This window comes from Heterodontus francisci, chromosome 6 (genome assembly GCF_036365525.1).
Source record: "Heterodontus francisci isolate sHetFra1 chromosome 6, sHetFra1.hap1, whole genome shotgun sequence".
In the NCBI taxonomy this organism is placed as follows: domain Eukaryota; kingdom Metazoa; phylum Chordata; class Chondrichthyes; order Heterodontiformes; family Heterodontidae; genus Heterodontus; species Heterodontus francisci.
In genome coordinates, this window is record NC_090376.1 from 9,149,861 (window position 1) to 9,221,949 (window position 72,089).

General features: G+C 44.8%; 2 protein-coding genes across 3 annotated transcripts in view; both read right to left on the reverse strand.

The window, feature by feature from the left end:
• Positions 1–16,681: 16,681 nt before the first annotated feature.
• On the reverse strand, positions 16,682–41,005 carry LOC137371120 (kelch-like protein 24). Of its 2 annotated transcripts, XM_068033086.1 has the most exons (8): positions 40,912–41,005; positions 32,882–33,788; positions 29,938–30,122; positions 29,521–29,639; positions 27,009–27,197; positions 25,349–25,537; positions 21,768–21,878; positions 16,682–21,435 (listed from the first exon to the last, which is right to left on the reverse strand). In XM_068033086.1, exons 2-8 carry the CDS (start codon positions 33,751–33,753, stop codon positions 21,433–21,435), a joined length of 1,668 nt encoding a protein of 555 aa, XP_067889187.1. In that variant the 5' UTR covers positions 33,754–33,788; positions 40,912–41,005; the 3' UTR covers positions 16,682–21,432. The 2 variants fall into 2 exon arrangements, with proteins under 2 accessions (XP_067889187.1, XP_067889185.1); XM_068033084.1 differs by having other exon boundaries at positions 16,682–21,878.
• A 24,073-nt stretch (positions 41,006–65,078) lies between these two features.
• LOC137371121 (glycerophosphodiester phosphodiesterase domain-containing protein 5-like) overlaps positions 65,079–72,089 on the reverse strand; it is a 129,246-nt gene continuing 122,235 nt past the window's right edge. Inside the window, exon 14 of the mRNA XM_068033087.1 lies at positions 65,079–72,089. This exon is cut by the window's right edge and continues 483 nt beyond it. The gene's annotated coding sequence lies outside the window, so the exon portion shown is untranslated.

The window sequence follows — 72,089 nt, forward strand, 5'->3', positions numbered from 1 at the left end:
AAGAATAGCAGCTCCTGTATATATTATAGAGAATAGCAGCCCCTGTTTTTATTATAAAGAATAGCAGCTCCTGTGTATATTAAAGAGAATAGGAGCCCCTGTGTATATTATAGAGAATAGCAGCTCCTGTATATATTATAATGAATAGCAGCTCCTGTGTATATTATAGAGAATAGCCGCCCCTGTGTATATTATAGAGAATAGCAGCCCCTGTATATATGATAAAGAATAGCAGCTCCTGTGTATTTTATAGAGAATAGCAGCTCGTGTGTATATTATAGAGAATAGCAGCCCCTGTATATATTATAAAGAATAGCAGCTCCTGTGTTTATTATAGAGAATAGCAGCCCTTGTGTATATTATAGAGAATAGCAGCTCCTGTGTATATTATAGAGAATAGCAGCCCCTGTATATATTATAAAGAATAGCAGCCCCTGTGTATATTATAGAGAATAGCAGCCCCTGTGTATATTATAGAGAATAGCAGTCCCTGTGTATATTATAGAGAATAGCAGCCCCTGTATATATTATAGAGAATAGCAGCCCCTGTGTATATTGTAGAGAATAGCAGCCCCTGTGTATATTATAGAGAATAGCAGTCCCTGTGTATATTATAGAAAATGGCAGCCCCTGTATATATTATAAAGAATAGCAGCTCCTGTGTATATTATAGAGAATAGCAGCCCCTGTGTATCTTATAGAGAATAGCAGCCCCTCTATATATTATAAAGAATAGCAGCTCCTGTGTATATTATAGAGAATAGCAGCCCCTGTGTATATTATAGAGAATAGCAGCCCCTGTATATATTATAAAGAATAGCAGCTCCTGTGTATATTATAGAGAATAGCAGCTCCTGTGTATATTATAGAGAATAGCAGCCCCTGTGTATATTATAGAGAATAGCAGCTCCTGTGTATATTATAGAGAATAGCAGTCCCAGTGTATATTATAGAGAATAGCAGCTCCTGTGATTATTATAGAGAATAGCAGATCCTGTGTCTATTATAAAGAATAGCAGCTCCTGTGTATATTATAGAGAATAGCAGCTCCTGTGTATATTATAGAGAATAGCAGCCCCTGTGTATATTATAGAGAATAGCAGCTCCTGTGTCTATTATAGAGAATAGCAGCCCCTGTGGATATTATGAAGAATAGCAGCTCCTGTGTATATTATAGGGAATAGCAGTCCCAGTGTTTATTATAAAGAATAGCAGCTCCTGTGCATATTATGAGGAATAGCAGCTCCTGTGTATATTATAGAGAATAGCAGCCCCTGTATATATTATAAAGAATAGCAGCTCCTGTGTATATTATAGAGAATAGCAGCTCCTGTGTATATTATAGAGAATAGCAGCCCCTGTATATATTATAAAGAATAGCAGCCCCTGTGTATATTATAGAGAATAGCAGCCCCTGTGTATATTATAGAGAATAGCAGTCCCTGTGTATATTATAGAGAATAGCAGCCCCTGTATATATTATAGAGAATAGCAGCCCCTGTGTATATTATAGAGAATAGCAGCCCCTGTGTATATTATAGAGAATAGCAGTCCCTGTGTATATTATAGAAAATAGCAGCATCTGTATATATTATAAAGAATAGCAGCTCCTGTGTATATTATAGAGAATAGCAGCCCCTGTGTATCTTATAGAGAATAGCAGCCCCTGTATATATTATAAAGAATAGCAGCTCCTGTGTATATTATAGAGAATAGCAGCCCCTGTGTATATTATAGAGAATAGCAGCCCCTGTATATAATATAAAGAATAGCAGCTCCTGTGTATATTATAGAGAATAGCAGCTCCTGTGTATATTATAGAGAATAGCAGCCCCTGTGTATATTATAGAGAATAGCAGTCCCTGTGTATATTATAGAAAATAGCAGCCCCTGTATATATTATAAAGAATAGCAGCTCCTGTGTATATTATAGAGAATAGCAGCCCCTGTGTATCTTATAGAGAATAGCAGCCCCTGTATATATTATAAAGAATAGCAGCTCCTGTGTATATTATAGAGAATAGCAGCCCCTGTGTATATTATAGAGAATAGCAGCCCCTGTATATAATATAAAGAATAGCAGCTCCTGTGTATATTATAGAGAATAGCAGCTCCTGTGTATATTATAGAGAATAGCAGCCCCTGTGTATATTATAGAGAATAGCAGCTCCTGTGTATATTATAGAGAATAGCAGCTCCTGTGTATATTATAGAGAATAGCAGTCCCAGTGTATATTATGGAGAATAGCAGCTCCTGTGTATATTATAGAGAATAGCAGATCCTGTGTCTATTATAAAGAATAGCAGCCCCTGTATATATTATGGAGAATAGCAGCTCCTGTGTATATTATAGAGAATAGCAGCTCCTGTGTATATTATAGAGAATAGCAGCCCCTGTGTATATTATAGAGAATAGCAGCCCCTGTGTATATTATAGAGAATAGCAGCTCCTGTGTATATTATAGAGAATAGCAGCTCCTGTGTATATTATAGAGAATAGCAGTCCCAGTGTATATTATGGAGAATAGCAGCTCCTGTGTATATTATAAAGAATAGCAGCCCCTGTATATATTATAGAGAATAGCAGCTCCTGTGTATATTATAGAGAATAGCAGCTCCTGTGTATATTATAGAGAATAGCAGCCCCTGTGTATATTATAGAGAATAGCAGATCCTGTGTCTATTATAAAGAATAGCAGCTCCTGTGTATATTATAAAGAATAGCAGCCCCTGTATATATTATAGAGAATAGCAGCGCCTGTGTATATTATAGAGAATAGCAGCTCCTGTGTATATTATAGAGAATAGCAGCCCCTGTGTATATTATAGAGAATAGCAGCCCTGGATATATTACAGTTAATAGCAGCTCCTATTTGTATTATAGGGAATGGCATTCCCTGTGCATAATATAGAGAATAGCAAGGCCTTTGTGTAAGATAGAGAATGGCAGGGCCTATTTATATTATAAGGACTAGCAGTCTTTGTATTATATAGAATAGCAAATAGTAAGTGATAGAGAATAGTATGTGAGAGAACTGTGTATGCTATTGAGAATAGAATATGATAGAGAATAGAACCAAAGAACCATAGAAAAGTTACGGCACAGAAGGAGGCCATTCATCCCATCGTGTCTGCGCCAGCTGATAAAAATTAGCAGCCCAATCTAATCCCACCTTCCAGCACCTGGTCCATAGCCCCTGTGTATATTATAGAGACGAGCAGCCTCTGTATATGTTATAGAGAATTGTCTATGATAGAAAATAGCGGAGTCAGTTTATATTATAGAGAATAGCATTCCGTCTGTATATGATAGAAAATAGAGAATAGTATATGATAGAGAATGGTAGAGTCTGGCTATATTATAGAGAATGTGGCGGCACAGTGGCGCAGTGGTTAGCACCGCAGCCTCACAGCTCCAGGGACCCGGGTTCGATTCTGGGTACTGCCTGTGCGGAGTTTGCAAGTTCTCCCTGTGACCGTGTGGGTTTTCGTCGGGTGCTCCGGTTTCCTCCCACAGCCAAAGACTTGCAGGTTGATAGGTAAATTGGCCATTATAAATTGCCCCTAGTGTAGGTAGGGGAATTGAGGAAAGGTGGGGATGGGGTAGGAATATGGGATTAATGTAGGATTAGTATAAATGGGTGGTTGATGGTCGGCACACACTCAGTGGGCTGAAGGGCCTGTTTCAATGCTGTATCTCTAAATAGAATAGCAGCCACGCTGTATATTTCATACCCTGTTTATCTGATTTATTCAAAGAGCAGGTTAAGATCAGGACATGGAGGGAAGGCAACAGGATTAGAGCAGATCTGTAATTGACTCATTTTAACTGACCACTACCCCACCCCCCCCCCGATCCAGTATCTGTGAGGTTTCTGGGAGTTAAAATTGTGGCCATAGAGGCAGAGACAGAAAGAAAAAGATACATATAGAGATAGAGGGAATAGATGTAACCTAACACAACCCTGAGACAATTGATCAACCACCCATTTTACATACTGTCCAATTATATTTTCTATTGAAGTTGCAGAGCCAGAAAGAGAGAGAGATAGACAGATGCAAAGAGGGAGATCGACTGCTTGGCACCCACATTATGGTGGGAGATGAAAAGAACCCCTGTGAATTTTCAGGACCGGAAACAGACAGAGAGACTGAGATAGACAGAGGGAGAGAGAGACTGAGAGAAAGACAAAGAGAATGAGAGAGAGTGAGAGAGAGTGAGAGAGAGAGGGAGAGAGGCAGATGGAGAAAGACAAATCAAGTGAGAGAGACAAAGGCAGAGAGATAAAGACATAGAGAGATAAAGACATAGAGAGAGCCAGACGGTAAAAGACAGATCGAGTGAGAAAGAGACAAAAACAGAACGCTAGACAGAAAGAGGGAGAAAGAGACAACAATATAGACAGAGTGTCAGAGTAAAGACAGAAAGAGAGAGAAAAACAAAGAGAGACAAACAGAGATAAAGTGCAGGAGGTGGCGTTGTGGGGGAGAGATGAAGAAAATTCTTTGTCCTCCGTCATTTTCCATTCTGTTGTGATTCTAGCCATTGCTGGAGTCTATCCTGTGGGATTTGTCAAATGAAGGCAGTGCTATTCCACCAGGATAGTCTGCAGCCTCCATTTATGTGTGCCTCGGGATAGCCCCCCAGGTGGGTGAGGGCACTGAGATACTCTTGTTATTTATACTGGAGCTGTGCAATCAACAGCAATCAACGAAAGGTTGTTTATCAATGTGCAGCACTTTTGTTTCCAGATAAACTGGGGCCGATTGGTCCCATGTTTGAGGAGGGGAGATGGACCAGTCTTTAATTAATGGGGAGGGAGTGAAGTCAAGGACAGCTGGTATATTGGCCTCCAATCCCTGGAGGCCAGGCCTAGGAGGGGACTCGCATATAATTAACACGCTTCAGTTTCCAATGTCTCAGCTGCAAAAGTGAAGAAGTGCAGAGGTTATGGTTAGGCCTAAATGCAAATTGAATTTTGATTACAGGGGGTATTCCTCATGCAGTTGCAAGATTAAGAAGCATGACACAATATTAGAATATAAACAAGAGACAGGAGTAGTGGAGCAAAGTCTAATATTTAATTCTGAGTCTCCTGTTTTACAGTTTGTCCTTTGTCTGGATTTTGAAGGGTTGGAATGTGGGAAGAGAATTCTCTTTCAAGCAGTGCCTCACATCCAGCTGTGGCTCAGTGGGTCGCGCCCTCACCTATTAAGTCAGAGGTTTGTATGGTTCGGGCCCCACTCCAGACTTGAGAATATAATCTGGGTTGTCATTTTAGTCAAATACTGAGGGAGTGCTGCACTGTCAAATTGTGAAACATTAACCCTGTTGGGTGGAGGTAAAAAATTCCATGTCTGCTTTCTTGTAGACGACCAGGGGGTTCTCCCTGGTCAATATTTGTCCATCATCCAACGTCACTAAAAACAGATTATTTTTGGTCTTCTTGAGGTTGTGAAAGGAACAGGAAATGATGTAGAGATTTGTCCCCTGTAATTAAGCTAATCCGATTGCACAACCATTAATTTAAATTGACAGGAAATCGGGATTGTTTGGTTCAGTATAAGTGCAGGTCTCAGTAAGAATTTTGTATTAAATTATCACAAAGAAAACCGTTGCCAAACTCCATGGGGAGGATTTTATGCTGGTGGCGGGGGTCTCAATGTCGGGGGGAAACTGGCAGCGAGATCCCCGTGTCACCTCTTATATGGAAGACCTGCCAATCGGGCACTTAACTGGACAGGAGCGGGCCTAATGTAGGAATTAGGACCACCTTGCCGGAAGTCCCGCCCTTGGAGAGCTGCTGGCCAATCAGAGACCGGCAGCTGCAGCACCATCATGGAGGCGGTGGCTACTACTGGAGATGAACGTCCTGGAGGCTGAGGAGCATCACTGGAGCCAGGCCTATGGTAGGTCAGGGCGGGAGGGGTCTCGCAGGATGGGGGGGTACAGGGCGGCGGCAGCAAGGCAGGTGGGTGGCCCTCAGTGGGCCTCCCCTCTTTCCGATGCCAGGCCCCTCGTTCGGGCACTAAGTGCCTTTGAACGAGGGACTCCACCCCAGAGCTGGGAAACAGTCCATATGGTTTATTGTGCCATGCTTCCCGTGCAGCCACAGGGATGCCCACTGCACGGGTAATTGCAGCTGCAGCAAGAAGAGGCCCTTAATTGGGGTTAATTACCTAGTTAAGGGCTTCAATTGGCAGCGGGGTGGGAAGGCCGTTTACAGGCCTTCCTGCCCCAGGCAAAATTTCGGCAGAGATGGGCTGTGAAGGGAACCCACCTTCCCCCCTCCACTCCTCCCGCCACCATCCCACCCGATTTTATGCTCTCCCGCATCCAAACCCCTCATAGGGGAGAGCATAAAATTGCCCCCATAAATCTCAGTTATGTAACTAGTCATTTGGTAGTACAGAACGTGAGAATTGCTGAAAATAGAGACATGTTGACGAAGCTTCCGTCTTGCACTCATCAGGACAATCGGCAAGAATAACCAATGTAAGGGAAAACAATAACTTATACTGCATGAGAAGAGAGTGCTGATTGGTTGGCAAGTGAACTCTGATTGGTAGAGGCGTTGCCATGGCGAATGCACCATGGTGACTGACAGTTGACTGCCAAGCTTTGTTTGAAATTTCAACCAAGCAGCTTGACTTTGATTGGTCAAGGCATTGCCCTGAGGAATGAACCAGCGAATGGCTGTCACTTATTTTGTTCAGCTGAAACAGGCGCAATGTGTGCACATGCTTTTACTGTCTGAAAAGAACTGGGCCCTGTGTATTAATATATGTAGCTTCCAGTACGCGCAAATGCACCACACTGCGATCCCTACTGACAATCTTAAATTGGTTATCAGTGTAATTCTTCACACACTGTGGATTATTTAGAAAATGTTGTCCAATCACAGAATCACATCTAATGTTGGACACTGTGTTTTGAATTTTGCAGGCACGGCTGGTTGGGTATGGCCTGCACCTTACCCGTTGCGGTCAGCGGAAGGGACATGTTGTTTGATATGATCTGCCAATCTTTGGGACGTACGGCCTATATACCTAGCATTACACTGGCATTGAAATTCATATATCACATTACTCATCTGTGGGATAGGCAGGACATCTGTTAGTGGTGAACACCACACGTGTTGTTACTGCATAGTAGCAGCATGAAACAGCTAGCTTCACCTGTTGCTCAAACTTTTGGGATGCATTACCCATCCAGGGTAATTTGAGGTCGACTGGGCACTTTTCAGGGCCAAAAATGACAGCCTTAGGCCCATTCATAAGTTTGCCCGATATACAGTGAGAAATGATCTGATCAGGGTAGCCATGGTCACGCAGGATGTCTTTGATTCGCCCTATTTCAGCATCAAGCTTGCACGGTGAGCAAATGGCTCGGGCCCTATTTACGAGGTTGCCGATGAGGCCAATCATGTAGCATGGGGAACTGTAAGAATCCCAACGTGTGTATTGACCAGTGAAGTCATGTCCTTTTGGGTTGTTTTTTAAATTAATTTTTGGAATGAAGGAGTCGCTGGTTAAGCCAGCATTTATTGCCCATCCTTAATTGCCCTTGAGAAGGTGGTGGTGGTGAGCTGCCTTCTTGAACCGTTGCAGTCCCCAGGGCGTAGGTACACCCACAGTGCTGTTAGGAAGGGAGGTCCAGGATTTTGATCCAGCAACAGTGAAGGAACGGCGATATAGTTCCAAGTCAGGATGGTGTGTGACTTGGAGGGGAACTTGCAGCTGGTGGTGTTCCCATGCATCTGCTACCCTTGTCCTTTTAGATGGTGGAGGTCACAGGTTTGGAAAGTTTTTTTTATTCATTCATGGGATGTGGACATCGCTGGCCAGGCCAGCATTTATTGCCCATCCCTAATTGCCCTTGAGAAGATGGTGGTGAGCTGCCTTCTTGAACCGCTGCAGTCCGTGTGGGGTAGGTACACCCACAGTGCTAGGTGCTGATGTTTTGGGTGTAAATCCATAAACTTGGGTTCATCCAAAAATCTGCTGCCTCTATCCTAGAACACAACAGGTCCTGTTCAACCATCACCCCTGTGCTCGCTGGCCTACATTGACTCCCGGTCTGCAACTTCCTCAATTCTAAAACTGTCATCCTTATTTTCAAATCCCTCCATGGTTTCACCCCTCCCTATCTCTGCAATCTCCTCCAGTCCCAAAACCCTCTGAGATCTCTGCGCTCCTCTAATTCTGGTCTCTTGATTTTACTTACTTCCCATTGGTGGCTGTGCCTTCAGCTGCCTGGGCCCTAAACCTCTCTGCCTCTCTACTCCTTGAAAACGCTCCTTAAAACTTACCTCTTTAGACCAAGTTTTTGTCACCAGTCCCAATATCGCCTTATGTGGCTCGGCGCCAAATTATATTTGATAACGCTACTGCAAAGTGTCTTGGGACATTTTACTATGTTTAAAGATGCTATATAAATGCAAGTTGTTGTTGTAAATTCACAGACAATTTCACCCCCTTTTCCAACATTATCCCAATTTGGGCAGCATGGGAAATGAAAATCCACCTTTTGTTGCTCATTTCACTGAGAGGATGAGAATCAGATAAATGGCGTGAATGAGGGTGAGTCTTACAGGCAGGTGAGGGGAAACTGCGACAATGAATATAACAATGAGCTCTGCAGTTAATCATTAATATCAAACCAGCACAGATGATAAGCGCAAATTGTGGAAAATATTAAATCAATGGCTTGAAGAGGTTTCATTGGGACCACAAGATGGCGCTGACAGTCACTGTTAATTCTTAAAGGTGGAACAGCGAGGGCTAGATTTCCTCAGACTAACGAAAAGACTTGCATTTATATAAGCACCTTTTACAACTTCAGGATGCTCCAAAGTGTTTTCCTACCAATGAAGTATTTTTGAAATGTAGTCACTGTTGTAATGTAGGGAACGTAACAGTCAATTTGCACACAGCAAGATCCCACAAACAGCAATGGAATAATTTGACCAGATAAGCTGTTTTTAGTGATATTGGATTTTTTTATTTTTATTCATTCATGGGATGTGGGCGTCACTGGCCAGGCCAGCATTTATTGCCCATCCCTAATTGCCCTTGAGAAGGTGGTAGTGAGCTGCCTTCTTGAACTGCTGCAGTCCATTTGGGGTAGGTATACCCACAATGCTGTTAGGAAGGGAGTTCTATTAATCTATTCTATTAATAGTTCTATAGGCTAACTATTAATCGGGACTCCTCTGCTCTTCTTTGAAAGAGTGGCCATTGGATGTTTTCCATCCACGTGAGATGACAGACAGGTCTTGGGTTAATGTTTCATGCAAAAGACAGCATCTTCAACAGTGCAGCACTCCCTCAGTACTGCACTGGGAGTGTTAGCCTAGATTTTGTGCTCAAGTCTCTGGAGTGGGTCTTGAACCAATGAACTAGCTGGATGAAGGAGACCAATCAGCGCATCATAGGAATATACGAACAAAAGAAATAGGAGCTGGCGTAGACCAGTTGACCCATCAAGACTGCACTGCCATTGAACAAGATGGCTGAACAGCTACATCAACCTGACCACACTATCCCCATATCTCGAGTCCCAAAAAATTTATTGGTCTCTGCCTCGAATATACTCAACGACTGAGCATCTGCAGCTCTCTGGGGTGGAGAATTCCAAAGATTCACAATCCTCCAAGTGAAGAAATGCCTCCTTATGTCAGTCCGAAATGGCCGACCCATTATTCTGAGACTGTGACGCCATGTTCTAGATTCCGCAGACAGGGGAAACATTTTCTCAGCATCTACTCTGTCAAGTCCCTGAAGAATTCAATGTGTTTCAATTAGATCATTTAATAAATGATCATTTATTATCAATTACATCATGACTAATTCATCCAGAAATACCCTTCATTGCCTGGCTCTTTGTTGAGAGTCAGGTGCTCAGCTCCATTGTCTTGCTCCAGTCTGGTTGCATGAAGAAATTCTCTCTAATTTTCTAAATTTGCTCTTCCTCAGTTTGAGCCTGTGTCCCCACTTCCCGACTGTCGTGTGTGAACCCAGGCAGCATGTGTCGGGCAGCTATTCGGCCATGAGAAGCTTTACCCTCACCTTGCCTCCACACACACAAACTTCCTATCAAAAGGTCATTGGGGAGCAATCAAAAACTTCTTCATCATCTCCCCCTCTGGTTCTTTTGCCGATTATCTGAAATCTGTGTCCTCCGTTTACCCGACCCTCCTGCCACTGGAAACAGCTTCTGCTTATTCACTCCATCAAAACGCTTCATAATTTTGAGCACCACTATCAAATCTTCTTTTAGCCTTCTCTGCTCTAAGAGCAACAATTCTAGGTTCTCTGGTGTCTTTACTAAGTTCTTCACCCTGGTACCATTCTAGTAAATATCCTTTACGCCCTCTCCAGGGCCTTGACATCCTTACTAAACTGTGGTTGTAGAATCGGACACAATAGAGTTTGAAGTCTAACCAGTGTTTTATAAAGGTTGAACCTAACTTGCTTGCTTGTGCAGTTAGTGACACCAGGGCAATCCAGCGTCGCCTCTATTTATTTAGTATAGGCAATGAATGTGTTAAAGATCAGCAGGATGGGACTGTCTGGGGCCATTGTTGATTAGGATTCTATTTAACTGCTCCCAGATGGCTAATATGGTCGAAATTCAGTCAATCAACACTGCTTGACTGATTGGTTGGGCACAGACAAACACAGCTCCATCACATCTCACTCAGTCACCTGTGCCACCATCTGCTATTGGAGGTGTCCCTAGGGTAGGGGGATTTACTCAAGAGAAGCTGCTCTCCAGTAACAGACTGGTCATTAGCAGAGCAGTGTTTCTGAACTCTGTCTAGGAGGAAGAAAGGGATAGAGGCCCTCAGGCACTGGCTCCCTTCACAATGGACCCCTTCTCGAAGTAGGTCATCCGTTAGCAGAAGGGTGGTGGGCCAGTGAAAGCTGTGTCCAGGGGCCACATGGGCAAGTCACACGCAAGAGGTGAAGGGAACGCAGTGTGTGGACAATGACACCAGAACCTCTTCCCCACTCTTGTGTAAACTTTAAGCCAGTTTCTCATCAGTGCTGCTTTCGTTTGGGTTCTACGAGGTCAGCGTCAGAGCCTTCACTCTACGATGCTGCTGAGTCCAGCTCCTTTATCCCAGCAACAGACTCTCAGATCCAGGTCTTAGTGGGCCTTTGAATGTGGCTGCAGGATAAGGGAGATGGATTTAATAACAGAAAGGAAAGATAGAAAGGAAGACTTGCAGTCTTAGAGCCTTTCATGTCCCAAAGTGATTTATAGCCAATGAAGTATTCACAGAATCACAGAAGCGTTACAGCGCAGAAAGAGGCCATTTGGCCCATCGTGTCCACACTGGCTCTCTCAAAGAACAACTCCCTCAGTTCCATTCCCCTGCCTTCTTCCCGGAACCCTGCACATTCTTCCTTTTCATATAACTGTCTAATTTCTTTTTGAATGCTTCAATTGAACCTGCCTCCACCACTTTGTCAGGCAGCGCATTCCAGAACTTAAGCACTCGCTCTGCGAAAAAGTTTTTCTTCATGTCACTTTTGCTTCTCTTACCTAATACTTTCTCGTTCTCAATCCTTTCATGAGTGGGGACAGTTTCTCTCTATCTACCCTGTCCAGACCCCTCTTGATTTTGAATACCTCTATCAAATCACCTCTCAAGCCTTCTCTTCTCCAAGGAAAACAGTCCTAACTTCTCCAATCTATCTTCATCCCTGGAACCATAAGAAATAGGAGCAGGAGTAGGCCATTCAGCCCCTCAAGCCTGCCCCGCCATTCAATAAGATCATGGCTGATCTGCCCCAGGCCTCAGCTCCTCTTTCTCCGCATGACCATCGACTCCCCGAGGTTTCAAAAATCGATCTACCTCCTCCTTAGTTACATTTAGTGACTGAGCCTCCACAACTCTCTGAGGTGGAGAATTCCAGAGATTCACTACCCTCAGAGAAGAAATTCCTTTGCATCTCAGTTTTAAATGAGTGACCCCTTATTCTGTAACTATGTCCCCCAGTTTGAGATTCACCCACCAGTGGAAACATATTCTCAATATCTGCCCTGTCAAGCCCCTTAAAATCTTATATGTTTCAATAACATCACCCCTCATTCTTCTAAACTCGAATGAATAAAGGCCTAACCTGTTTAGCCGTTCTTGATAAGACAACCCCTTCATCCCAGGAATTAGCCAAGTGAACCTTTTCTGAACTGCCTCCAATGCCAGTATATCCTTCCTTAAATACGGAGACCAAAACTGTACACAGTACTCCAGATGTGACCTCACCAACACCCTGTACAGTTGTAACAAGACTTCCCTATTTATAAACTCTAACCCCCTAGCAATAAAGGCCAAAATTCCATTTGCCTTCCTAATTATTTGCTGCTCCTGCATGCTAACTTTTTGTGTTTCATGTACGAGAACACCCAGATCCCTCTGTACTGCAGTATTTTGTAGTCTTTCTCCATCTAAATAATAATCTGCCTTTTTATTCTTCCTACCAAAGTGAATGACCTCACATTTTCCCACATTGAACTCCATCTGCCAAATTTTTGCCCTCTCACTTAACCTATCTATATCCCTTTGCAGATTCTTTGTGTCCTCATCACAACATGCCTTCCCACCTATTTTTTTATCATCAGCAAATTTGGATACACTACACTCTGTCCCTTCCTCCAAGTCATTGATATAGATAGTAAATAGTTGAGGCCCGAGGACCAATCCTGTGGCACCCCACTAGTTACGGCTTTCCAACCCGAAAAAGACCCATTGATCTTGACTCTCTGCCTTCTGTGTTAGTCAATCTTCAATCCTTGCCGACACATTACCCCCAGTACCCTGAGCTCTTATTTTGTGCAATAACCTTTCATGTGCAACCTTATCGAATGCTTTCTGAAAATCCAAATACACTACATCTACCAGTTTTCCTTTATCTACTCTACTTGTTATCTCATGAATCTTTTCTGTAATTTTGAAGTGTAGTTACTTTTGCAACATGAAGGTGACTCACCAGCTCCCAGAATGTCCTGGAATCCAACAATAAACAGCATCAATATTAATTTGCTCTTATATTGTGAGACTTACGCTTGTACATCAAATTCCCAAAATGCTGTAAAAATCCAACTGCTTCACCAATGTCCTCATTGGAGGAAAAAGGATATGAGAATTGCTGAAAATAGAGACATGTTGACAAAGCTTTTCTTCTTGCACTCATCAGGACAATCCGCAAGAATAACCAATGTAAGGGAAAACAACAACTTATGCTGCATGAGAAGAAAGTGCTGACTGGTTGGCAAGTGAACTCTGATTGATAGAGGTGTTGCCATGGAGAATGCACCAACTTATGATGACTAACAGTTAACTGCCAAGCTTTGTTTGAAATTTAAACCAGGCAGCTTGACTCTGATTGATCAAGGCATTACCCTGAGGAATGAACCAGTGAATGGCTGTCACTTATTTTGTTCAGTTGAAACAGGCACAACATGTGTACATGTTCTTTCTGTCTGCAAAGAACAGGGCCCTGTGTATTTATATGTATCTTCCAGTATGTGCAAATGTGCCACAGTGTGAGCCCTACTGTCAATCTTAAATTGATTGTCAGAGTAATTCTTAGCACACTGCAGATTAATTAGCAAATGTTGTCCAATCGCGGAATCACATCTAATGTTGGACACTGTGTTTTGAGTTTTGCAAGAACAGGCTGGTTGGGTACGGCCTGTACCCTGCCCGTTGTGAACAGCGGAAGAGACATGTTGTTTGATACGATCCACCAATCTTTGGTATGTACAGCTTATATACCTAGCATCACACAGGCATTGAAATTCATAAATGACATTACTCATTTGTGTGATAGGCAGGACGTCTTTTTGGCTTGACGGCAGCATCCTGTTAGTGGCGAACTCCACAAATGTTCCTACTGCATAGTAGCAGCGTGAAACAACTAGCTTTACCTGTTGCTCATATTTTTGGGATACATTTTCCTATTGCAGCAGCAAGCTTGCACGGTGAGCAAATGGCTCGAGCCCTATTCACAAGGTTGCTGATAAGGCCAATCTTTTAATGCATGTGAACTGTAAGAATCTCAACGCATGTATTGACGAGTGAAGGTAGGTTTGCAGTAGACCGTGGTAGAGAACCCCTGAACAGATTTCTCAACTAGTACATCAAGGAAAGGGAGCTCATTTGACTGCTCCATTTCAAAGGTGAATTTGAGCGCAGGATGGAACGCATTAAGATGTGTAAGTAAATTATTGCATGCAGCTGCGGATTCAAATATAGCAAACGTATCATCTACATATCGGAAATATGCAAGAGGTAGGAGCAATGTGATAATGACCAGACAATCTGTCTTAGTGATGTTGATTATGGGATAAATATTGGCCAGGACACCAGGAAGACGTCTCTGCTTTGCTTCGAAATAGCGGCCATAGGTTCTTTTATGTCCACCTGAGGGGGCAGATGGGCCTCAGTTTAAAGTCTCATCCAAAAAGACAGCACCTCTGACACTCCCTTGGCACGGCACTGGAGTGTCAGCCTTTGTTGAGTGTGTGCGCTTAAGTCTCTGGAGTGAGACTTGAATCCACTCAGAAACAAGGGTGCTACCCAGAGTCACAGATGACATTAATGGTCAAACCTCATACCACCACCTGGTCTGGCCTACAAGCGACTCGAGTTTCACAACAGGTGGGGGCTTATAATGCCCTCTGAAATGGCACCCTACTACCTATCAGTGGTGCCATCTTTTGGATGAGGTGTTAAACCTGTTATGAAAGTGATTGTTTTTTGTTTAAAATATTTTTAAAGGGTTATTTTTATAGTTAAGCTGAACAAATGTTGGACCAGGTTTTTAAAAAAGGAAATCAACAAGGGGGCACTGAATGAACTGGTGGCAACAATGTTAATAGTTGGCACATGACTCAAGTTAAAGATAGAACAGAAACCCTGGTAACAGAGGCAGAGGAGTGACAAGTGTTCCCTTGATCGGACAAGGCCAGTAGTAGCAGACAGCAGCTGGGATGGACAGAAAACGGACAAGCTTTTTTTGGTTGTGGGTCAGTGTGTGTGTGTTTTACCTTCCAAAGTGAGATAAAGTCAAATGTGTGACAGAAGGAGAGAATTCCAAGGAAGATCACAGCCCAGCTTTATTTTCCAGCAAACCTCTAAAGACCCATGAGAAATCCGCTATGTCAATTCATCTTGTTTCCTGTACTTGAAGCAAGCCTGCTAAAAATAATTTTCAACACCGTCTGAATAGAACTGTTCTAAAGATTCTAGTGACCTGTCTGACTGTATGCCAGTTTTGGAACAATACATCTCATCTGCTGTTTTCTTCAAAAACAAGCAAGTGATCAACCCAAATGCTTTTTGTCTGTTACAGAACTCTGATCCAAAAATCCCTTTTTATTTTTTTGGGTTAACCTGTGTATATGTATGTGCGCGAGTGTGAGATGCTAAGGTAGAAAAGGGGACTTTAAAATTTTCAATCTGTGTGTTTATGTTTTACTTCATGATTTAGTTAAGACTTGTTTTTTAATAAACTGATAATTTTGTTATTCAGTAAAGAAACCTGGTTAGTGTGTTCTATTCTGGGATAGAGTATATGATTCCCTGTATTAGTAAGTGGGAAAATTTTAAATACATGTTGTGACCTATGGAGAAGTGGGACTGAATTAACTCCTCCCACCTCAGTCATAACAAACTTATGTCTTGCTCTCTCATGCAAACAAAAAAATCCCATGGCACTATTTTGAAAAGGAGCATGGGAATTCACCCTGGCCAGTATTTAGCTCCCCTTGATATTCAATGGCATTACGATTGCTGAATTTCCCACTATCTACATCCTGGGGGGTTACCATTGACCAGAAACTGAACTGGAGTAACCATATAAATACCGTGGTTACAAGAGCAGGTCAGAGGCTAGGAATCCTGCAGAGGGTAACTCATCTCCTGACTCCCCAAAGCCACTATCTACAAGGCACAAGTCAAGAGTGTGATGGAATACTCTCCACTTGCTGGATGGGTGCAGCTCCAACAACACTCAAGAAGCTCGACACCATCCAGAACAAAGCAGCCCGCTTGATTGGCACCCCAGCCACAAACATTCACTCCCTCCACCACCGACACAGTGGCAGCAGTGTGTACCATCTACAAGATGCACCGCAGCCACGCACCAAGGCTCCTTAGACAACAGCTTCCAAATCCACGACCTCTACCACCTAGAAGGACAAAGGAACACCACGACCTGCAAGTTCCCCTCCAAGCCACATACCATCCTGACGTATATCACCGTTCCTTCACTAGCGCTGGGTCAAAATCCTGGAACTCCCTTCCTAATAGCACTGTGGGCGTGCCTACCCCACATGGACTGCAGCGGTTCAAGAAGGCAACTCACCACCACCTTCTCAAGGGCAATTAGGGATGGGCAATAAATGCTGGCCTGGCCAGCGACGCCCACATCCCATGAACAAAAAAAAAATCCACTAAAAAGTCACATGACTGTGGGAGCTGTGTACAAATTGTCTGCCATACTTCCTACGTTGACTACAGTTCAAAAGTACTTCATTGACTGTGATGCGATTTGGGACGTCCCGAGTTGTGAAAGGTGCTATAGAAATGCAAGTCTTTCTTTAAAAACAAGCTTTGAACAGAAACAAAACCAAGATGCAAGTTTTATTAACAGAAATCTTTATTTGTTTTTTGTGCTTTCATTTCATGTCAAATAAAAATCACAGTGCAAAAATGGCTCAACACCAGTTAATTCACAACTCCAGTAACAAGACAGTCTAACTAATACACTCGGTTAAATGTTAATCTGCTAACTATACTGCTAAAGGGTTTTGTTCAGTTTGGTAACTTGCTTACTAGTTCAGGTTTTTATATACCTCCTCTGAATCAGAAGGTTGTGGATTCAAGTCCCATTCCAGAAACTCCAGAGCACAAAAATCTAGGCTGGCATCCCCAATGCAGTACTGCACTGTCAGAGTTGCCATCTTTCAGAGGAGGCATTAAACTGAGGCCCCGGCTGCTGTCTGAGTTGGATTGTAAAAGAGCCCATGGTGCCACTTTGAAGTGGAACTGGGGAGTTCTCCCTGGCATCCTGGGCCAATATTTATCCCTCCAACTGACAGCACTAAAAAAAAAAATGATGATCTGGTCATCATCACATTGCTGTGTGCGGGATCTTGCTGTGCTGCTCCTGCTGGTGCCTAGGTAGACACCTAGATCTGGCCAGGGCCGGGAGGGGTGAGGAGTGGGCTATTGGGGACATTTGAGTGTGTCCGGACTCCCCGGGTTCGCTGCTCAATTTGCTAGTATGCACTGTACCCACTCCCCTCTTCAAAGTCGGGGCCCACGTTAACCGGTCGACCTGCTACACTAAAATTATGACCTAATTTGAGGATAGGACAGGCTCGAGGGGCTAAATAGCCTCCTCCTCTTACCATGTTGCCCACTCCTGACCCTTTATCTAGGTTTCCCAACGACACAAGAGCAGCACCAATTCAACAGAGGGGAGATCTGGCGCAAGATACAAGAAAGTGAAGCCAAATTTCACCCTCAAAAAAAAACACAGGGTTCACATTACAGGATTAGTGAGAAATGAGGTATCAAAAGGAATATATACATCCAGTGTTCCATTAAGGACATGATTCACAGCTTTAAGAAGTATACTTAGAACACATTTCTGCAAAGTACTGCATGTTAAGGAGGCAGCAGCCCTTTCCTTTAAGAGACCTTGCCTTTAACTGGAGCAGGTTAGTTTTGTTGAGTAATCTCCAAAATCTTCCTCGTTCTTGTTTGGGGAGGGCAATGAGGGAGGAAGGGGGAGGGGAGGGTGCACACCACCCACAAGTTCTTGGCATTAGGATTTCTCAGGGTAATGATGGGCATCTGAAGTCAGGGGTTGGCGCTAGGCCTGTTGAGCTATATGGGTGCCCCACTTTGCAACTCATCCTACAGAATAGGTGCCATCGAGGAGGAGGAGGGTGTTACAAGATGAACTCTGACCTCAATGCTCAGCTCATGTGCAGTTACAGCTGAGGCGGGAGGACGAGGAGAATTTCAGCTCTCACATAAGAAGCTCGATACCATCCAGGACAAAGCAGCCCACTGGATTGGCACCCCATCTACCACCTTCAACATTCACTCCCTCCACCACCAATGCACAGCGACAGCAGTGTGTACCATCTACAAGATGCACTGCAGCAACGCACCAAGGCTCCTTCGACAGCACCTTCCAAACCCGCGACCTCTACCACATAGAAGGACAAGGGCAGTAGATCATGGGAACACCACCATATGCAAATTCCCCTCCAAGCCACACACCATCCGGACTTGGAACTATATCATTGTTCCTTCACTGTCACTGGGTCAAAATCCTGGAACTCCCTCCCTAATAGCAATGTGGGTGTACCTACACCCCAAGGGCTGCAGCAGTTCAAGAAGGCAGCTCACCCCTACCTCATGTGCAATTAGGGATGGGCAACAAATGCTGGCCTGGCCATCGATGCCCACATCCCATGAATGAATAAAAAAACAAAGTGGACAGATAACCAAAAGCTTAGTCAGAATGGTTGGTTTTAAGGAGCGTCTTAAAGGAGGAAAGAGGTAGAGAGATTTAGGGAGGGAATTCCAGAGCCTAGAGCTTCAGCAGCTGAAAGGTATGGCCTACGTCATTGTCTATGTCAAAACGGTGATGGTTATGGATGGTCCCTGACTGCATGCCTCATCTCCTTCATTTGACTAGTTTCTGGCTGGATCCTTCTCAACATGGCAGAGTTGATGTGACTGAATGTCCTCTCTGCCCACTCTCCCCAAATAGAACAAACAAAGAACAAAGAACAGTACAGCACAGGAACAGGCCATTCGGCCCTCCAAGCCTGCGCCGATCTTGATGCCTGCCTAAACTAAAACCTTCTGCACTTCTGGGGTCCGTATCCCTCTATTCCCATCCTATTCATAATAGGAAGATTATATTTTCTTTACACCAAGTTTTCTCTCCTGTATCCCCTTCCTTTCCTGATGGATGGGACTCGTTACTAGGTTACCATGCCAAGGTTGCTAGGTGACACAGGCCCATATATGGGCCTCGACAGCAAGCGTCAGGAAGCTTTTAGACCAGAAAAGTTGCCGCAGTTAAGCCCAGATCAGATCTTGGATTAGTATCTACACACGTTCAATCACCCATAGTCACATTTAGACCACGGTTAGGAAGTCACTGAACCAAGACGAGTGGATGGAGTTAAGATACAGATCAGTTGTGATTTGACTAAATGACAAAACAAGCCAGAGTGTTGGACTTTGAGCTTTGCACTATTATTCACATCACAAAACCAAGACTTTGTTTCTCCACAGTCATTGACTACTCTCCATCACTGACTATTTCTAGAAATTTCCAATGCAAAGTCTAATCACAACACCTGGTATTACCTCTATCATAACTTGTCAGAACTAAAGTTGGAATTTCAATGATGGTGAAAATATAGGCAAGTAATGCAAGGGAGCAATATAAAACATTGTTCCAGAACTAACACTTTACATCTTTAAATGAAAGAGTGAGTCTTTGGTCAGTGCCCAGTGTTGGGAGAAGAGGAACGCTATGGGTTAGTGTTGTAATGCAGACCCCCACTGGTCAAGAATGAGGCATATTAATTTTGTCATATGAACATTGATTTTAAACCTTTGCTGGATCGAGGAAGAGATCAGCCATGGCTGGAAAAAACACTTACATACTAACAGACAGTGCTTGTGGAGACAAAGGACCATTCCCTGACACATTCAACCCACAATGGACTTTGATCACCAGACATTGAAGGTGAGGAAGCTCACATTCCAGGATGACTGCTAAGATGGCCGAATCCACAAACAGACGTGGTCAAACCAGCTAGTCACATGACTAACCTGCTGGGCAACCTGAGTTTTTTTTTTAATGGTACTGACAGTTTGAAAGAGAGAGACGGTTTGCTCCTGGACTGTAAAGACCTCTCCTGACTGGCTCGCCAGTCTCTCCTGTCTGCTCCCATCTCTTTCTCACAGAACTCCAAATCCACTGAAGATGTGAACTTCAAGAGAGAAAAGTCTCCTACATCAAACAAGGTTTAAGAAGAATACTGGGCCCCAACGAAAAGCAAGACCTACCTACAATCAAGGACTCTACCGTGAGCTCGAAGAACAGTAACCAAAACCATCTTCAGATATTGCCTCAAACTTTTCCACTTTATTTCTTCTGCTCTTTTCTGTCTCTGTCCGCATGTGTGTTTATCGCGTATGCGTGCAAGCGTGGGCATGTCACATGTCCGTAGGCATTAAGCGAATTAGAGTTGAAGTTTAATAAAGTTCAATCTTTCGTCTTTAAACCTAAGAAAACCTGCATGTGCTGGTTTCTTTGCCTTATAATTGGAAAGCAGTGAACAAGGATTCACCAAGGGGGAGCTAAAAAAACAGTGTTTAAAATTAAACCCTGTTATGGTAAGACCAGGTGAAGGCCGAGTGGGAACCCTAGACCCCTTCTCACCGGGTTGTAACAGTATCCTGAGGGAATATCTAAGAATCCTCCAGTGTTTATTAATTGATTAATTAGAACAAATGCTCAATTGAAACACATGTATGCACAGGTGTTGGTACTCTTATAATGTTGCTCTATTTTGTTTCTTATGTGACCTTAGAGACCTCTGACTCCAGCAGATAGTCAGGAAGTGGTGCAAGCTGACAGGGGTGAAAAGAAGTGAGACAACTAAAAGAGGAAATTAAATGTAGAAAAAGTTGGCCATCAGCAGAAATGAGAAGGGACAGGACAGCAAGTAGAGATTCCTACATGCTCATGAGACCAAGGTTGGGAAGTTAGCTATTATCAACAGGAATGTGATAAGGGCTACAAAGGAGGACTGGTGCCTTTGTCCAGAACGGGATAAGGGGGAGCCTCAAGCTGGAATCACTAGCCGTCGAGGACGCCTTATGTATCCAGTGTAAAAATATGCCCCTTTGTGTTGCCACAGCTCCACTGATAACAGCCCCAACAGTTAAATTAAGTAAAGTAAGGGGGTTTCAAGGCCAGAACCTGAGCATCGGGGCTTTGCAGACATGCCACCTCTACAATTGGACAATAACATGATGGGTATAAGCCATTGATTGGTCTAGCGAAATTCAGTGAGTTTGAATTGTAGAAAGGTCTCAGAAAGGGCTAGAGGTGTAGAAAACTTCAGAGTAAATTCAGGGAATTCAGGAGGATGAGCCAGGGACTGAGCCGGAGACTGCAGATACATATAATCGCAATTTCTACTCAGGGCACAAACAGGGGGATATAACTTTCAATTATACCTTGAAAACTGCTGTTCAGATCCTGTAATGTATCCAGTCTTGTGCTGAATAATGTTTAATCACTGCGCCAATATGGGTCAACATTAAATCCTGCTAGCCAATGATTCATCAAAACCTAAAGAGGCCATCACTGATGGGACAGAAGGAAGTGTTTGGGTTAGTACTTGTCTGGCATGGGACAGGAGATCAATGCATAGTTGGTTACTCACACAGATAAACTTTCCATTTCTGACAAAACAACGTAACTCTGCTACATTGCCTCCCCTGGCAACTTTGCAAGTAACAGAAGATGAAAAAAAAAGACTAACAGTATTACATCCAACTTCAAATGTCTGGTATTAAAAAAGCAATGCACAGCCTGCGTGCATTGAACGAGCCCGTTTGTTATCTTCTTACATGCTGGAGGATGGTGACGCAGCCATGGTAACTGGCACAGCGTGGCATGGTGGAAACGTGGCTCACCTTGTGCAAGGTGGGGTCGATGCAGAACACTCGGTCTGTGCCTTCTGCCATCTCATCCTTGCCACCGAGGATGTAAATCATTCCGTTGCAAACCGCCATCCCGCAGTTCTCCTGGGTGGCACAAATAAAAGTGGAGATTAGTATTTATTCATTATCTAAAGCCCCCTCTACCTTCCGTCTCCATGCTCCCAATTATTTTGCCCCCACTTCTTCTAAAGACTGTTGCTCTAGCATGGGTCCAGAGGTGTCAGCTACCCTCCAGTACGCTGCTCAGGTGACCATTTGCCACACGTGAGCGGACAACTAAATGCCAGGCTGTTTGACTGTGGGGGCATCATCCTGCCTGCATCCAAGGTCCAAAGATGCACACTCAGCAATCAGGTGTGGGAACCCTGATTTCTTTATTTAGTCCTCCCGGCCGCAGGGGCACTGAAGTCGATTGTAGCTTCTTCCCCTCTGTCAACACCCTAGCCAAAACCGACTGACTCACTACAGGTCCGGGATCAAACCTGGACCTTCTTGGGCTCTATGGGCTCAATGCATTGGAGAGTGCCCAACTGGGGTACCTTGAGGTTCAGGAATTAAAACTACATAATCTACTTACACAAAGGAAAGAAAGAAAAGATTTGCATTTCTATAGCACCTTTCATGACCTCAGGACATCCCAAAGTGTTTTACAGTCAATTATGTACTTTTGAAGTGTTGTCACTGTTGTAATGTAGGAAACGCGGCAACCAACCTGAGCACAGCAAGATCCCACAAACAGCAATGGGCTAAATACTGAAGCAAGTGTTAGTCCTTTTGTGTATGTATATATATAGAAAAATTACAGCACAGAAAAAAGCCATTCAGCCCATCGTGTCTGAAGGGGCAGCACAGTGGCGCAGTGGTTAGCACTGCAGCCTCACAGCTCCAGGGACCCGGGTTCGATTCTGGGTACTGCCTGTGTGGAGTTTGCAAGTTCTCCCTGTGTCTGCGTGGGTTTCCTCCGGGTGCTCCGGTTTCCTCCCACAAGCCAAAAGACTTGCAGGTTGATAGGTAAATTGGCCGTTATAAATTGCCCCTAGTATAGGTAGGTGGTAGGGAAATATAGGGATAGATGGGGATGTTTGGTAGGAATATGGGATTAGTGTAGGATTAGTATAAATGGGTGGTTGATGGTCGGCACAGACTCGGTGGGCCGAAGGGCCTGTTTCAGTGCTGTATCTCTAATCTAATCTAAAAAAAAGCCTCCATGTTCTAATAACCCTTGTCGTGAAACATTTTTTCTAGTTTCTTGGTGGTCACTGTCTTTTTACACTTAGTAGTTATGGATTCACCAGACACTGGAAGCAATCTTTCACCAAGCACAGACAGGAGTTGACACCGTCCTCTGCTATTTACATTCTGACGTGCTGAACCTTTATAAAGTTTTGGTTAGGTCCCAGCTAGACATCCAGTTCTGGTCACATGCTTTAGGAAGGATGTGAGGTTCCTTGAGAGGGTGCAGAGGAGATTAATCAGGATGATTCCAAGGATGGAGGATTTTAGTTACAAGGTTAGGTTGGAAAAGCTGGGTTTGTTCTCCTGACAGCAATGAAGATTGAGGGGAGATTTGATAGAAATGTACAAGATTATGACAGGCTTAGATAAAGGTAGACAAGGAAAAACTGTTCCCATTAACTGATGGTATAAGGACACAGATTGAAGGTTTTGGGCAAGATATAGGGGGAATATGAGGAAGAACTTTTTTTACGCAGAGAGTGGTAATGACCTGGAACTCGCTGCCCACAAGGGTGGCGGAAGCGGAGACCAACAATGATTTCAAAAGGTAATTGGACGGGCACTTGAAGGAAATAAACTTGCAGGGCTACGGGGATCGAGCGGGGGAGTGGGACTGATTGGATTACACCACGGAGAGCAGGCATGGACTCGATGGGCCAAATGGCCTAATTCTGTGTTGTCTATGACCCTATGACACTGGAATATACATGAGCCACACTGTACCACTGGGCGGCACAGTGGCGCAGTGGTTAGCACCGCAGCCTCACAGCTCCAGGGACCCGGGTTCGATTCCGGGTACTGCCTGTGTGGAGTTTGCAAGTTCTCCCTGTGTCTGCGTGGGTTTCCTCCGGGTGCTCCGGTTTCCTGCCAAAAGACTTGCAGGTTGATAGGTAAATTGGCCATTATAAATTGTCACTAGTATAGGTAGGTGGTAGGGAAATATAGGGACAGGTGGGGATGTTTGGTAGGAATATGGGATTAGTGTAGGATTAGTATAAATGGGTGGTTGATGTTCAGCACAGGTGGGTCGAAGCGCCTGTTTCAGTGCTGTATCTCTAATCTAATCAAGAGAGGATTTGTCACTTTTACAAAACGTGTCCAGATTTTGTTGGAGTGTGATATCTTGCAGTGTCCTCCATTAGTTAGACTATTGCCCCCACTCTTCAGCTCAAAAAAAAAACTTTTTGCACCATAAATTTCAAGAAGTGTGAACTGATAATGGCGCAGCTAGGGCAATGGGGACCTCGGCAAATAACAGGATCAACAGTCTATCTCCTTTAAACAATGTGAATCAAAGCAGGAGAAAGAAACAGAGGAACAACAGAGAAAGAATTAGGACAAATGAGAGTCAAATTAGATACAGAAATAGAAATAAAAAGGAAGGGGACGACAGATTGCAATGAGAGAAAGGAAAAGTAAGAAAAAAAGTTTTTAAGTTTAAATTTCAAAATCTCTAAGAACTATGAAAGATTTTGATAGAATAGACACAGAGCAAATGTTCCACATGTAAGAAAGAGCAAAAGTAGAGGCCATCAATTTATCATCACCAAGAAATCAAATAGGGAACTTGGGAGAAACTTCTTTATGCAGAGAGTGGTGAGAATGTGGAACTCGCTATCACAGGGAGTGATTGAGGTGATTGGTATAGATACATTTATGGGGAAGCTAGATAAGCACATGAGGGAGAAAGGAATAGAGGCTTATGTTGATAGAGTTAGATAAGCAAGGATGGGAGGAGACTCAAGTGGAGCATAAATGCCAGCATGGACTGGTTGGGTCGAATGGCCTGTGCTGTAAATCCTCTGTAACCCCATGTAACAATTTACTAATGCAGGAGTGAAACTCCACACTTTCAACTGTTCTTCTTCTGGGCCTCCAAGGTTGATTGACATTGCAGGAAATTAATTTTGTCAATTAAAAAGGGTCTTACGTCATTAATGCCAGGACCAACTTTCAGTGGTGAGTTTAATTCATATTTAAAAGCACAAATGCAGCAACTTCAGGGGAGTCACGGGGAGGTTGAGAACGAGCCAGCATTTTAGAGGCTAATGGCAGAGAGGTTCAAATCGTCCAGAAATCGGTGCTGATTCGCATGTCTCTTCCTTTCCAGAAATTACTGTCCTACTTTATGCACTAATAATGGCAAACACTATTAAACTCTTATTTTCCCAGCAGATTCTGGCCCAGTGTTTACTGTAGACTTGATAAAAGATTCTCAAACTTCAATACACTTGACGATGAAAATAAGTTTTCATTGAAAGAAAGTCACGAACATCTAATGGGTTTTGGTTGACTTAGGCCAGGTTCTGTAATCTTACCAGAGGTCCTACAATATTGTCCATCACAGTCCAGTAGTTCTCGGTCGGGTCATATCTGTACATGTTCTGCATGAGTCCTCCCATAATATAGATGGCATCATTCAGGGTCACTGCCTTGATGCACCGTTGAGCAAAAGGACTTGAGGTGGTAAATGTCCATTCATCTTTCACTGGATCATAACACTGGACCTGCGAAAAGAACATTTACTCTTACATATGAACACACGAAACTGACAGGCAGAAATAGACCAGCTAATCTATCTCGCCTGCCCCAAATGTGTCAGCCGTGACTCAGTTTGTAGCACTCTCACATCTGGGTCACAAGATTCTGGGTTCAAGTCCTACTCCAGAACCTGAGCACAAAAAGCAAGGCTGACACTCCAGGGCAGTACTGAGAGAGTCCTGCACTGTCTTTCAGCAGGACTGAGCACTGTCAGAGGTGTGTCTTCCGGATGAAAGATTAAACCGAGGCCCTGTCCGTCCTTTCAGATGGGCATTAAAGATCATATGGCACTATTTCAACAAAGAGCAGGAGAGTTATCCCAGGTGTCCTGGCCAATATTTACCCTTCAATCAATATCACATTGCTGTTTGTGGGAGCTTGCTGTGTGCAAAATTGGCTGCTGCATTTCCTACATTACAACAGTGACTACACTTCAAAAGTACTTCATTGGCTGTAAAGCACTTTAAAGGCTTTTATGGTACTTTAAAAGGCATCTGGTGGTTATGAAAGGCACTATATAAATGCAGCTCTTTCATACTCGTGCTGGCTGGAGTAGCATGACTACAACAACTGTTTGTATTTACATAGCTTTAACTTGGCAAAACATCCCGAGGTGCTTCACAGGAGCAATTATCAAACAGAATTTGACACCGAGCCACATAATCATTTATTAGGACAACAGACCAGAAGCTTTGTCAAACAGCAGCATCTTCGAGGACGAGAAAATGGCGGAGAGGTTCAGGGAGAGAATTCCAGAGTTTCGGCAGCTGAAGACACGGCCATTGATGGTGGAGTAATTGAAATTGGGGGATGACAAGCAGGCAGAATTGGAGGAGTGCAGAGATCACAGAGGGCTGTAGGGCTAGAGGACTTTAGAGAGATAGGGAGGGGCGAGGCCATTGAACAATATTATCACAAGGATGAGAATTTTAATATTGAGGCATTGCGAGGCCAGTACCCAATGGGCAGCGAGCATGGTGGGGATGGGGTGGTGATGGTTGAATGGGAGGAAAGGAAGAGTTGCATTTCTATAGCACCTTTCATGATCTCAGGATGTCCCAAATTGCTTTACAGCCAATGAAGTACTTTTGAAGTGTAGTCACTGTTGGAATGTAAGACACATGCCAGCCAATTTGCCCACAGTAAGTTCCCACAAACTGCAATGTGATAATAACCAGATCATCTGTTTTTTAGTGATGTTGATTGAGGGATAACTATTGGCCAGGACACCGGGGAGAACTCCGCTCTCTTTTGAGAATGGCACTGTGGGATCTTTTACATTTGCCTTGGATGGTTTAACAGTAGAGTGGGGGGGTGTGGGGGGGGGGGTGGGGGGGTGCGTGGGGCCATTCCAGGGTTAACTATTTCTATAGCTGCATGAGCTAGGTGGTCTGAACATTTGTGCCTTCAGAAGAAAGGAAGAAGTTGGTGCCTTACCTTGTCGGAGTTCAGTTGATTGCTGAGCGCTCCTCCTATCACGTAGAGTTTGTTTAAGCAGGTAACAACAGCTGCTGAACTCACAGCTTCCAATAAAGGTGCAGTAAAAGACCAGTAGTTCAAGAAAGGATCATAGCACTCAACACTGGACATCCTGCTGAATCCATTAAAGCCACCCACTGTGTAAAGCTGCCAAGTCAAGGAGATGTACAATCAGTTAGTGTTTACACAGGACCTAGCTGTCTCATCTCTTGATGCTGAAATCAGCATCAGGATTGCCAAGGCCACAGCTGTCATGTCAGAGTTGAGAAGGCGAGTGTGGACCAACAGCAAACTAACCGAACATACTGAGCTTCGTGTGTACCAAGCTTGTGTTCTCAGCACCCTCCCTTTTACAGTAGCGATGCACGGATAACTTATGCAAGCCAAGAAAAGGTGCTGAAAAACTTCCACCTTGGCTGCCTCAAACGGATATTGGATATCTCCTGGCAGGACAGCGCGCCAAATATGGAAATACACCATCATGTAGTGATCCCCGGCACGTTTGCCCTCGAGTCAGCGGTAATTCAATTGGCTGGGTCGTGCGAGCCGAATAGATGACAGCTGCAACCCCAAAGACATGCTCTATAGTGAGCTTCCTGTTGGTATAAGCCCATGTCTGAGTTACAATGATGTCTGCAAGCGAGACCTTAGGTTGACAGTGCTGGAAGTCTATGCATGGGAAGTCCTTGCAGCTGACGGGATTTGCTGGAGAGGCAGTCGGTAAGGGCATGGAAAAAGCAGAGGACAAAAACCAACGGGAATGCAGAAAAGAGCATGGCAGAAGGAAAAGAAAACATCAGTCAACCTCGGGCCAACCATGTTCATCTGTGCCAGCTGCAGAAGGGATTGCTACTCACGAGTAGGCCTCTACAGCCACAACAGGCGATGCTCATCTCAGAAGTGGCATACACCCTGGGCACAGTCCATAATCTCCCGAGACTACTACTAGGAGTCTCACCCCACTCTCTGTCAAAAGTCTTGACCAGCGAGACTTAATTTTAGAGCTACTCTGGTGCAGATCAGTTGGAGAAGACAGCCAATACAGCAGCATAAATAATTTTAATGATCATTTATCACTAGTTATGCATAGTTACCAGTTAGTAGGGACAAAAGATACTTATTACCCTCAATCCTTTGAAGAACAGCCCCACGTGTTGAAACCCTCTGTTCTTTGCTTCTGTTCTGCCTTTCCCCTTTAAGTAGTTCTTTATATACTCCCAACAGCATCCACCCTCAGCCAATCGGGAAAATAGGACCAGCAGAAAGTCATTCAGCCTCTTGAGCCTGATCTCCCATTCAATTAGACCATGGCTGATCTCATCTACCCGCCTTGGGTCTATAAATCTTCATAACTTTGCCTAACAAAAATCTAACAATACAAATACTGTTCTGATAAGACCTGAAATATTAACTGTTTCTCTCTCCACAGATGCTGCCAGACCTGCTGAGTATTTCCAGAATTATCTGTTTTTATTTCAGATTTCCAGCATCTGCAGTATTTATCTTTTGTTAAAAACCTACCAATCTCAGTTTTGACATTTGTAATTGAACCCCAGCCTCAACAACATTGTGGAGGAGAGGGTTCCAGATTTCCACTACCCTTTGTGTGAAGGGCTTTCTTGAACGGCCCAGCTCTGACGTTAGGGTTATGCCCCCTCATTCTGAGCTCTCCCACCAGAGGAAATCGTTTCTCTCTAGTTACCCTATCAAATCCTATAATCATCATAAACACCTCAATGAGATCACCCCTTAATCTTCTATACTCAAAGCAACACAAGCTAGTGCAAGCAACCTGTCCTTGCACTGGTCACCCATTTAACCTGTAGATGGGCAGCCATTTACTTTATGTCTCCTGGACTCTTTCTAGTAGTTTTCTAGCAGACGCCACTTATAACAAACTGCAGTGAGTCAGTTTAGGAAAGACTAGTTAAAAAAGTGAATTCAGCCAAAACTAAAAAGAACCTTTCCACCAAGGGTTCTGAGAATGCGGAACAGGCCGAACCAGAGTGGCTTGCTGATCTTTTTTTGAACAGTGCAGAGGGACCTTTAATACCCACCTGGAACAGGTAAATGGGGCCTTAATCACATTGATGCGCACTCTTAGCCAAGATTATGTTTATGGGGCCTAGGCATGGGGCTTGAACCACAAGCTTCAGATCAAGAAAAAAGGGGGCATAATCTTAAAATTAGAACTAGGCCATTTAGGAGGAAAATCAGAAAGCACTCCTTCACACAAAAGGTTAGTGGAAATCTGGAACTCCCAAAAGCTGTGGATGCTAGGGGTCAAGTGAAGCTTTCAAGACTGAGATCAACAGATTTTCATTAGGTAAAAGTAGCAAGGGATATGGAGCTGAGGTATTTATCATCCACGATATAACTGAATGGTGGGGCAGGCTCAAGGGGCTGAAAGATCCTGCTCCCAGCCATTCCTCAAGAACAATGTCTGGTCAGTACAATCATTCTACCCTACCTTGCCTTGCAGTGCCACCATTCTGTGCCTCCATCTTCCTTTATTCAAAGAAGCTACTCTGACCCAGATATTTAGCTGTGAGTTATACATCCACACGTCATTACTGTAAAGGTGCCCACCTGTAAATGAAAAAATCATGAGTTTTATTACAAGTCCAACATATCAGCCTTTAAGAATATTGTAACGTCCTATCTGGACATTAGAATGATAGTCTACATGATATGTTTAAGAATATAACTAGAGAGAACAAGTTAAACTAGTTGTACAAGGGAATTCACGTTCACGTATACACACACACTCACAAGCTCCCACACGTTCACATATGCACACACTCACAAGCTCCCACACGTTCACATTTCACTCGTGTACACATATTGCCACACCCACACACAATGACCCCAGGTGATTGTTGCTGACCCGAGAGGAAGATGTCGTTTTTTAAGGCGCAAACAGCGAACTCAGACTTGGAGTAGTCTGGTATCTTAGCCAGCGGCGCCCAGTCCCCAGTGCCTGGGTTGTACTGTTCGGTGTACGGCAGCATGCTGTGGCCCTTCCTGTCGCAGCCTCCCACAATGACAATCACTTCTGCGACATTTGTGGACCTGAGCAAAAAAGAAAAGTGTCTGCGGTTAGGTTGGATTTTCAGGTGGACCTCCGTGGCATTGCTCACCATACCTCTGTTGATCCGTAAAAAAACAAAAACAGGATCATCACACCGCGCAACACACCTGCTACGGTGAACCTGCGTTCTCTCAAGCTCAGGTGTATTGTAAACTGCTATAACCTAGAAACACAAGGACAGGGAGAGGCCATTCAGCCAGTCAAGCCTGCTCCACCATTCACTACTTAACACCATCTTCCTGCTTTGGTTCTATATCCCTCAATACCGTTGCCCAGCAGAAATCTATAAGCCTCAGTTTTGACATTTTCAATTGAAACCCAAACGTGACAGCTTTATGAGTGAGAGCGTTCCAGATTTTTACTACTCTTTGTGAAGAACTGCCTCATGAGATCACCCCTGGATAACCTAGCTCTAATTTTAAGGTTATGCCCATTTGTTCTGGATAGGAGATGAATTTTGTGCCCATGGCTAGGCTCCTTGTGCCGGGCTGAAATGGCAGGGGGAGTAAATCTGTTAACTTGCTCAGCGTCAGGATCTCCGTCCTTTTAAAGACAGGAATCCCGCCTCCAAGAGCGGCCGCCAATCATGGGGCCAGTAGCTCAGCAGTATTGGAAGTACCCTGGGAGCGGTGGCCACTGCCGGTACTGCAAGAGGCCTTGGACTCAAGCCGAGTACTGCCACCCGGATCCAAGGTAAGGGAGGCGGGGGTCGCTGGGGCCAGACTGGGGAGAGGGGAGCGGTTCAGGCTGGTGCAGGTTTTCTTGGTGGGGGCCCTCCATGGGCCACAGATTTCCCACAGTGGAGGGTCCCCCCTCCCAAGCCCACAGGGAGGGTGCCTCGTTTTACTGGGCAACCCTCCCCGTGTGCTGGAAGCTACCCCCCCCCCCCCCCCCAACTGCGGTTAAATCCGAGCAGTGGCAGGAAGAGGCCCTTAAGTGGCTGTTAACAGGCCACTTAAGGGCCTCAATTGGCCTCTGGGTGGGAAGGCCGCAGATGGCCTATCCTGCCCTCGTCAAAATTGTCTTGCGACGGGGAGCTGACAGACTATCCGCCCTCGCCTCCCATTGTAATTCTATGAGCTCCCCCTCCAAACCAGTGTCAGGGGGACCCATAAAATTCAGCTCATAGTTTCTCTCCATCTACCCTGGGCCAAAATCCTGGAGCTCCCTCCCTAACAGCACTGTGGGCGTACCTACACCACAAGGAGGGCAGCTCACCACCACCTTCTCAAGGGCAATTAGGGATGGGCAATAAACGCTGGCCTTGCCAGCGACACCCAAATATCCTGAATAAATTTAAAAAGAACTATCAAATCCTTTAATCATCTTTACGTAGAATTTACAGCACAGAAGCAGGCCATTCAGCCCAATAGGTCTATACTGGCGCTTATGCTCCAGACGAGCCATCTTAAACACCTCTTTCAGATCACCTATTAATCTTCTATACTCAAGGCAATACAAGTTTAAAATAGTCCCTTTAGCCCCAATATCATTGTGGTGAGCGTCAGCTGCACCCACTCCAAGGCCAATATATTCTTCCTGAGGTGCCGTGCCCAGAACTGAACATAGTTACGCCAGATGGATAGTGTATATCACCTGGGTGCTCCTCCTATTCAAATCCAATTTTGTCCTGTGCAGTTCACTGGGTGAGCTGGATGATATTCCCATCTCTACCCCAGGAGGAGGAGTGGCAATTGCAGCACCAATACCAGCAGCCTGCACAGACCTGGGGCTCAAATGTGAGGCCTTCCAGGTCTGAATGGTTCTGTGCCACCCTCGATTATCAGCCAACCCAATAGAGGAGTCAAAATTAAAGAAAGAGGAACCTGCATGTAAACAGAACCTTTGACAGGACATCCCAAAGCGCTTTATAGCCAATGAACTACTTTTGAAGTGTAATCACTGTTGTAATGTAGAAATCGCTGCAGCCAATTTGTACACAGCAAGCTCCCATAAACAGCAATGTGACAATGACCAGATAATTTGATTGTTTTTTTTTATAAAAGTGATGTTGGTTGAGGGATCAATATTGTCCAGGACACTGAGGAGAATTTCCCTGCTCCTCCTCCTCGTGGAATCTTTTGGATCCATCTGAAAGAGCAGACGGGATCTCAGTGTAATGTCTCATCCAAAAGACAGCGCCTCCAACAGTGCAGCTCTCTCTCAGTACCGCAGTGGAGTGTCAGTCTGGATTATGTGCTCAAGTCTTATGAGGAAGGTCTTATGAGGAAAGGCTGAGGGACTTGAGGTTGTTTTCGTTGGAGAGAAGGAGGAGGAGAGGTGACTTAATAGAGACATATAAGATAATCAGAGGGTTAGATAGGGTGGATAGTGAACGTCTTTTTCCTCGGATGGTGATGGCAAACACGAGGGGACATAGCTTCAAGTTGAGGGGTGATAGATATAGGACAGATGTGAGAGGTAGTTTCTTTACTCAGAGAGTAGTAAGGGCGTGGAACGCCCTGCCTGCAGCAGTAGTAGATTCGCCAACTTTAAGGGCATTTAAGTGGACATTGGATAGACACATGGATGAAAATGGAATAGTGTAGGTCAGATGGTTTCACAGGTCGGCGCAACATCGAGGGCCGAAGGGCCTGTACTGCGCTGTAATGTTCTAATTCTAATTCTCTAATTCTAAAAAGTCATTGAAAGGGGACTTGAATCCATGACTTTTTGACAGAGACAAGAGTGCTACCCATTGGGCCAAGGCTGAAGTGTTTAACAAAATGCTCCAACTTACTTCCTTGGTTTTGTCCTTGGAGACATTATCTCATTGCCAAAGATGTGATACCTTCTCGCCTCCTGCAGCAAGGGGAAGCACTCCTTAGAGCTCAGAATCAGCTCATTCGTTTCAACTTTCTCAACAAAATATATGCGATCCAGCAAGGGAATTCGAACCTGCTCCAACAGCTCTCTCAATGCATGTTTCCTGTTGGACACATCATGGTGGACCCACTGCATCACAGCTTCGAAGACGATCTCCTCCTTCGGAACGGCCAAGAAGTCACTCGACAGCTGGTCACACAGGTCACCCTTGGACAGCTGCAAAAATTCCTCGTGCTGGATCACATCTGAAAAGCGCTCCAGAAGAAATCTTCTGCTTTTCTCGGACAAGGCCGGGATGCAGAAGAAATTGGCAAAACTCAAGAAGCCCAGGCAATTACAAGGGTCCAACTGCTGCTCCAAAAACTCCTCACAACTTCTTCGGAGTGAAGAGATCTGGAAGAGCTCAGATGCTTCCAACAGACTCTGAACATTGTTCTCTTGGATGTTCCCCCTTCCTCCATACATGTAGTCCAACACATATTCCATAGTGTCGGCTGAGATCTCTTTGATGTCTACAGTGTCCTTCTTTGCCTGGAGATTAGTGCTAAACATTGTTCTGAAGTAAATGCTATTAGCAGAGAGAGTGGCTTGATGGCAGTGGAATTCATGCCCATCAATACGAAGCACAATGTCAATGAAGAGTCTGTTCTTACGGAATGTATTCAGATTATTCAAGACATCTTCAGCATGGCCTGACTTTAGGTTAAGGTCTGTAGAGGGAGTCTTGCTGGCTATTTGTGTTTCACTTGTTTCATGTTCTGGAACTGTGTTTCCAAACCCCATCATTGGTTGCCAAGGGTCTTCCTTTTATCACTAGACAACTGAAACATAAACGATGAGTAAAATTTCTTAGATCACTTGAGGCAGTATCTCAGACACAGCTAAATCCCACAATGTCTTTCATAGAACACTAAAGGAGGCCATTTAACCCATCCTGCCTGTGCTGGCTCTTTGAAAGAGCTGTCCAATTAGTCCCACTCCCTGTTTTTTCTGCATAGCCCTGCAAATTTTTCTTTTTAAAATATTTATCCAATTCCCTTTTGAAAGTTACTATTGTATCTGTTTCCAACACCCTTTCAGGCAGCACATTTTAGATCACAACTATTCACCATTTGAAAAAAAAAGTCTCCTCATCTCCCCCTCGTGTTCTTTTGGCAATTCTCTCCAATCTGCGCTCTCTGGTTACTGACCTTCCTGCCACTGGAAACAGTGTCGCCATCTATATCAAAACCACTTATGATTTTGAACATCTCTATTAAATCTCCCCTTAACCTTCTCTGCTCGAAGAATAATAATCCCAGCCATACAACTCACTGCATACAGGATTTTCTCATCTCCCCTTCTGGTTCTTTTGCCAATTATCTTAAAATGCGTCTTGGCTTAAATATATAAAATAAATAAGTGTTCGTGCTCTTGACTTTTTTTTTAACTCCCTCAGTAGCTCTCCCCAGTTGATCTCTTCTGAATCAATTATTCTCCCAATCGGTTTCTTTCTGTTAATGAATTTGAAAACCGTAAAGGCCTCAAAGAGGGTGCAGAAGAGGTTTATCAGAATGAGCGACTTCAGTTATGAGGAGAGGTTGGAAAAGTGAGGACTGTTCTCCTTGGAACAGAGAAGGTTAAGAGGTGACCTAATAGAGCTTTTCAAGAGGAGCTAGAGAAAAGCCATTCCCCTCTGACATGCGGGTCAATAACTAGAGGTCATAGATTTAAAAGTCATTGGCAAAGGATCTAGATGGGGGTTAAGTAAAAAAAGTTTTGACTCGAAGTGTTGTCAGGATCTGGAACACTTGACCTGAAAAAGCGGTGGCAGTTGATTCCATAAATAATTTTAAAAAGGGAATTGAACAGGTATGTGAGGATGACAAGAGAGAATTTCCAACAAGAGAGAATCTAACCATCTCTCCTTGACATTCAATGGCATTACCATCGCTGAATCCCCCACTATCAACATCCTGGGGGTTATCATTGACCAGAAACTGAACTGGAGTAGCCATATAAATACTGTGGCTACAAGAGCAGGTCAGAGGCTAGGAATCCTGCGGCGAGTAACTCACCTCCTGACTCCCCAAAGCCTGTCCACCATCTACAAGGCACAAATCAGGAGTGTGATGGAATACTCTCCACTTGCCTGGATGGGTGCAGCTCCAACAACACTCAAGAAGCTCAACACCATCCTGGACAAAGCAGCCCACTTGATTGGCACACCATCTACAAACATTCACTCCCTCCACTACCGATGCACAGTGGCAGCAGTGTGTACCATCTACAAGATGCACTGCAGCAATGCACCAAGGCTCCTGAGACAGCACCTTCCAAACCCGCGCCCTCTACCAACTAGAAAGATGAGGGCAGCAAATGCATGGGAACACCACCACCTGCAAGTTCCCATCCAAGTCACAAACCATCCTGACTTGGAACTATATCGCCGTTCCTTCACTGTCGCTGGGTCAAATTCCTGGAACTCCCTTCCTAACAGCACTGTGGGTGTACCTACCCCACATGGACTGCAGCGGTTCAAGAAGGCAGCTCACCACCACCTTCTCAAGGGCAATTAGGGATGGGCAATAAATGCTGGCCTGGCCAGCGACGCTCACATCCAATTGAATGAATAAAAAAAAATGAGGAACTTGCAGGGTTAGGGACAAAAAGCAGGGGATGTGGGACTAAACACAACTTCTCTTTCAAAGAACCAGCACAGGCATGACGGGCCAAGTCACTTCCTTCTGTGCTGCATGTTTCTATGATTTAATGATTCTAAACTCTTGACCTCTCGGCTGTGGTTCAGTTGGTAGCACTGTTGCTCCACAATCAGACATCATAGGTTCATGTTCTATCCTAAGACGTGAGCACATAAAATCAAGGCTGACACTCCAGTGAAGTACTCAGGGAGTGCTGCACTGTCAGAGGTGCCATTTTTTGGATGAGACATTGAACTGAGACCTCATCTGCCCTCTCAAGAGGCTACAAAAGATCCCATGACATGATTCTGAAGAACAGTAATGGAGTTCTCCCCAGTGTCCTGGCCAATATTTATTCCTCAATCAACATCACAAAAACAAATTATCTGGTCATCACATTGCTGTTTGTGGGAGCTTGCTGTGCACAAATTTGCTACCATGTTTCCTACAACAGTAACTACACTTCAAAAGTACATCGTTGGCATTTATTGCAAGGGGAATGTTATATAACAGTAGGAAAGTTTTACTGCAGCTCTACAGGGCCTTGGTAAAACCACATCTGGAGTACTGTATACAGTTTTGGTCTCCTTATTTGAAAAAGGATGTAATTGCATTAGAGGCAGTTCAGAGAATGTTCACTCGACTCATTCCTGGGATGAAGGACTTATCTTATGAAGAAAGATTGAGCAGGTTGGGCCTTTACCCATTGGAGTTCAAAAAAAAGTGATCTTATAGAAATATACAAGATTCTGAGGGGACTTGATAGAGAGGATGTTTCCTCTTGTGGGGGAGACTAGAGCTAGAGAACACAGCTTAAAAATAAGAGGTCTCCCTTTTCAGATGGAGATGGGGAGAATTGTTTTCTCTCAGATGGTAGTTAGTCTGTGGAATTCTCTTCCCCAGAAAACAGTGGAGGCTGGGTCATTGAATTTATTCAAGGCTGAGTTGGATAGATTTTTGATAGACAAGGGAGTCAAGGGTTATAGGGGGCACACAGGAAAATACAGTGGAGGCCACAATCAGAACAGTCATGATCTTATTGAATGGCAGAGCAGGCTCAAAGGGCCCAATGGCCAACTCCTGTTGTTACGTTCCAATGGCTGTAAAGCACTTTCAGGCACCCATGGTCATTAAAACTGCTGTATAAATGCAAATCTTTCTTTCAATTCACTTCTTTCTACAATCTACAGGTTTTTAAAAACCCAATCATGGTGTCACTTAGCCACTTCTCCCTGATCTCCCTCAACTTCTGTCCTACTCTTTTTAACCATGGTTAAACCATTACAACAGTGTACTTCATTGGCTGTAAAGCATTTTGAGATGTCTGGTGATTGTGAAAAGCACTTTATAAAAATGCGTTTTAATAGTTTCTGTCCTATAGATCTCCCATTATAAAGAAAGTGTTCTGTGTCTGATCTTTGACCCTAAGGATCAGTTAGAGAGAGCTGGATCTGGTGTGGGCACTGGTAGCGTTTTATTTCCTGTTTCATTTCCTAAAATTAAATGAGAATTAAAACTTCCAATGGCTCAATTGCCAAATGACTGTAATTTAGCCCCGGTAGTAATGTAGTAATCTTCATTTGTCATCATGAACATAGGAACCGAAATAGACTATTCAGCCCCTCGAGCCTGTTCAGTTAGATCATGGCTGATTCTGTATCTTAACTCCACCTACTCAACTTGGTTTTGTAACCATTAATACACTTACCCAACGAAAATCTCAGTCTCAAGTTTTGATATTTTCATTGGACCCCCAGCCTCAGCAGCTTTTTGCCAGGATGGGGGAGTTCCAGAATTCCACTAGCCTTTGTGTAAAGTTCCTCTTAATGCCACTCCTCAAAGGGCTTGCTCTAATTTTAAGGTTATACCCCTTTGTTCCAGACTTCCTCCACTAGAGAAATAGGGCAATCTTCAGTTTTAATCGCTCCATTTGTGGCCGTACCTTCAGCTGCCTGGGCGCTAAGCTCTGGAATTTCAGACAAAAATCATCCTACACAGCCGTCTGTTCACAGCTGTCAATTCAATATGAACAAAAGTCCTGCGTTTAACAGCAATTAAGATTCAGAAAATCTACCACTGTCTGGAGATGAAATGAGGCAGTTGGATCTGTCTGCATACTGAAGGTACAACACTAAAATGAGCAATTGCTGGCTCGATCGGGAGTTGGAATTTAACTTTTACGCTACATTCTGTAAATTAAGAGAAGGCTCGCATTTAAATAACAGTTTATCACGTCCTTCAGAACATTCCAAAGGTCTTCACAAATAATTGATTATATATGAATTGCAGTCACTGTTATCATAGAACGATGAGCAGAGGACGATACCAGGAGGTGAAAGGGGGATGTGAGGAAGAATTTTTTTATGCAGTAATTACCTGGAATTCACTGCACACGAGGGTGGTGGAAACAGAGACAATTAATGATGTCAAAAGGAAATTGGATGGTCACATCAGGGAAATGAACTTGTAGGACCACAGGTTTACAGTCAGGAAATGGGACTGACTGGATTGCTCCACAGAGAGCTGGCAAGGACTTGATGGGCTGAATGGCCTCCTTCTGCACCATTACGGCTCTAAAAGTCTACGAGAACACCGGGGAGAATTCTCCTGCTCTTTTTTGAAATAGCGCTACAAGATCTTTTACACCCATCTGTGAGGGAAGGCCTCCGTTTAACATCCGAAAGACGGCACCTCTGACAGTGCAGAGCTCCCTCAGTACTGCACTGGGACTGTCAGCCTAGATTATGTGCTCAAGTCTCTGGAGTGGAAGTGGAACCCACAACCTTCTGGTTAAAGCCTGGCTACCCGACCCGAACCTGACTAGATGTGTCGGGTTTGGGTCGGGTCGGGTCTATATTCCGAGTCCAGCATTCGGGCTTGGTTCAGGTCGGGTCGGGCTGGACAGTGCTGCCTCTGGGAACTCACGGAATCAGGCTTACCAATGATTCCCCACAACTCCATCTGCCAGAATAGCCTGCTGCCAGAACAGATGAACGATATATGGCAGGTTGGGCGCAAAAAAAATGAAATGACTTGGGCCCAGGTCGGGTTCGGGTTGGCTGTGGTCGGGTCAGGACTGGCTAGGGTTTCAATTTTATACCCGAGCAGGCCTTTACTTCTGACTACCCGTGGTAAGGCAGTTGATGTAGTCTACATGGACTTCAGGAAGGCTTTTGATAAGGCCCCGCATAGGAGATTGGTTAAGAAGGTAAGAGCCCATGGGTCCAAGGCAATTTGGATCCAAAATTGGCTTTGGGGCAGGAGGCAGAGGGTGATGGTCAAGGGTTGTTTTTGTGAGTGCAAGACTGTTACCAGTGGTGTACCACAGGGATCGGTGCTGGGACTCTTGCTGTTTGTAGTGAACATTAATGACTTAGACGTGACTATAGGAGGCATGATCAGTAAGCTCGCAGATGACATGAAAATTGGTGGTGTCGTAAATAGTGAGGAGAAAAGCCTTAGATTACAGGATGATATAGATGGGCTGGTAAGGTGGGCAAATTTAATCCTGAGAAGTATGAGGTGATGCCGTTTGTGAGCACTAACAAGGAAAGGGAATATACAATGGATGGTAGGAGGGTACAGAGGTTCAGAGGGACCTTGGTGTACTTGTCCATAGATCACTGAAGGCAGCAGCACAGGTAGATAAGGTGGTTAGGAAGGCATACAGGATGCTTGCCTTTATTAGCTGAGGCATAGAATATAAGAGCAGGGAGGTTATGATGGAGCTGTATAAAATGCTAGTTAGGCCACAGCTGGAGTACTGTGTACAGTTCTGGTCGCCGCACTACAGGAAGGGTGTGATTGCACTGGAGAGGGTGCAGAGGAGATTCACCAGGATGTTGCCTGGGCTGGAGAATTTCAGCTATAAAGAGAGACTGGATAGGCTAGGGTTGTTTTCGTTAGAGCGGAGAAGGCTGAGGGGGGACATGATTGAGGTATACAAAATTATGAGGGACGTTGATAGGATAGATAGGAAGAAACTTTTTCCCTTAACGGAGTAGTCACTAACCAGGGGCCATAGATTTAAGGTAAGGGGCAGGAGGTTTAGAGGGGATTTGAGGAAAAGTTTTTTCACCCAGAAGGTGGTTGAAATCTGGAACACACTGCCTGAAGGGGTGGTAGAGGCAGGAACCTTCACAACATTGAAGAAGTATTTAGAGGAGCACTCGAAACACCATAGCATACAAGGCTACGGGTCAAGTGCTGGAAAATGGGATTAGAATAGATAGGCGTGATGGCCGGCACAGACACGATGGGCCTGATTCCATGGTGTATAACTCCATGACTTTGACTCATCCACGGGCTGACAACTAAAGTGATGAGGGTGGTTCTCATGACCCTGTCCCCGACTCCCACCCTCATCCCACCAGTGGCTCTGCCACTTGCTCTGACAGCTGTACACGCACTTGTGTAAACCATGTGCGAGCGTCACCATTATTGCTCTACGGCTGCCAGCCTCCGTGAAATGGTGTCAGGGCTAAGAGTAGGGTTAGCCATGGACAACAGAGAGCTATTTTAACATAATCTCTCTTCTGTTGCACTGTTTTTGGTTTGGAAATCAGGGCTGCAATCCAGGCATTGGCAGTCTTGGTTTAGATTTAGAGATGGGGGCTGTTAAATTTCCTCTCTTTTACCCCTCCACCCTAATCTGCGAGCCTCCCAATCTGGTTAAAGTGGGGGCGGGAGGCTGGAAGACAATGATATAGGGAAGAGCTGAATCTCTTTTACAGTGTCCTTTTGTCTCCTTCCAGCTGAGCCTGGTACAAGATGCTACTACTGAACAGAACGTAGAAGGGCACACACATTTGATTTAAACACCAGGCACAGATTTCATCATTAACTATTAATGAAGATTATTGAGAGCAGATATTGAAATGCATCAAACATTATCGACATCCCAAATTGCAACTCAAAAAATAAGCTTGGCAAAACAAATTTTACTTAATAACGTTTAATTTTCTTTATAATTAACGCGTTTCTTTCGATCCACCCACCCCACCCCCACCCCAGCACCAATTCAAATAAAATCCTTTTCAAAGTATAAGGTGAAAGAGATGACGAAGAATATTGAAATAAAGTTTTCGGTCGCATCGCCCTTTTCAAAACAGCAATAACGACAAAATAAAGGTTATCCACTAATTAACAAAAATTGTAGCGAAATTTACAAAGTTCAATTGACAGGATGAACTCGACGAGCTAAGGATACAAACATCCTTCTGCTTTGCAAATCCTTTTCTTTAAATTCCCCTTTGTTTCTTACCTCCTTTGATCGATTCAGTCTGGACGCTGTGTGTAAATGTTTGCACCAACTCGCGCTGTTAAACGTTTGCTCTTTGTAATCGCTGCTCTGTTTATTAACGTGACCAGAGCCAATGGAACCAGTTCCCACTCATCCCGCCTCTTATTATTTTAAAACACTTCCTGGAGAAGCAAATCGGGAGGTTGGACCCGGTTGAAGCTCAGGTGTTTAATGAAAAGGACAACCCTCATTTTATCATTTCTAGGAAAGAGTTTCTTTTTCTAAACTTCTTTTCTCTTTACCTCTCTCTTGTCCGCACACCCCCTTTCGTTTCTCCCCCTCAGATCCTCTGTCCTCCCAATTCTCTACCCCAACTCTCCTTGACCTGCTACCCTCTGACTTTTCTCTGCGCCTCTCTTGGCATCCTCCAAAGGGTCCATCGAAGCACGCATCACTGCCTCCTTACGAGTAGCAACTCCAACTGCCCCATCCTACTCTCCTGCCACCCTTCCTACCCAGCACGCCCACTGGGGGCTAATCATGCCAATTTTCTCACCGCCCAACTCACCCCTCGCACTGCTGGCCTTGTGGACTCTGCCCGTGGATTAGCTGTGACCACCCTTGCCACAACTTCCTTCAAAATGTCCGTTCACTTATAGGCAAGACCTTTGTCATTACAAGCTTATTGTGGATGATTGCATCAACATTATGGCCTTAGCAGAAACCTGGCTGAGGGGTGATAACCCCTTCCCTCTAAATGAAGCCTCTCAGCCTGACTATACCTTCCACCACTTGCCCTGTCCAGATTTGTGGAGAGAGAAGCAGAGATAACATTTCAGGTCAGTGACCCTTCATCAGAACTGCATGAACATGTTGACCTGCTGAGTATTTCCAGCATTTCTTGTTTTTACACCATAAAGATGTTCTCACTGAGAAATCTTCTGTGCTTTCCTCCCTCAGCCTCTGCACCGACTGACTTCTCATCCTCGGTGATTTCAACCTCCATCTCAACTCATCATGTTCGCTCTCCTCTGAGTTCACTGCCCTCTTATCCTCCCCAAATCTCTCCCTCCATGTAAACTCTCTAACCCACATTCATGGTCACTCCCTTGACCTTGCCAACTCTCTCATCGTATCAATCACAGTTAAGGCCATCCCTGATCACTTCCTTGTATCACTCTCCACTCACCTGCCCCAAGCCTGCCTCCTTCTATAACCACCCCTGGAAAAAGCTATTTCCCAATTTCCTTACAACTGCACTTTCAAAATCCCAACAGTCCAGCCTCTGGCCCTTTGTTCACCACAGCATTTCTGCTCAACCATACCCTCACTTCCACTTTGATGCCCTAGTCCCCAATAAAACCATTACTCTCTCTCATCCTGAATGTGTCCCGCCCCTCCTCCCCACTCTGGTGCCGCCCTCATCTCAACTCCCTTAAGTCCAACAGGCCTGAATGAATATGGCGGTTTAACCATCTGGCTGGACCACATAAAGCAATAATTGGGTCCTGCTCTCATCTATCAAAACTGCTCACTATTCCAGGATCATCCGGGAATACAAAGATAACCCCCAGTTTCTTTTCTCTACTGTTAACCATCTTCTTAAACCCCTTTTTCCTGCCTCTTCCACCTTCACCCTCAACAATACGCACAAGGAGTTCATGAACGTCTTTGTCATTAAGATCAAGACCATCCAATCAGTTACCTCTGCCACATCCCTCCCTTCCCCCAGCCCACCAGGCCAAACTGTGTCTAACGCTCCCCCCTGCCCAGCCCTGAACACGCATCTTTCTGCCTACATTTCTGTCCTTGGCCTGCTGAAGTGTTCCAGTGAACATCAACGCAAGCTCGAGAAGCAGCACCTCAGTTTTCGATTGGGCACTCTACAGCCTTGTGGACTCAGTGAGTTCAACAATTTCAGAGCATGACTGACTTTTTTTTATTTTTTTTCTATTTTTTTAATCATTTTTTTAACCATGTGCCTGTTTTTCATGTGCTTTTGGACAGAACTGCTCATTACATAGAACATAGAAAAATACAGCACAGAACAGGCCCTTCGGCCCACGATGTTGTGCCGATCCTTTGTCCTCTGTCAAGGACAATTTAATCTATACCCCATCATTCTCCTTTATCCATATACCTATCTAAAAGCCGTTTGAAAGTCCCTAAAGTTTCTGACTCAACAACTTCCCCAGGCAAGGCATTCCATGCCCCGACCACTCTCTGGGTAAAGAACCTTCCCCTGACATCCCCCTTATATCTCCCACCCTTCACCTTAAATTTATGACCCCTTGTAACGCTTTGCTCCACCCGGGGAAAAAGTTTCTGACTGTCTACCCTATCTATTCCCCTGATCATCTTATAAACCTCTATCATGTCACCCCTCATCCTTCTCCGTTCTAATGAGAAGAGGCCTAGAATGTTCAGCCTTTCCTCGTAAGACTTATTCTCCATTCCAGGCAACATCCTGGTAAATCTCCTCTGCACCCTCTCCAAGGCTTCCACATCCTTCCTAAAATGAGGCGACCAGAACTGCACACAGTACTCCAAATGAGGCCTTACCAAGGTCCTGTACAGCTGCATCATCACCTCACGGCTCTTAAATTCAATCCCTCTGCTAATGAACGCTAACACCCCATATGCCTTCTTCACAGCCCTATCCACTTGAGTTGCAACTTTCAACGATCTATGCACATAGACCCCAAGGTCTCTCTGCTCCTCCACATGCCCAAGAACCCTACCGTTAACCCAGTATTTTGCATTCGTGTTTGTCCTTCCAAAATGGACGACCTCACACTTTTCAGGGTTAAACTCCATCTGCCACTTTTCAGCCCAGCACTGCAACCTATCCAAGTCCCTTTGCAGACGACAATAGCCCTCCTCGGTATCCACAACTCCACCAACCTTTGTATCATCTGCAAATTTACTGACCCACCCTTCGACTTCCTCATCCAAGTCATTAATAAAAATCACAAACAGGAGAGGACCCAGAACTGATCCCTGTGGCACGCCACTGGTAACTGGGCTCCAGGCTGAGTATTTACCATCTAAGACCACTCTCTGCCTTCTATCAGTTAGCCAATTCTTAATCCAACTGGCCACATTCCCCACTATCCCATGCCTCCTGACTTTCTCCATAAGTCTACCATGGGGGACCTTATCAAATGCCTTACTAAAATCCATGTACACCACATCCACTGGTTTACCCTCATCCACTTGCTTGGTCACCTGCTCAAAGAATTCAATCAGGCTTGTGAGGCAAGACCTACCCCTCACAAAACCGTGCTGACTGTCCCGAATCAAGCAGTGTCTTTCCAGATGCTCAGAAATCCTATCCCTCAGCACCTTTTCCATCAACTTGCCTACCACCGAAGTAAGACTAACTGGCCTGTAATTCCCAGGGTTGTTCCTATTCCCTTTCTTGAACAGGGGCACAACATTTGCCACCCTCCAATCACCTGGTACCACCCCCGTCAACAGAGAAGATGAAAAGATCATTGCCAGCGGCTCTGCAATTTCATCCCTTGCTTCCCATAACATCCTTGGATATACCCCGTCAGGCCCGGGAGACTTGTCTATCTTCAAGTTATTCAAAAACCCCAACACATCTTCCCTCCTAACGAGCACTTCCTCGAGCTTACCAGTCTGTTTCACACCGTCCTCTTCAGTAATACACCCCTTCTCATTCGTAAATACCGAAGAGAAGTACTCATTCAAAACCTCACTTATCTCTTCCGGCTCAACACACAGTCTCCCGCTATTGTCCTTGACTGGACCTACGGTCCCCCTAGTCATCCTCATATTTCTGACATACGCGTAAAAGGCCTTGGGGTTTTCTTTTATCCTACCCGCCAAGCATTTTTCATGCCCTCTCTTAGCTCTCCTAATCCCTTTCTTCAGATCCTTCCTGGCCATCTTGTATCCCTCCAGAGCTATGCCTGTGCCCTTTTTCCTCAACCTTATATACGCATCCTTCTTCTTCCTAACAAGACTCTCAACCTCTCTTGTCAACCACGGTTCCCTCACATGACCATCCCTTCCCTGTCTGACAGGGACATGCTTATCAATGGCCCCTACTATCTGCTCCTTGAAAAAGTTCCACATTTCGACCGTGCCCTTCCCTGCCAGCATATGCTCCCAACTTATGCTCCTCAGTTCCTGCCTGACAGCATCATATCTACCCTTCCCCCAATTGTAAACCTTGCCCTGTTGCACATACCTATCCCTCTCCATTACCACAGTGAATGCTACAGAATTGTGATCACTATCTCCAAAGTGCTCGCCCACCAACAGCTCTATCACTTGCCCTGGTTCATTACCTAGTACCAAATCCAATATTGCCTCCCCTCTGGTCGGGCAGTCTACATACTGAGTCAGAAAAGCTTCCTGGACATACTGCACAAACACTACCCCATCCAAACTATTCGATCTAAAGAGTTGCCAATCAATATTTGGGAAGTTGAAATCCCCCATAATTACTACCCTGTGACTTCTGCTCCTTTCCAAAATCTGTTTCCCAATCTGCTCTTCCACCTCCCTGCTGCTATTGGGGGGCCGATAGAAAACTCCCATCAAGGTGACTGCTCCTTTCCTGTTCCTGACCTCAACCCACAGTGCCTCAGTCGGCAGATCCTCCTCGAAAATTCTTTCAGCAGTTGCCATTAGCACTCTCTCTGGACTAATGCTTTGTCTTTCACCACAGGCATTAACACTCTCTTTGCCTTTGTCCTGTGACATCTTTGTCATTTAATCTCTCCTGCCAGCTACCCTAGCACACACCTTCCCTTTTGTTCTCTTTCTCCTCCCCCACCCTCGCTTTACTTGCTTAAAACCTATTATATTTTTTTAAGCTTTGTGCAAAAAAGAAAGAAAAAGAGTGGAAGTATAATTTTGGCAGAAAGATGCACATTCAGGGATGGGCAGGGGGAGCTTTAGAGGAAATTTGGCCAGGTGGGCTAGTGGAAGGGAGAGACATGGCAGAGTTAGCTGATCTTAGTGTCAAAGAAGTTCACTCTACAACCTTCTGGACTGAACATTGAGTTCAATAATTTCAGACCATGATTGGCCCTTTTTTAATTTTAAATTTTATTTTATTTTGTTTCATCATTTTTTTACGATGTGTCTGGGTTTTTCATATTTGTGCTTTTGGCTAGGGCTGTTCATTATTCTGTCATTAACACTCTCTCTGCACTAATGCTTTGTCTTTCACCACACCATTAGCACACCTTTACCTTTGCCCCATGACCTCCTCATCAATTAATCTCTCCAGCCCTCTGCCCTATCACACACCTTCCCTTGTGTTCTTTTTCCCCTCCCCCACCTTTCTTGCTTAAAACCGATTATATTTCTAACCTTTGACAGTTCTGATGAAGGGTCACTGACCTGAAACGTTAACTCTGCTTCTCTCTCCACAGCTGCTGCCAGACCTGCTGAGTATTTCCAGCACTTTCTGTTTTTATTTCAGATTTCCAGCATCCGCAGTATTTTTATTTTTATTTAAACTTTGTGCAGTTTGGAGGGGTGGTGGGGAGGTCATATTTAAAAGATAGGTGTTTTGAGGGGGTGGAGTGGGTGGGAAAGGGGTGCCTTTAAAAATTTTAATTTGCTGGCCAGGTTGGCTGCCCTTTAGAAATAGTGCTAGCACCTGCACACAGGCAGCTGACCATTGCCAGTCCTGTCCCCTCCACATGACAGTGGGCGGGCCACCCCAGCTATTTAGATGAGCCGCTACACAGGAGATCATGGCGGCTCTTTGGTATGCGGCCCGTGCGTGCGTGCGTGCAGGTCGCCATTTTTTGAGCTCACCAAGATCGGCAATAGGCTCCTAAAATCCAGCCCCATAGTCGTTGCACATCTCTGTGATTTCCCTGCAGATTTGCTCCTCTATCTCAATATTCCGAAGCCCATCGAACAACCTGAGAAGTGTGATTTGTACCCTTTTTGCTTTCTGCTCGACTGCAGGGGCATCACCACAGGCCCTGCACCTCTTCTGATCCTTTGATCAGACTTTCAAGCAAGCAAGTGCTGGACAGACTAGCATCAGAACCCTCTCCCTGACCCTCATGGATGATTCCCCTCACCCATCCGCCCTCCCCTCATCAACTGACCATGACCCTGGGGCACTGAGGCTAACACTTTCACTTGCCCTGGTTGAAGGCAGCCTACTCAGCAGAGGCAAGATACATCACGAGAGTAAGAATCGATTTTTTTCACCTTTGTAACAGTATCGTAAACATGTTTGCTCTTTCTGGTTAGTAGTTCCAGCGAAATCATCAATGTTTCCTTTTTACATCATCCAAGATAAGAAATGTCAGATAAATCTCTCCTTTCTTTCTTTTGGGCCTCCTTATCTCGAGAGACAATGGATACGCGCCTGGAGGTGGTCAGTGGTTTGTGAAGCAAATCTCTCCTAATTCATTCATTTGCATTTCTGCAGTCTCCTGTGCCAACATTATTCCCCCACAGTCAAAAGGTTGTGGGTGCATGTCCCCAAACTGGCCACATGAGTACATAACCGAGATTAACCCTTGAGAGTGGCAATGCGGGATCACTGCCCTCTCCAACGTGCTGTCTGTTGAGTGAGACCTCAAAACAAGACCCTGTTTGCCTTCTTGGATGGATGTAAAAGATCCTACGGCGCTATATCAAAGAAGAACTGGGGAGTTCTTTCAGTTGCTCTGGCCAATGCTCATCTTTTAACCAACATCAATGAAAAACAAATTATCTGGTCATTATCACATTGTTGTTTGTGGGAGCTTGCTGTGCGCAAATTGGCTGCTGCAATTCCCCACATTACAACAGTGATGACACTTCAATCAGTTAAAACTGGGAGATGGGAGGTGAGTCGGGTTGTTCTTGATGGATGAATAAAGATGAACCACCCGTAAGTATCTTGTGCCATCCAGGAATGGCTGTATAGCATGGATAATGGAGCTGTTGACTAATCACAGCTATCAGTCTCTATCAAGGTGTCTACAACAGACCCAGACACAAGGAGTGGAAAACCCCCCCCAGTAGTGAAGAGCTTTGGGAATCTTAGGTCCAAAGTCACCTGTTCTTCCCAAACAGGGAATGGATAGGGATATGGAATTAGTGTAGGATTAGTATAAAAAAAAAAGGGCGGTTGTTGGTTGGCACAGACTCGGTGGGCCGAACGGCCTGTTTCAGTGCTGTATCTCTAAACTAAACTAAACTCCCCATACTTCACTCTCAAATTACATCCCCAAAATGTTATTATCTGAACGAAATCTACCTTTGTGAAATCATTGTCTGATCTCAAAATAGGAGTCGGCTATTCAACCATTCAATTACATCATGGCTGATCTGTACCTCAATTCCATTTATCCTTCTTTCCTCCCTTGATAACCTTATCTAAACAAAAACCTCTCAGTCTTGACAATGTTAAATGACCCCCAGCATCAGCAGTCTTTTGAGGGAAAGAGTTTCAGATTTCCAGTACTTTTTGTGTGCAGAAATGCTTCCTGATTTCACTCCTGAATATCCTGGCTCTAATTTAAAGGTTATACCCCCTTGTTGCAGATTGTCTCATCAGGGGCAACAGTTTCTCTGTATCTGCCCTATTGAATTCATCAATTACATCATCCCTCAACCATCTTAACTCAAGGGAAGATAAACCTAGTGTATACAACCTGTCCTCATAATTTAACCCTTTAAACCCCAGTATGAGTCTGGTGAATGTGCTCTGTACTACCTCCAAGGCCAATATATCCTTCCTGACGTACAGCACTGTTCTACAAATGAGGTCTGATCAAGACTCATTACATCTGAAGCATCACTTGCTCACTTGTTTTTTATTTCAACTTCCTTGAAATAAAGGCCATCTTCCCATTATCTCTCTCGATTATTTTTTCTAGATGGGCTCCAACTTTTAGTGATCTGTGTACATGGACAACCTTTGCTCCTATACAGTTCCTCATCTCTCAACATTTGGAAAACATTCTGATTTATAATTCTGAGATCCAAAGTGAATGACTTCAAGCCTGGAAGTACAGAGGGACCTTGGGTGTACTTGTCCATAGATCATTGAAGTCAGCATCATAGGTGGTTAGGAAAGCATATGGGATACTTGCCTTTATTAGCCGAGGCATAGAATATAAGAGCAGGGAGCTTATGATGGAGCTGTATAAAATGCTAGTTAGGCCACAGCTGGAGTACTGTGTACAGTTCTGGTTGCCACACTATAGGAAGGATGTGATTGCACTGGAGAGGGTGCAGAGGAGATTCACCAGGATGTTGCCTGGGCTGGAGCATTTCAGCTAGGAAGAGAGACTGGATAGGCTGGGGTTGTTTTCCTTACAGCAGAGAATGCTGAGCAGAGACCTGATTGAGGTATACAAAATTATGAGGGGCATTGATAGGGTAGATAGGAAGAAGGTTTTTCCCTTAGCGGAGGTGTCAATGACCAGGGGGCTTAGATTTAAGGTAAGGGGCAGGAAGTTTAGAGGGGATTTGAGGAAAAGTTTTTTCACCCAGAGGGTGGTTGGAATCTGGAACGCACTGCCTGAAGGGGTGGTAGAGGCAGGAACCCTCACAACATTTAAGAAGTATTTAGATGAACATTTGAAACGCCATAGCATACAAGGCTATGGGCCAAGTGCTGGAAAATGGGATTAGAATAGATAAGATGCTTGATAGCTGGCACAGGCACGATGGGCCGAAGAGCCTTTTTCTGTGCTGTATAACTCTATGACTCCCCACATTGAACTCTATCTGATACAATATCGGCCATTCAGTCAAGATTGGTGACCTCCCAGATCTAACCTGTAGCTCCTCTGTCATTTCCTTTCCTGATATTTTGCTACTGTTGTCGGTGCCTCCGTTAAACTTTCCTGTCTTGTTCCTCTTAAGCTGCCAATGCTGCACCTTGCAGGTTCTTCCACTTCAGTGAAATCTCATTGGGAAATCAAAATGCATTCCACCATCTCTCACTCAAATACATTCCTTCCCTTCCCTCAAAATTATGTAATAATTTGTGCCACAGTATTGTTTTTCCTTGTACAATCTACAAGCTTGCTGTCATATCATGGCTATGAGATTATCTAATATTTTTTCCAGCATTGGCAGTGTCTTGCCTGAAAATAAAACTGGGTGCCCATTGATGCTTTCAACGGTAAATGCACTGTTCTGTGTACTATGCATTAAGCCAGAAGGATCCAGGTTCGATTCCCGGCCATGCCTCATCTCCGTTTTTGTGCCCTTCTGTGGCTCATTGCATAGCATACTCAACTGAGTCAGAAAATTGTGGATTCATGTCCCACTCCAGAGACATGAACACAAACTGACACTCCCAGTGCAGTACGAAGGGAGTGCAGCACTGTTGTAGGTGTCATCTACTGTTAAACTGAGGCACTGTCTGCTCTCTCACGCCTATGTAAAAGATCCCATGACACTATTTTGAAGAAGAGTAAAGGAGTTATCCAAGGCTGAGCTCAACAGATTTTCGATCTACAAGGGAGTCAAAGGTTATGGGGAGAAGGCAGGAAAGTGCAGTTAAGGCCGCAAATCAGATCAGCCATGATCTTATTGAATGGTGGAGCTGAATGGCCCACACCTGCTCCTATTTCTTGTGTTCAGTGTCTTGATCTATATTTATTGCTCAACCAACATCATTAAAATACAGATAATCTTGTCATTACCCCATTGCTGCTTGTGAGAGCTTGCTGTGCAGATATTGACTGCCTCTACATTCCAGCAGCACTACACTTCGTTGACTGTGAAGTACTTTGGGACATCCTGAGGTCATGAAAGGTGTAGTCGAAATGCTGACTGGATTGCAGTACAGGGAGCTGTCATGGACTCGACGGGCTGAATGGCCTCTTCCTGTGCCATTATGGCTGTGTAAGTTATTTCTTCACAATTGACCTCAGCAGCCCTTAGCAAAGGAAGAATATAAAAATTTACTGGGGTTCCCTTGACTGATCTAATGACTTTCTAGTGAACCCTGCGGGAAAGTGCTGGATTTCCATAACCCCCATCTTGAAGGGCCCCAAGCATCCATCAGACTTGCATGTAAAAGAAAGACTGGCATTTATATAGCGCCTTTCACAACCTTCACCCCAACTTTCACACAACAAAATCTCACAAACAGCAATGTGAGAAAGACGAGATAATCTGATTTAGCAATGTTGGTTGATAGATATACGTTGGTCAGGGCCCCAGGGAGAACTCCCCTGCTTTTCGAAATGCTGTCATGGGATCTTTTATGTTGACATGACAGGGAAAATGGGACCTCTGTTTAATGTCTTATCTAAAAGACGGCACCTCCAACAGTGCAACACTCCCTGGGAATGACAGCCTAGCCTTTTCTGCTCAAGTCTATGGAGTGGGACATAAACCTTCTGACTCAGAGGCAAAGGTGCTACCGACTAAGCCACAGCTGAAAATCATGGAGAATGGGGCTACTGACCAAACCCCCACTCCCCCGCCAACTCCATAACCCCCCAAGCACCATTCCACTATTTCCGCTCCCCATCCTCCCTCCCCCTATCGCCCAACACTGGAACCACCGCTTAGCAACACCGATGAACTTCAAGTGAACAGGGGGCAACAAACTGGTTAAAAAAAGACTGCGCCCAAACTATTTAACATGTCATGTGGGATATGCAATCACAAGCATTGCAGCAACAAGCTCTCGTTGAATTCCTCAAGGATGTCAGCTTGCAATTGTTACTGGCATGGATTAAACCCGATGGGCTGCATTCCAAGAATCGCTCTTCCATACTGTCAGAAGAGTTGTCAAGTCTGGTTGGATGTTTTCCTGGGTGGATCGGTCACATGACATTTTGATCATGTGATGTTTGATCAGGTCTCTTTGATCACATGATATTTGTCTGAGTTGAGTGTTGCAGTAGTCACACATGGGCCCAGTACAATATTTCAGTCGTTTTGTGTGATAGAATACAAAGATATCAGTGAGATGAATTGCAACATGATTCATAGATCAAAACGAGTGTGGGTAACCCATTTCCTGAGCTGATTTTGGGTTACTACTGAACTTTTCTTTACTGCCGAGAGAAGTTTCCATTGTTCCATTCCTTGTTTTCCCCTCACATTTCCTATTCCCCACCTTTTTAAAGAGAGTGGGAGGAAGTAGAGAGGAAGGAGAAGAGGTGGGGGGGGTGGGGAGAAGAGGTGGGGGGGGTGGGGAGAAGAGGTGGGGGGGGTGGGGAGAAGAGGTGGGGGGTGGGGTGGGGTGGGGAGAAGAGGTGGGGGGGGGGGTGGGGAGATGATGATCTGGGGAGTTTGGGGTGGGGGGGGGGGTGGAAGGAGTTAAAAGACAAGAGGACCAGAGGAGGGAAAGAGAGCAGCTGCACACTTACCCTGTAGCCTAACCTCCGCTTCTAAATGATATTAAACATAGGAAGCAGGATCCCACCAAAATGAGGGCAGAGTTTCGTAACTTCAAGGTTTGCTGAGCCCATTTTTTTATTTGTTTGTGGGATGTGGGCGTCTCTGACTAGGCCAGAATTTATTGCCCATCCCTAATTGTCCTCGAGCTGAGTGGCTTGCTAGCCCATTTTAAGAGTCAACCACATTGCTGTGGAGCTGGACTCACATGTAAGGACAGCAGATTTCCTTCCCTAAAGGATGTTAGTGAACCAGATGGGTTTTTACAACAATCGACAATGGTTTCATAGTCACCATTAGACTAGCTTTTTAATTCCAGATTTATTAATTGAATTCAAGTTTCACTATCTGCTGTGGTGGGATTTGAACCCATGTCCCCAGAGCATTAGCCTGGGCTCTGGATTACTAGTCCAGTGACATTACCACTATACCACCGCCTCCCCCTAACTGTCTAACCATGGAACAGCTGCTGCCAGACCATGAAGCAGCTTCTAAATGCTCAATCTAATTCCAAATGGACTTGGGCCACTTAGCAAAGCAGCCTCATTTGGCAATATTCCCCTACCACCTACCTATACTAGGGGCAATTTATAATGGCCAATTAACCTATCAACCTGCAAGTCTTTTGGCTGTGGGAGGAAACCGGAGCACCCGGAAGAAACCCACGCAGACACAGGGAGAACTTGCAAACTCCACACAGGCAGTACCCAGAATTGAACCCGGGTTGTTGGAGCTGTGAGGCTGCGGTGCTAACCACTGCGCCACTGTGTCTGTGGCTATCTTACACAAAGTGGGCATCAAATTCTTAGATAGTGGTTGAGGCATACTGTTGGAGCAGTTTAGGAGGAGTTTATTGGTCCTGTAACCATTGGAGTGCTGTTGTGGCATTAACTGTTCTAAATTTCACCCCACACTCTAAGGAACATTAAGATTACTCTTGTTCGGTTTATGTATATTTTTCTGAACTCAAAACCCAGAGCATCTGGTGCAAAAGCAAATAGATGGCGATGCTATATACATATATGGATAAATGCACTGATTCCAGGCTTCGAGTTGAGAATCATGCTCTAAGAGGACTTGGTACTGTCACCAAAAGCCAGTCCCTTCTGGTGAGAGCTTTAAATTGGGGAATGTTTCCTTTTTTTTTTGCTTTCTTGCCATAGCTACAAAAGCAAGTCAGAGGCTGGAAACTCTGTGGCAAGTGACTCACCTCCAGACTCCCCTAAGTCACTCCACACCTGTAAGTCAGGAATGTAATGGAATATTCTCCACTTACCCGGATGAGTGCAGCTCCAACAACACTCAAGAAGCTCGACACTGTCCAGGACAAAGCAGCTCGCTTGATTGGCACCCATCCATCACCAACGCACAATGGCAGCAGTGTGTACCATCTACTAGATGCACTGCATCAACTCACCAATGTTCCTTCGACAGTACTTTCCAGACCCCTGACCTCTACCACCGAGAAGGACAAGGGCAGCAGATACCTGGGAACACCGTCACCTGCAAGCTCCCCTCAAGTCACACATCATCCTGACTTGGAAATATATTAGCTGTTCCTTCACTGTTGCTGGTTCAAAATCCTGGAACTCCCTTCCTAACAGCTCTGAGGGAGTACCTTCCCAAGTATTATTCTTGTTAAAAAGTTACCACAGCAATTTATCAGTCCTTTCCTCAGCTATGTTCAAGTTTGCCTTAGACATTCTGGCTTAGCGGTAATGTCACCTCCATAAGGGGTCTTAGCATCTTATGTTCAGGAGTATGCCGAAACTATCCAATATCAAAATATCGGAAATTGTAACCTGGAGGAGTGTAGCAGTATTGCTCCCTTGTGATCTGGGTATTGTCATCCATACATGCCCTCACATACACTTCTCTAACCTTTTAGTACATAGAAACAATAGGAGACCAACATTTAATCATACCAAGTTAGACAGGAATCATTAAAATATTTTATTTTACACACAAAGGGAAGGCACAAACTAACTTCACAACTCAAATTCACTCGAGGACAAGAATAAAAATACACCATGTCTTACATTAGAGGGTTAACACAACCGTTTCTGATTTGCTCACAGCTAGAAGGCCACTCAGTCTAAAACAGGTGAGTCTTCCTTTGCCAGGCTGAAGCCCCTTTCCAGTCCTAACTGAACTAACTGACCACACATAGTCATCTTTTCTGTTTGACCACAGGTAGGTGAACTACCCCTCCGACTTTTTCCCCGTTCAGTAATTCACCAGGATGCCTGTCAATAAACTGATTACCTTCCTTTACTCACCTCCTTGCCTCTTCACCACCCCCTCCCGGATCCCCAAGTGGATTCTGAGCAGACAACCCATGACACCCTCAAACAGACATCATCCCAGCAATAATAGAAACAGATGTTTGTCGGAAAGCTGAGATGTCTCAGATCGGCTGCAGAACATTCTGAAGGGGGAGGGTGAACAGCCAGTTGTTGTTGTGCACATAGGCACCAATGATATAGGTAAAAAACGGGATGAGGTCCTACAAGCAGAATTTAGGGAGTTAGGAACCAAGTTAAAAAGTAGGACCTCAGAGGTAGTAATCTCAGGATTGCTACCAGTGCCACGTGATAGTCAGAGTAGAAACGAAAGAATAGTAAGGATGAATGTGTGGCTTGAGAGATGGTGCAGGAGGGAGGGGTTCAGATTTTTGGGACATTGGGACCGGTTCTGGGGGAGGTGGGACTATTACAAATTGGACGGTCTACACCTGGGCCGGACTGGAACCAATGTCCTTGGGGGTGCTTTTGCTAACGCTGTTGGGGAGGGTTTAAACTAATGTGGCAGGGGGTTGGGAACCAAATGAGGAGGTCAGTGGACAGGAAGGAGGTAGTAACTAAAGCCTGTAAGGAACTAGATAATGAAGTCAGTGTGACTAAGGGAAAGAGTAGGCAGGCAGCAGATGATGAAAGCAAAGGGACTGGTGGTCTGAGGTGCATTTGTTTTAATGCAAGAAGTGTAGTAGGTAAGGCAGATGAACCTAGGGCTTGGATTAGTACCTGGGAGTATGATGTTATTGCTATTACTGAGACTTGATTAACGGAAGGGCATGATTGGCAACTAAATATCCCAGGATATCGATGCTTCAGGCAGGATAGAGAGGGAGGTAAAAGGGGTGGAGGAGTTGCATTACTGGTCAAAGAGGATATCACAGCTGTGCTGAAGGAAGGGACTATGGAGGACTCGAGCTGTGAGGCAATATGGGCAGAACTCAGAAATAGGAAGGGTGCGGTAACAATGTTGGGGCTGTACTACAGGCCTCCCAACAGCGAGCGTGTGATAGAGGTACAAATATGTAAACAGATTATGGAAAGATGTAGGAGCAACAGGGTGGTGGTGATAGGAGATTTTAATTTTCCCAACATTGACTGGGATTCACTTAGTGTTAGAGGTCTAGATGGAGCAGAATTTGTAAGGAGCATCCAGGAGGGTTTTCTAGAGCAGTATGTAAATAGTCCAACTCGGGAAGGGGCCATACTGGACCTGGTGTTGGGGAATGAGCCCGGCCAGGTGGTTGAAGTTTCAGTAGGGGACTACTTTGGGAATAGTGATCACAATTCCGTAAGCTTTAAAATACTCATGGACAAAGACAAGAGTGGTCCTAAAGGAAGAGTGCTAAATTGGGGGAAGGCCAACTATACCAAAATTCGGCAGGAGCTGGGGAATGTAGATTGGGAGCAGCTGTTTGAAGGTAAATCCACATTTGATATGTGGGAGGCTTTTAAAGAGAGATTGATTAGCGTGCAGGAGAGACATGTTCCTGTGAAAATGAGGGATAGAAATGGCAAGATTAGGGAACCATGGATGACAGGTGAAATTGTGAGACTAGCTAAGAGGAAAAAGGAAGCATACATAAGGTCTAGGCAGCTGAAGAAAGACGAAGCTTTGGAAGAATATCGGGAATGTAGGACCAATCTGAAACGAGGAATTAAGAGGGCTAAAAGGGGTCATGAAATATCTTTAGCAAACAGGGTTAAGGAAAATCCCAAAGCCTTTTATTCATATATAAGGAGCAAGAGGGTAACTAGAGAAAGGATTGGCCCACTCAAGGACAAAGGAGGAAAGTTATGCGTGGAGTCAGAGAAAATGGGTGAGATTCTAAACGAGTACTTTGCATCGGTATTCACCGAGGAGAGGGACATGACGGATGTTGAGGTTAGGGACAGATGTTTGATTACTCTAGGTCAAGTCGGCATAAGGAGGGAGGAAGTGTTGGGTATTCTAAAAGGCATTAAGGTGGACAAGTCCCCCAGGTCCGGATGGGATCTATCCCAGGTTACTGAGGGAAGCGAGAGAGGAAATAGCTGGGGACTTAACAGATATCTTTGCAGCATCCTTAAACACGGGTGAGGTCCCGGAGGACTGGAGAATTGCTAATGTTGTCCCCTTGTTTAAGAAGGGTAGCAGGGATAATCCAGGTAATTATAGACCGGTGAGCCTGACGTCAGTGGTAGGGAAGCTGCTGGAGAAGATACTGAGGGAGAGGATCTATTCCCATTTGGAAGAAAATGGGCTCATCAGTGATAGGCAACATGGTTTTGTGCAGGGAAGGTCATGTCTTACCAACTTGATAGAATTCTTTGAGGAAGTGACAAAGTTGATCGATGAGGGAAGGGCTGTAGATGTCATATACATGGACTTCAGTAAGGCGTTTGATAAGGTTCCCCATGGTAGGTTGATGGAGAAAGTGAAGTCGCATGGTGTCCAGGGTGTACTAGCTAGATGGATAAAGAACTGGCTGGGCAACAGGAGACAGAGAGTAGCAGTGGAAGGGAGTTTCTCAAAATGGAGACGTGTGACCAGTGCTGTTCCACAGGGATCCGTGCTGGGACCACTGTTGTTTGTGATATACATAAATGATTTGGAGGAAAGTATAGGTGGTCTGATTAACAAGTTTGCAGATGACACTAAGATTGGTGGAGTAGCAGATAGTGAAGGGGACTGTCAGAGGATACAGCAGAATATAGATGGATTGGAGAGTTGAGCAGAGAAATGGCAGATGGAGTTCAATCAGGGTAAATGCGAGGTGATGCATTTTGGAAGATCCAATTCAAGAGTGAACTATACAGTAAATGGATGTACAGAGAGATTTGGGTGTTCAGGTTCATTGTTCCCTGAAGGTGGCAACGCAGGTAAATAGAGTGGTCAAGAAGGCATACGGCATGCTTTCCTTCATCGGACGGGGTATTGAGTACAAGAGTTGGCAGGACATGTTACAGTTGTATAGGACTTTGGTTCGGCCACATGTGGAATACTGCGTGCAGTGCTGGTCGCCACATTACCAAAAGGATGTGGATGCTTTGGAGAGGGTGCAGAGGTGGTTCACCAGGATGTTGCCTGGTATGGAGGGCGCTAGCTATGAAGAGAGGTTGAGTAGATTAGGATTATTTTCATTAGAAAGGCAGAGGTTGAGGGGGGACCTGATTGAGGTGTACAAAATCATGAGAGGTATAGACAGGTTGGATAGCAAGAAGCTTTTTCCCAGGGTGGGGGATTCAATTACTAGGGGTCACGAGTTCAAAGTGAGAGGGGAAAAGTTTAGGGGGGAATATGCGTGGAAAGTTCTTTACGCAGAGGGTGGTGGGTGCCTGGAACGCGTTGCCAGCGGAGGTGGTAGATGCGAACACGATAGCGTCTTTTAAGATGTATCTGGACAGATACATGAATGGGCAGGAAGCAAAGAGATACAGACCCTTAGAAAATAGGCGACATGTTTAGGTAGAGGATCTGGATCGGTGCAGGCTTGGAGGGCCGAAGGGCCTGTTCCTGTGCTGTAATTTTCTTTGTTCTTTGAGTTAAACTAAACGGAATGAACTTCCTTGGAGCCTTTTCCACTCTGCTGGTGTGACCTTGGTGGAATTCCCATTTACTCACACAAACTGTGGAAGTCGAGTGGGGGAGGGTGTGGGGGAGGGTGTGGTGGCGGAGAAGCAGTGAGGAATTTTAACCCTATAAACTCCCATTTGTTGTAGTGAACGTCATGTGGGGAGAATTCAACACCTGTGTAAGCATACATTATTTAAAGCACAAGAGTTAAAATGCAACTCCTTTCTGATTCCTATCTGTGCAGAAAGGAAGAGAGAAAAATACCCTGACCAAGGACTTAAGTTCACTGCACCTAAATTCTGATGTAAGTGCACAGATTTCAGGAAATGAATTTACATGATTTAAAAAGATTAATTGCTCCTGATAAAACTTTAGTTGCTCTCTCGGCCCAGCATTATTTGCAACCTTTCACCTCAGCTTATCAACACATTATGTTTCAGAAAAGCAAATCAACAGTTCTTGAACATTTCAATAAAAGTGTTATCACACTTGTTGCCTGGCCCAACTTCACTGAAAGAAAAGCATAAAATAATAAAAGAACATTGCTGACATTGTCCTGGTCCCCTGCAATTTTGTCCAGGGCAGGGAAGGCGGCGGACCCTCCTTTGGGGGAAATCCAGGGCCCCTAGAGGGCCCCCGGCAGTGAGCACCACCTACCCCCACAGGAAGACCTCTCCCCACCTTCACCAACTACACACCCCCTCCGTCGGCAGGGCCCGCCTGATTGACACCTGTGACCCCAACCCCACTCGCCTGTCGCAGGGTCTTCTTTCTCCCCGATGCTGGAGGGCCTCCGGCAGCACCAGCTGTGGCCACTGCACTGAGGTGCTGCTGGTACTCCAGAGCTGCCAGCTTTCCAATTGGCCAGCAGCTCTACAAGTGAGGACTGTCTCTGATGGCAGGCAGTTAAGTGGCTGCCTGCCATTAAATATTTATGGATGTCTGACAGAAGGCGGAGGCGAGGTTTCACTCTGCCTTCTGGCTCACCTCCAGGACAAATTTAGCCCATGAATTCCCAAAGGACATTTGATAAGATTCCACGTAAGAGACTGTTAGCTAAAATTGAAACTCATGGAATTGATGGCAAATTATCAACCTGGTTCTCAAGTTGGTTAGGTGGTAGGAGATAGAGAATAGGGATAATAGATACATACTTGAATTGGATTGTCAGTGACTAGTGGCATCCCACAAGGATCTCTGCTGGCACGTCAGTGCTTTACTATATTTATTGATGATTTAGATAACATAATACTGAGTCATTTATCCAAGTTTCCAGATGACACAAAGATTGGTGGTTTAGTAAGTAGTGTAGTTGGTCGCATAAAATTACAAGAAGCCATTAATAGATTGAGTGAGTGGACAAAACAGAGATAGATTTCAACACAGGTAAGTGTGAGGTTATCTATTTTGGGTGACTAAAGGATAAATCAGAGTATTATTCAAACGGTGAAAAGCAAGAAACAGTGGAGGTTCAGACAGATTCAGGAGTCCATGTATACAGATCACCAAATGTAGTACATAATATATATTGTGGTTGGTTGGCATTCTTCCATCTACGAAAGATGATGGACATGCAGCAACAATCCATTTAGGTGGGGTGTCTTGGTGCACCTTTGTCGATGGCTGTGAAGACCAATCCTCGAGAGACAAGTGATGCTGTGAGTTGTTGTTTTCGGCGTTGATGTTGATGCCTGTTGCCAAGCTGCTGTAGCAACTGGACATTGTGGTCATGCACACCAGTCCACAGGATGTGTCGCCATTTCCCTCTTTTACCAGCTGGTGACTCCCAAGTGCGATAGTCGACATTTAGGGTCTTCATGTCACGTTTGCAAACATCCTTGAAGCGGAGCTTTGGACACCCCATTCGTCATTTGGCCCCAGCTACCTCACCATACAGAAGGTCCTTAGGTATGCGACCATCTTCCATCCTGTGGAAATGTCCGATCCACTGAAGCTGCCTCTGTTTGATTAGTGTCAACACACTTGGGAGCTCTGCCTTTGAGAGGACGGCCACATTTGTGATTTTGTCCTGCCAGGATATACCCATAATGCACCACAGACAGCAAAGATGGAAATTATTGAGCTTCTTTTCCTGGTTGCTGTAAGTCGCCCATGTTTCTTTCTGTATGGAATATATATTATAACTTTGTATAATATAGTATATTTTAATTCTCTGCCACCTCCCACTTTGACCTCAGCTTCCTACACTATTCCAATGAAGCTTGACATAAGCTCGACAAAGAGCACCTCATTTCGATTAGGCACTTTTGAGCTTACCAGTCTCAACGTCGAGTTTGATCATTTCAGATTTTCTCCAATTTTTTTTGGGTAGCAGCTTTGGTGATGATTCTGCTGTTGCCATTAACACATCCTCCAATCCCAGCTTTCGTTTCTTTACTTCCCCTTTACTATCTCCTTACAGATTCATCCTTGAGGTCAAAGTGGGAGGTGGCAGAGAATTAAAATATACTATATTATACAAAGTTATAATATATATTCCGTACAGAAAGAAACATGGGCGACTTACAGCAACCAGGAAAAGAAGCTCAATAATTTCCATCTTTGCTGTCTGTGATTTAATCACTCCTGCCTTTCATCCCATCACAGAACTTCCCTTTTGCTCTTTCCCCCTCTTTTCCTGTCTCTGTATTTGCTTTAAACCCGTTACATCTCTAGCTTTCCCCAATTCTAACAATAGGTCACTGACCTGAAACGTTAACTCGGTTTCTCTCTTCACAGATGCTGCCAGATGTGCTGGGTATTTCCAGCATTTTCTGTTTTTATTTCAGATTTTAACATCCACAAAGGTTTGCTTCAGTATTGAGATGTAGTGGCCTGGTACAAAAACTAATCAAAAAGACTAATGGAATGTTAGCCTTTATAACTAGCGGGCTGGAATATAGAGAGGATGTTTTGCTACAGCTATACAAAGCCCTAGTTGGATCACATCTGGAGCACTGTGCATAATCTGGGCACCGCATCTTAGAAAGGATATATTAGTATACATCGGCCTTGGAAGGAGTGCAGTGCAGGTTCACCAGAATATTACCAAGGCTCCAAGGGCTAGATTATGAGGAGCAGTTACATAAACTAGGCTTGCATTCCCTGGAATATAGAAGGTTAAGAGCTGATTTGACTGGGGTTTTTAGGATTTTGAAAGGAATTGATAAGCTAACTGGTGCGGGTAGGGCTGGTCTTGGACAAGGGGACACAACCTTAAAATCAGGAGCCAGACCACTCAGGAGAGAAGTTCAGAAACATAACTTTTCATGAAGGGTGGAACTCTATCCCACCAATAACAGCAGTAATTACTACATTTAAGTCTGAGATTGAGAAGGGTTTTGCTAGCCAAGTGTATAAAAGGATATGGAGACAAGGAAGGCAGATGGAGTGAAGATACAGACAAGCATGAGCACATTGAATGGCAGAAAAGTCTCAAGGGGCTGAATGGCTTCCTGTTAATATGTTTCTAAACCCATCCTCAAAGTGCTTCATAGAGACAGAAGAGCAAACCAAAGGAGATGGGGGTTTCTCAATCTCAGTCACAGAGATGGGTTTCTAAGGAGGGTCTTGAGGGAGAACAAAGAACAAAGAAAATTACAGCACAGGAACAGGACCTTCGGCCCTCCAAGCCTACGCCGATCCAAATCCTCTATCTAAACCTGTCGCCTATTTTCTGAGGGTAAAGAACAAAGAAAAAGGTGGAGAGTTGAAAATGTTTAGAGTGAAGGAAGAACTTTCTTGCATTTACATAGCAACTTTCATGCCCTCAGCACGTCCCAGAATGCTTTACAGCCAATGAAGTACTTCCTGAAGTGTAGCTGATGTTGTAATGTGGGAAATGCAGCAGCCAATTTGTGCACAGCAAGCTCCCAATCGGACAATGACCAGATAATCTGTTTTCAGTGATATAAAAACAAAAAATGCCAGAAATACTCAACATCTGTGGAGAGGGGAACAGATAACGTTTCCTGAAGATTACCTCCCATCAGAACGCGGCCTGAAGGTAAACACTGTTTCTCTCCGCACAGATGCTGTCTGAACTGCTGAGCATTTCCAGCATCTGCAGTATTTTACTCTCATATTATTGTATTTTTTCATGTTGATTGAGGGATAAATATTGGCCAGGACACTAGGGAGAACTCTCCTGCTCTTCTTCCAAATAATGACATGGATGCTTTTCTGTCCACCTGAGAAGGCAGACTGGGGCTTGCTTTAACATCTCATCCAGAAGATACTCACTCAGTACTGCACTAGGGGGTCAGCCTGGATTGTGTGCTCACATCTCAGGAATGGATCAAAATCGCTGGATCAAAATCCTGGAACTCCCTTCCTAACAGCACCGTGGGAGTACCTGCACAAGATGGACTGCAACAGTTCAAGGCGGCAGCTCACCACAACCTTCTCAAGGGGCAATTAGAGATGGGCAACAAATGGTGCCCTTGCCAGCAATGCCTACATCCCAAAGAAGAATTAAAAAAAAAATACCTTCTGCGCGTGAAAATTGACTGTCGCATGTCCTACATTACAACAGTGACTTCCCTTCAAAAATAGTTAGTTGGCTGCAGAGCATTTTGAGACGTCCTGAAGTCATTAAATCTCCACCAACTTAAACACTCACTCCCTCCACCACCAGCGCACCCTGTCTGTAGCATATACCATCTACAAGTTGCACTGCAGCAACTTACCAAGCCTTCTTCCACAGCACCTTACAAACCCACAACCTCTACCACCTAACAGAACAAGGACAGCAGGCACTTGGGAACACCATCACCTGCAGGTTCCCCTCCGAGCCATACTACCATTCCGACTTGGAACTATATTGCTGCTCCTTCATCGTCAGTGGGCCACAATTCTGGAACCCAGTTCCTAACAGCACTGTGGAGGCATCTTCACCACATGGACTGCAGCGGTTCAAGAAGTCAGTCCATTACCACCTTCTCAAGGGCAAGTAGGGATGGGCGATAGATGCTGGCCTAGCCAGCGCCACCCAGACCCTGGGAATGAATTTTAAGAAGAACAAGAGGATTTCTACTTGCACAGGAACGAGTCCGAGGCTCACAAAGCTTGGTTCCTTTTAAGCCGCAATTATCTTCAGTCAACCTCAGGAATGATTTACGTCATTTGCTCGAACATACCATAAAAGCAGCACCGATTCCAAAAAAAACTGCCCAAGCTGAATAATCCAGAGAATGCGAGTTTAATTCACACCAAGGCAGATCGGCAATTTGAATTCGGTTTTGAAAAAAATCTTGAAATAAAATGCCGCTGTCAGTACAAGTGACCAGGAAGCTGTCAGATTGTAATTAGAAAAACCCCAACTGGTTAAATAAGGTCCCTTTAGGGAAGGAAACCTGTTGTCCTTGCCCTGTATGGCCTAGATATGTGACTCCAGTCCACACACCAAAATGTGCCCATCAAGATCCCATAAACCAGGAGTTCTCAATGTTTTTGCTTCTGAGGCGCCTCCTCCTGTGTTACAAACATTCCACAGACCCCCCCGTAACACGCCAAAAGTATGTTTTCCAGCATCCGCAGTGTTTTGCTTGCTGCTATATACCTGCTTATTTGTGGGATCTTAAAAGCAAAATAATCCCTCCTCAAGAAAGGTTACACATTGGAACTTTTACAGCTAGAAATCAAAGAAAAGCAGCCTCTATATTGTGGAAGGGGAATTAAGTTATCTCAAGCTGAACTTGAGAATAGTGTGAATCTTATGCATGAGGAGTAAGTCACTCATGTAGGATTAAAAAGCTAGTCTAATGACGGCCCTGAAACCATTGTCGATTGTTGTAAAAGCCCATCTGGTTCACTAATGTCCTTTAGGGAAGGAAATCTGTCGCCCTTACCTGGTCTGGCCTACATGTGACTCCAGACCCACAGCAATGTGATTAACTCTTACATGCCCTCTGAAATGGCCTAGCAAGCCACTCTGTTGTATCTAACCGCTACGAAGTCAACAGCACTCCGGGTGTACCTACCCCAAATGGACTGCAGCGGTTCAAGAAGGCAGCTCACTACCACCTTCTCAAGGGCAATTAGGGATGGGCAATAAATGCTGGCCTGGCCAGCGATGCCCACACCCCATGAATGAATTTTAAAAAACATGTGACTTACTGTGCAGGACACTGATGATTAAGCACTGCTCTATGTATTGTAACGACAAACAGACTTGCATGTATATAGCACATTTCATAACCTCAGGATGTACCAAAGCACTTTATAACCAATGAAATACTTTTGAAGTGTCGTCATTGTTCTAATATAGGAACCGCAGTAGCCAATTTACACACAGCAAGCTTCCACAAACAGCAATGTGATAATGACCAGATAATCTGTTTAATTGTGATGTTGGTTGAGGGATAAATATTGGCCAAGACACCAGGGAGAACTCCCCTGCTGTTCTTCGAAATGCTGCCATGGGACCTTTTACATCCACCTGAGGGGGCAGATGGGACCTCGGTTTAAACATCTCACCTGAAAGACAGCACCTCCAACAGTGCAGTATTCCCTCAGTACTGAACTGGAATGCCAGCCTGGATTTGTGCTCAAATATCTGAAATGGGACTTGAAACCACAAACTTTCTGGTTCAAGAGATCAGAGCAGTACCACTGAGGCAGGGCCAAAATAAGGTAGGAGGAGGCTTGCGTGGAGAATGAAGACCTGCATAGCCCAGTTGAGCTGAAATAGCTTGTTTCTGTGCTGTAAAATTCTATATAATATTGAGTGGTAGTTGGTTTGTTAACCCCAGCTCCTGCCTTTACCCTCGCACTGACCTCAACTGCTCCCGCCTGGCTTGGCACCCATTTTAAGATTTTGACTGGTCTACCATTGACAGCCATGGCTTTTAGCTGCCTCAGCCCCAAGCTCTAGAATTCCCTCCTTAAGCCTCTCTGCCTGTCTCTCCTTCTTTAAGATCTTCCTTCAAATCTACCTCTTTGTCCAAGCTTTTGGTCACCTATCCTAATATCTCCTTAGGTGGCTCGGTGTCAAATTTTAATGGATAACGTTCCTGTGAATAGCTTTGGGATGTTCTACTACATTAAAAGCGCTATATAAATGCACGTTGTAGTTGGTACAGCATCCAGTAGTCTAAATCTAACTCAAACTCAAAAACCATGATGACATTGTACGACATAAGAATTGTTAGATGAAAAAAGACCGAGGTCCATTTCATTCACCTTCTACCATCCTGGTAGTTGCATCTCAGTGTCTAGCCTATCCAGCCCCTTCTGAATCTTGTATATTTCTCATCATTACTGAGCATTGTTGCAATATTCAGGTTATTGTCAAACAGGAGCCCCAATAAAAGTAACCAAACCACGGAAGGGTGACTCATACTACTCCAGACCCAATCCTCTCACCTTAACAATAACTTGTATTTGTATAGCATCTTCAACATAGTAAAAGTCCCAAGATGCTTCAGAGGAGTGTTATCAAACAAAATTTGACACCAAGTCACAGAAGGAAATACTAGAAGAGGTGGCTAAAAGCTTGGTTTTAGAGGAGGAGAGACAGGCAGAGACACAGAGGAGAGGGAGGGAATTCCAGAGCTTTGGGCCTTGGCAGCTGAAGGAATGGTTGCCAATGACAGAGGGATCAAAATCAGGGATGCTCAAGAGGCTAGAATTGAAGGAGTACAGAGATGTGGAGGGGCGAGGTTATGGAAGGATTTGAAAACAAGGATGAGAATTTTTAAAGTTGAGGTGTTGCTGGACTGGGAACTAATGCAGGTCAGTGAAGGGTCAGGGGTGAATGGAACTTGGTGCAATCGGTGTTGGCTTTGCCAGCGATGCCCACGTCACAAGAACAAGTATGAAAAAAATGTACAGAGGAGCTGCTCACACAATGAGTGACTATTTCGGATTGTTTGATAAACTTATCACACATCACTAAAGCATGATTAAAAGCCATTACCGAAGGAGACAATTGCTTCCGAGCACAGTCCACCCCTTTTATTTGTTCTGAATGCCCAATGAACAGTTGATTGTGTCACGAACAGGTGAGAAAGGGGTCTAGGGTTCCCCCTCAGCCTTCACCTGGTCTTGCCATAACAGGGTTTGATTTTTAAACACACTGTGTTTTTAGCTCCCCCTTGGTGAATCCTTGTTTACCACTTGCCAATCATAAGGCATAAAAATCAGCACAAACAGGCTTTCTTAGATTTAAAGAAGAAAATTTGAACTTTATTAAACTCTAATTCAGTTAATGCCTATGGATACACGACGTGCCCACGCTAGCATGCACACGCAATGCACACACGCAAAGAAACGAGCAGAAGAAAAATGAAGTGGAAATGTTTGAGGCAATATCTGAAGAGTTGTTGTTACGGTTCTTCAAGCTCACTGTAAAGTCCTTGATTGTAGGTAGATCTTGCTTTTCGTTCGGGTCCGGTATTCTGCTTAAAACCTTGTTCGCTGTAGGAGACTTTTCTCTCTTGGGGTTCATGTGCCTTCAGTGGATTCAGAGGTTTGTGAGAAAGAGATGGGAGCAGACAGGAGAGTTCGCCTCAGTCCAGGAGCAAACAGACTTTGAGTTCAGACTCTCTGTGGTCAGTTCAAAAGAAAACCATGGAACAGCCAGTTAGTCATGTGACCAGCTGGTCTAACCAGTCCTGGCCCATGTGGATTGTATCCCCCTTAGCAGGCCTTGGAATGCGCTTCCTCACCTTCGATGTCTGTTAGTATGCAAATATCTTTTCCCAACCACGGCTGATCTGTTTAACAAGTCATTTCCTCGCTCCAGCAACAGTTAAAAAAAATCAATGTTCATGACAAAATTGATGTGCCTCATTCTTGGCGGGTGGAGGCCTAACATGTCACCTCCACAGCCAGTGGAATGAAATGCGATGAGAAAAGCGCATTTCATTAAAAAGGTCGAGAGAAAAATATAAGATACGGGAAAAAAACTTGCATTTCTCTCATTCGTTCACAAATCCTTAAACTTATTAAAATTGCCCCTTTTTTTTGACAGCCCCATAAACATGTGGTTCTTTTTTGGGGAGGTTTCTCTTCCGTTTGCCCATTTCCATGGCTGCCTAGGATCTTTGTTCCAGTTGAGGTCTTCTTTTTTCGAGGACAGTCAGTAATGGACGGGTCTATCCTGAACTCTCCGTCAGTGCTTTGCTGAGTCATGCAAAGGCTTTTGATTTTAGGGGGATGGGTGTTTTTCTTTTTTCTGACTGCGGGGGAGGATTCTTTGCTAATCTCTCCTTTGTCCCCGAGGACACTTCTGCCTGCAGGTATTTGTGCAGACTCTACTGCATGACCCTGTGGCACTTCGACTAGGTGAGGCATCAACCTCATGGTTTCTCTGTTTCCTAGAGGTCTTTCTTTGCCTCTGCTGGTTCAGGGTTGGCTGACCGGACTGTAAGGGTTTTCATCTGGGATTCCTCCCCTTCCCTTTCTAACTTTTTGCCAGCCTGTCCCTTTTTTTTCCTCAGCGGGGATCCCTGACAGTTAACCAGCCCTCTGCTGGAGGGTCCTCCAAACACTGGTACAGGACTTAGGGGTGCAGGTTTCACTGTAGGTTGGGGTTTCCCCTCAACCTGGCGCATGTGTCAACTCTTGCAGTACTCCACCACATCTTTGTGGAGCTTTGGCCAGTCAAACTGCTGTCTTATGCGGGCTTTGGTCTTTTGTATACTGGCATATACAGCCATTGTAATCTCGTGGGCCCGTCTTAATATTTCTCTCCAGTACCTCTGCGGCACCACTAACTAGTAAGCAACTGCCCACTCCTTGCTCTCAGGTCTGTGAGAAGAACTCCATTTCCTCATCAGTACCTCATTCTTTAATTAGTAGCAATCAGGGACTCCCTCTGCTTCACTTTCAGACTGGGCAGCCTGTGCTAAAGGCCAGCTCGGGTCTGTAAATGAAACCCGACCAGAGCCTGACAGAACCACATCCGACCCGGAGCCCGACCCGGCCAGCATCCTTTCATTTTTTTCCCGCGCCCGACCCGACCATCAGTTAACCTACCTTCCGTTTTTCACTTTGTTGCTGATCTGTACAAGCTTAATAAAACTGTAACAAAACCACCTTTCTAGTTCAAAAAGTACATCAACATTGGAGCCACTTACCGGAGGTGGTGATAGAGTGTGTCCGACCTGGCCCGACCTGAGCCCGGAATGCCGGACCCGGAAGTGTGACCCGACTCGAACCCGATACATGTCGTCGGGTCCCGTCAGGTTCGGGTCGGGTAGCCATGCTCTAGCCTGTGCTAACTATCGCGGTACTGGGTCGGCTCAGTTAGGGAAAATCCATTTAATTCATTCTCTGGGTCTCCTAACTTTCCAAAGAAAGTCTCGGACAGGCAGACCTCATGGTCATCTGCCTGCAGTGCCAATGCAGTCTCCTCTGGGGCAGCTGGTTTGATCATGGTCTGATCCACTACACATTCAGGGACACTGCAGGGGTCCATCTCCTGCCACAACCCTGTCTGTCTGACCTCCTGCGGACTTTGTTTCACTACTGGGGGCTACCACCTTCACCCCCGCCAGATCATTACCTAGGAGCAGGTCAACCCTGTCCACAGGGAAACTAAGGACAATCCCTACGGTCACCGGTCCCGAAACTAGGTCACTCCAGGTGCACCCGGTGTATAGGTACAGATATACACTGCCCTCCAATACCATTCACCACATTCTGGTGTTCACTGCACTCTCTGGGGCAAAGGTCAGGCCTTTTCCCAGTAAGAGGGATCTGGTGGCCCCTGTGTCTCCAAGAATTACTATGGGCTTGCTTGACCCACTCGAGGGGTGGGGGTTACTTTCCCTTCAAACACAAAACCTTGATAACCTTCAGGAATCCTATTAAATTTTCCTGCACTTGCAGCCATAAGCTTCATGTTCTGCTGTGCTTTCCATCAGGGTCCTTTCTTTCCTGAGTGGGCGTGCCCTGATTAAAAATACCGGTTTTCCCTTTAATTTCCAGCAGTCAGCTTTTAAATGCCCTGCTTTATTATAATGGAAGCACACAGGTCTCCGGGTCTCACTCTTGCTCACAGAACCTTCCTTTTTGGCTGGAGGAGGGCCCCGTGTCTCGTACTTTCTTTTCTCTTCCAGGACTGCCTGGGCAGATATCGCCTTCCCACCCGTTTTCATTTTCGGATTTATGGTGGTGATTAGGAAAGGTTCTCCCGGGGAAACCAACTTATAAATTAAAGCAAATTCATCAGCCAGAACGGCCACTTGCCAGACTCTCTGGACCCACTCCTCCTCTACATAGGTCTTTATGGAGAGTGGGAGAGAGTGTTTAAATTCCTCTAACAGAATGACTTCCCTGAGAGTCTCACAGCTGAGCTGTATTTTAAGAGCCCTCAGCCACTGGTCAAAAGCCAGCTGCTGACTTCTTTCAAACTCCAGATAAGTTTGATTAGCTTGCTTCTTGAGGGTTCTAAACTTTTGGTGATAGGCTTCAGGTACTAATTCATATGTCCCGAGGATAGCATTTTTGTCAGTTCATAATTTGATGAACTCTCATCTGGCAACAGGGAGTAGACTTCATGGGCTTTTCCAGTTAGCTTGCATTGCAGTAAAAGAGGCCAGGTCTCAGCTGGTCATTTTAGCTGCTTTGCCAGTTTCTCAAAGGACACAAAAAAAACATCCTCCTCATTGAATCTAGGAATTAGCTGAGCTAGTTTTAACAATCCTGTAGCCAGCCCTGAATTACGCTACTCCATATTGGCCATGCTTTCACCGGGGTTACTCTGTCGCCCCCTAGTTAACTCAAGCTGCTTCAGCTCTCTTTCTTCACGTTCCTTCTGGAAGGCTCTTTCTTTCTCCCTCTCTTTTTCCTGTCTCTCCCTTTCTCTTTCCCTGTCTTTAATTCAAGTTTCCTTTGTTCCAACTGTATCTTTGCTAGCAGTACCCTGCCTGGGTCTACTTCTAACACTGCTTCTGCAGATTCAAGGGAAAAATGGTTGGCCACTAGCCTTAGGAGTTCAGACACGACAGTGATCCCACACTGCTCAGCCATTTTCCCCAACTTGTCCATAGACAGTGCTTTTAACTTATCCCAAGTTACTTCACCCTGGCTTGGAGAGATACTAGCTTCAGTTGCAGACATGTTAGTATTCAAGCACACACAACCACAAGAAAACCTGTATTGAAATCTTGCTCTTTTCTGATTGGGAACAATTTGGTTTCCCACTTCCAATTTCTCTTGTCTGTGGGTCAATCCCGGACGAGCCCCCACATTTCTGTTACGACCAGGTGAGAAAGGTGTCTAGGGGTTCCTCTCAGCCTTTACCTGGTCTTACCATAACAGGGTAGAATTTTAAACACACCGTGTTTTTAGCTCCCCCTTGGTGAATCCTTGTTCACCACTTGCCAATTATAAGGCAAAGAAACCAGCACAAACAGGCTTTCTTAGGTTTAAAGAAGAAATGTTGAAATTTATTCAACTTAAACCCCAATTTGGTTAACACCTATGGATATACGAAGTGCCCAAACTAGCATGAATACGCGATACACACAAGAAAATAGAAACAGAAAAGAGAAGAAAAATGAAGTGGAAAGTTTGAGGCAATATCTGAAGAGTTTTGTTATGGTTCTTCGAGCTCAATGTAAAGTCCTTGATTGTAGGTAGACCTTGCTTTTCGTTGGGGCCCATAATTCTTGAACCTTGTTTGCTGGAGGACACTTTTCTCTCTTGGGGTTCATGTGCCTTCAGTGGATTCAGAGGCTTGTGAGAAAGAGATGGGAGCAGACAGGAGAGATCTTCAGTCCAGGAGCAAACAGACACTCAGTTCAGACTGTCTGTGGCCAGTTCAAAAGAAAACCATGGAACAGTCATGTGACCAGCTGGTCTAACCAGTCCTAGCCCTTGTGGATTGTATCCTCCTTAGCAGGCCCTGGAATGCGCTTCCTCACTTTGGATGTCTGTTAGTATGTAAGTGTTTTTTTCCAGCCACAACTGATCTGTTTAACAAGTCATTTCCTCACTCCAGCAACAGTTAAAAATGACAACATTGATGTGCCTCATTCTTAGCAGGTGGGGGCCAGTATGACAATTCGAAGAGCAAAAATCAACGGGGCTTCAAAAAAAGTGGTTTTGTATTCATTTTCTTTGAATGCTTTTGTTTATTTGTTTTCTTAAAAAAAAACTGTTCAACTGACAATCGAGAATCATCTAACAAAGAGACTGTTTGCTTTCCAATTGGTGGGGCAAGGTGCTGACTCATTGAGGATGGGCATGTGGGAGCCAATGGTGGGAGCTGGTGGCAGTGGGACAGATTGGAGAAACTCCAGGAATATTTCCAGAGTTGGCAAGCTCTCAATATGACTTTGGGGCTTAAGTACGCAATAGACAGACAATAGGCAACAGTCAAACAGCTCCCAAATACTGGAATAAAAGAGTGTTAAGGTCTTCGCCAGTATCAGCCTCTGAGTTCGACACCACTCACTTAAGGTTACCAATGCTCCAGAAAGTGAAGAGTCTAGGACACTACTGCAAGCAAACCCAGGGAAGAAAATCATGGGGCCATTAATAGAAAGCGATGTTTTTTCCAATGTCTTTTGAATTTATTAGTTAAGAAAACATTAGAGATGGTGAAAAAAGGATGAGTGAGCGCAGTGGCTGAAGATTTCACCAAGACTCCAGGAATATGTAATCTGTCCAACGAGGGTTGGTAACCAGAGATTCACCGGAAAACTCACTCAGCCTATTAAAACACCTGCAGAGAGAAGATTATCAGGGCTAGTCTGCACAGGTGCGAACCGAAGAAACACTGTGTGCCTCCGAACATTTTGCCACCAAATAGAAATATTGTTTTTTATATATAATATATACATTTAAATGTAATTTTACATACCCACAAAATGTAAACTGAACATACAACCAACCAACTTGAAATGGATCGGAAAACAAAAAAGGATCAAATTCCACCGATATCTCTGCAACAGCAAGGAACTAATGAACTGGCAGGCAGCAAATTCCTGCATCTGCTTTCCACTGGCCTCCAGACCACTCCCAAGGAC

Bases quoted from the DNA above. Each gene is read 5' to 3' on its own strand.
- LOC137371120 (XM_068033084.1), bottom strand. From the start codon at position 33,753: ATGATGGGGTTTGGAAACACAGTTCCAGAACATGAAACAAGTGAAACA. The intron at 27,198-29,520 runs GTAGGGTAGAAT...TTGACTTGGCAG, and splicing joins TGGTGGCACTGCAAGGCAAG to CTTTACACAGTGGGTGGCTT. The intron at 25,538-27,008 runs GTAAGGCACCAA...TTCTTTTCGCAG, and splicing joins ATCAACTGAACTCCGACAAG to GTCCAGTGTTATGATCCAGT.